Source organism: Engystomops pustulosus, chromosome 6 (assembly GCF_040894005.1).
Source record: "Engystomops pustulosus chromosome 6, aEngPut4.maternal, whole genome shotgun sequence".
NCBI lineage: Eukaryota > Metazoa > Chordata > Amphibia > Anura > Leptodactylidae > Engystomops > Engystomops pustulosus.
The window spans coordinates 69624016-69696104 of NC_092416.1; the positions used below are offsets into that span (position 1 = coordinate 69624016).

General features: G+C 43.5%; 1 protein-coding gene across 1 annotated transcript; it reads right to left on the minus strand.

The window, feature by feature from the left end:
* Nucleotides 1-22713: 22713 nt before the first annotated feature.
* On the minus strand, nucleotides 22714-26830 carry LOC140065774 (F-box only protein 2-like). Its single transcript, XM_072113346.1, has 6 exons — nucleotides 26681-26830; nucleotides 26099-26162; nucleotides 25381-25495; nucleotides 25155-25247; nucleotides 24821-24953; nucleotides 22714-22932 (listed from the first exon to the last, which is right to left on the minus strand). Exons 2-6 carry the CDS (start codon nucleotides 26133-26135, stop codon nucleotides 22801-22803), a joined length of 510 nt encoding a protein of 169 aa, XP_071969447.1. The 5' UTR covers nucleotides 26136-26162; nucleotides 26681-26830; the 3' UTR covers nucleotides 22714-22800.
* Nucleotides 26831-72089: the final 45259 nt, after the last annotated feature.

Consider the following 72089-nt stretch of genomic DNA (forward strand, 5'->3'; position numbering starts at 1 on the left):
TGGCAGTAAAATCACCACCTCAGTGGTGTGGCAGTTTTTTGTTAAGACACCAGAGGAGCTGAGCTTGTGTATATGTAGAATCTGTGGGCATAAAGTGAAGCGTGGCCAGGGAGCTAATGTTGGCACCACAGCCCTGGGTCCGCACATGCAGCGTCACCAGACAATGGCCTGGGAGAAAGGGGGAACAGATGTGGAGGAGCAGAACCTAGTGGCACATATGCCATTTCAGCCAGTCAAGGCTCCAGTACCTCTGCCGAAGGGAGCGGTTTGTCTTTGACATCATATCCTGGTCCAGGTGCTCCTGCTCATCACTATGCATGGCTGCAGCAGTCGTTGAAAGCGCTGATTACAAAGAGACAACTGTATGTGTCCATCTTAATGTTCAGAAGCTGACCGTGCTCTTGTCCAAGTTGTTGGTACTTCGGTGCCTCCCTTTCCAAGTCGTGGACTCTGCATCCAATTTTTTTTTCCAAAAAGGCAGTGCCAGCCCTTCACAAATATGTAGAATAGAAGGTTCTTGAGCTAATCAGTTTCTTCCAAGGTGCACGGCAGCGCGGACGTGTGGAGCTGTAACTACGGTCAGGGCCAGTACATGTCCTTTACGGCCCACTGGGAGAATATGCTTCCCGCCCAGCTACACCAACAACTTGAACAGGAGACGCCGCTTTCTCCTCCACATTGTCAAACTGCTGCTCCTGCACCAGTGTCCACCTCCTCCTTCTACACCACCACCTCAGTCTACGTGCTGCTCCATCATACAACATATGCAGGGCACAGCGGTGTCACGCAGTTCTAGACCTGGTTTGCATGGGTGAACAAAATCACACAGGGGAAGAACTGATCCGCATCATGCAACAAGAAATCAATCTGTGGCTTTCTTCGCGATGACTGAAAATCGGAACCATGGTGACAGACAATGGGAGGAACTGCACCGAAGAGGGATCGCCCATGTGCCCTGCATGGCGCACATGTTAAAATTGGCTGTCCACAGGTTCCTCATGTCTTCACCCATCTGCAAGACATTCTAAAAATAGCCAGGAAGCTGTGCATGCACTTCAGCCATTCTTACAAAGCCTAGCACCCTCTCCTCGAATTGCAGCAGCAGAACGGCCTCCCTCAACATAGTCTGATATGCTATGTTTCCACCCATTGTAATTACAGCCTCCATATGTTAGACCGCCTGTATGAAAAGAGAAAAGCCATTAATGATTTTCTGATGATACAAGCGGACCGGAGTACTCCCCTGTGTAAATTTGATGTCAGCCACTGGCTGCTCATGCGTGACACCTGCCGATTGCTCAGGCCCTTTGAAGAGGCCATGTTATTTGTCAGTCGCCAGGACTGCGAGATGAATAACGTCATTCCACTGCATATTTGTCTGGTCAGGGAGAAGTGGAGACTACATCTCATGGTCACATGAGTCTGGTGGGGGCTGAACTGGAGAAGGAGGAGGACATTGGAGCACAAGCAGATTCTGGTGAAATCAGTAGTTTTTCCACTGAGGTGACAAGAGAGGAGGAGCAGGAGCATCCGGAGGAGGTAGAAGATGATTCAGATGAGTTGCAGCAGCACCATGGCAGAATACAGAGATGGAGGCCTGGAGTCCCTCAGAGGCACGTGTTCAGATGGTCAACATCCAGCATAGGGATGAGTTTTGGCTCTCCACCCTCTCGGACCCTCGCTACTGGTCAAAAATTGGTGACTTTTTTCCAGCTGCCGAGAGGGAGGAACAACTGGCGTACTATAGATAAATTGTGAAAAGACAGTTGGTCGCTGCTTATGTGCGCCATTGTCCATCCTCTGTCAGGTCTGACCGAGGGATTCCTGGCAGTGATCGCTCACATGTTACTGCCACGGCTGCTGTGGGGAGATGGGGGGGGGGCAGGAGCAGTAGCAGCTCCATTAGCAGCAGCTTAAGTCTGTATTCCTTAATGAGCAACTTCCTTCACCGACCTAGTAAGGAGGATAGCCGCCACCAGCAGCAGCAGGACATAGAGCAGACCCTGCACCAGTAGGTGGTCACCTACTTGGATAACCCTAGGTAGAAGATCCCCTGGACTAACTACTGGGCAGCCAAACTTGATGCGTGGCCGCAACTTGCGGAGTTTGCAGTAGAAAAGCTGTCCTGCCCGGCCAGTAATGTGGCATCAGAGCGGGTGTTCAGTGTGGCGATGGCCATCGTTACCCCAAGGAGAACCCGCTTGTCCACCAGTAATGGGGAGAGACTAACCTTTGTCAATATGAATCAGGCTTGGATCAGCCCGGATTTCAACTCACCAATGCCTTATGCATCAGATTAGATCAGCCATGACGCCTCCCCCAAACATTGAGAAATGAGTCTGGATTCTTACTACCTGCCTCAGCCACGATTCTGATGCTGCCACCCGCCTGATGCAACACATCTGCTGCCAGTTGCTCCATCTGCCTCCTACCGTCTTTACCAGGGGCTGGAATTGTCCGCCACCTATACACTCTGCCACCTCCACACTTTGTCACTGTGCCACTCTGTGGGCTCCCACTGCTGCAGACACCACCTCCACACTATATCATTGTGCCACTCTGTGGCCTACCATGTTGCCACCACCTCCACACCTCTGACCTCATGCTGCTGCTGCTGGTGCCACCTTTGCAGTTCTTTTTTGGCAAAGACATGATATTTTCAGGAAAACTGTAATGTATGATGCATGTGGCGTCTCTAATCTTCAAATTCAAATTGAAAATTTTAACTTCGAATTAATTTCAAATTTTGTCACTGTGCCACAACATGGCCTCCCCTCTTGCTGCCAGCTCCAGAATTTGTCAACGTGCCACTCTCTGACCTCATGCTGCTGCTGCCACCTCCACATTGTGCCACTCTGTGGCCTTCCAGGTTGCTGCCACCTCCACACTATCTTAATGTGCCACTCTGTGGCCTACCATGTTGCAGCCATCACCACTCTGTCCTTTTGCCACTTTCTGACCTCCTGCTGCTGCTACTTCCACACTCTGTCATTCTGCCACTCTGTGGCCTACCATGTTGCCGCCACCTCCACACTGCCATTGTGTCACTCTGTAGTCTCCTGCTGCTGCTGCCTCCGCCACCTCCACACTCTGTCATTGTTCCACACTGTGACCTACCATGCTGCCGCCACCTCCACACTGTCATTCTGCCACTTTCTGACCTCCTCCTGCTGTCACCTCCACATTCTTTCATTGTGCCACTCTGGGGCCTAACAAGTTACCGCCACCTCCAAACTGTCATTGTGCCACTCTGTGGGCTCCTGCTGCTGCTGCCACTGCCACCTCCACGCTCTGTCATTGTGCCTCTCTGTGGCCTACCATGTTTCCGCCACCTCCATAATTTGTCATTGTGCCACTCTGCAGCCTACTAATGCTGCTGCCTACTGACCGCTGTCTCCCTGGAACACCCTGTTATTTCACCATCCACCGCTCTATGACATTGCCACAATGTTTGGTTTTTTCCTTCATCTGTCAGAAGGAATTAAAAGCTTCAGGATTGATTGCCAAAAGCAGGAGTGGATACAGAACACAGAGGACATGCAAATATCCCATTTACTGGTCATCTCTGTTTTGGATCCACTCCTATTTGTTTTTGGCTTTAGTAGTACTGATGATGGGTTATTAACCGATTGAAAGCGGACACTGACAGATGAAATGAAAGGCAAAATGATCAGCAAAATTACAGTCGACACTCTGTGCACTCTTTTGGAGGGTTTCTACATGTATCTGCCTTTAACAGAACAGGTTCTGTTGTAATCTATGGAATCATCTGATGTCAGCGTAAAAAGAGTGCACTCTTTGATGTTATAGTGGGATCTTGGCCCTCAGCTCAGTCCTTTCGAGCTGGCACAGACATTACCTTGTCAGGCTGTGTTCCCGCTTCGATTATTTGGTGCAGTTGGCCTCTATAAGTACCCATTGAATTGAAGAGTGAAGCAATTCTAAGAGCGGCGGCTGTCATGTGAGTGTCATACTAAAACACAGCATTGTTTGAAGACAAAACCCCGCTCCCTATGCATAATTAAGCATGTGTTTTTTTAACTTGATTCGTCATGATTTGATTAGGGTCGAATCAAATTTTTTCAAAAAATCCCTTAACAAGCAAGCCTTTTTTTGTTTTAGCATTTTTATTTTTCACTCCCCATCTTCAAAAATCTATAACTTTTTTATTTTTCCATGTAAAGAGCTGTGCAAGGGCTTGTTTTCTGAATAACAAATTGCACTTCATAGGGACAGTATTTAATATTCCATGCCTTGTGCAGGGAAGCTGGAAAAAAATTCCAAATGCAGTGAAATTTCTTTCACTATGTGCCCCAAATGACATGCCTACTTTATTCACGGGGATACCAAATTTATATAGGTTTTATAATGTTTTCCGTTTAATTTTTTTGACTACTTTTAGACCCCCTAGGGCACTTTAGCCCCAGGTTGTTCGATTGATCCTACCATATACCGTCATACTACAGTAAAGATGAATTGTTCAGAATAGTATTGTCCGCAAAAAGAGCAATTTTAACCTCCGACCATTATCCCAGAGATGCCTGAATGAGACCTAATTGCTTCTGCAAGTGGTTCAATAGATATGGAACCTCCACTGGAGCCGGCCTGCACCACTGTCAGGCCTGAAGTGCCTCGCCACCAAAACCTGCAGGCTCCAGGCCTGCAACCCCCTCCTGATCCGAGGCCCGCAGAGCCGCCCGAACCGGCACCAACTCCTGACCAAAGGCCGCACCAATGCCCGACCCGAGGCCCGCACTGCTGCCCAATCCCAGGCCCGACATGAGAACCCCACCACCGCCTGACCCGAGGCCCACACCGCCGCCTGACCCCAGGCCCACACTGCTGATTGGCACCAAGAGGCCCACACCCCTGCCCGACCTGAGGCCTGCACCGCTGGCCAACATGAGGCCCGCAATGGTGCTTGGCACCACGACCTGCACCCCATTGCCCGATGCCGTGGCCGCCAACCCCCAGCCCCTGCAGTTGCCTCCTCTACTCACGGCCCATAAAGTACCCAGCGACTGTCATCTGATGGTGTCTGGATCACAACAACATTGGGGAGAGATGCGCCGATCAAATCTTACTGCCCTGGCACCTGGAATCCAAAGGTGCACACTGCCACAGGCCGCAGCACGGGCCCAGCAGCAAACAGAGGAGAAGCACAGGGCCCTCTTCACGGTGGTGCCGGCCATCATGCACCTAAGCACACCAGCAGCATCTGGACACCAGATGCAGAAGTACATCGACCCCATCGGCCACTTGGAGACACAAGGAGAGTACTCCCAAGGCCTAGACTACACCTGGTCCACCACCATCCTATCAGCTCAGGCCCACCTGGCCCTTGCAGCACCTATGCCCATACTATTTGCAGGAAATATACATATAACTATAACCTGCAACCTCTCTGCCGACCCCCACCTTCCCTGTGGCATCCCCCTCATCAGTAGCAAGCAAATTATTGGCAGCAGGGCTCCATGGCGCAGGGCTAAGTGCAACAGAATGCCGAAACTAGATTCTGGCAGCCAAGAGCACCAGTTACAGCGTCATTGGGCACCTGAAATGTAAGTGATCACATTCAGTAACTTACTGCTAGTCAGGATAAATACTGCACCAAGGCTTCAGCTAGCACCAGACAGCTTAAGCGCCGGTACCTGGTGGAAGCAGAGCTATGGGCAGTGTCCATTTTGCAAAAAGCTAACTACATTATATGACTAATCTAAGTAAATCCAAGCACTCTTTGGGTGTAATGCCAGAAAAGTGAAATTTATTTATATACACTGTATATAAATAAATTTCACTTTTCTGGCATTACACCCAAAGAGTGCTTGGATTTATTTAGATTTGACATATCTGGGGTGGGAACCCTAATCTGGATAAGCACCCACATTCGATTAGTACATTATATGACTGTTTCACCCCAAAACCGTACCCCTAATGTAGTAACCCCTTTGCATGTAGCATAATGTTATTGTCACTGTATTGTATTTTGTACGTAATCTTTCTTTGTAATGTAATGAGTTCAACTGTATTGTGCTGTATCTTATTTATCCTGTAACTGTGCAACAATATAATGATGTTTGTAAGCAACTAAGAAATAGTATCCAAGGAACGAGCTACACGTCAGAAAGATGCGCCTCTTGTAGTGTTTTATGTAACTGTAACATTAAAATTTTGTATCAATTGCCAGGAAACTATGTACAAAATAATTTCTCCTTAGGGGATCAATAAAGTACTTTCTTATCTCTCTTATCTTAAGTGTTGAATTTAGTTAATGTCCTTGTCCCTTAGATCTTAAGAGTGCTACCTTGTTTAATAAACTTCCCTTGAGTAAAGCCTTACATCATTATCCACATAGAGAACATATAGACTTCTCCATTATCGTTAAACTGGAGAAATTCCCAGAAAGCAAGCTCTATGCGAGCAAAGTGGATGGAGATAGATAACATATTTGCCCTTCAAAGTAATCTATAATTTGCTGTTACATAACCATAGTTCACTGGACCCTGGGGCAAAATTTCTAATTCCTTCCCTCCACCCTAAATGTGACTGCCATTTCTACTGTCCAATAATCATAGCTCCCAACCGTCCCGATTTTGACGGTACTTTCCCGTTTTTCGTACCTCTGCCCCGCGTCACGGGCAGCTATGAGATTGTCACGGATTCTCCCCCCAGGTCCCGCTGTGTCCCGCCGCTGTGTCCCCATAGTAAATACTTTGAAAGCCTGAACTCACAGTACAGAATGGCTTCTACAGACATCGGGAGGGAATCCTTTTCAGAGAAGTGTCGGGCTTAGCGGAGAGAGCAGAGACCACGTCATCAGCTTCAGATCAGCATCTGTCCATATATGGTCACTGCATCTCCTAGGGTTCCCCAGAGCAGACATCGGGCAGGGAATCCTTTTCAGAGAAGTGTCGGCTCAGCCAGAGAGCAGGGACCACGTCATCAGCTTCAGATCAGCATCTGTCCATATATGGTCACTGCATCTCCTAGGGTTCCCCAGAGCAGACATCGGGCAGGGAATCCTTTTCAGAGAAGTGTCGGCTTAGCTGAGAGAGCAGGGACCACGTCATCAGGTCAGATCAGTATCTCTCCATATATGGTCTCCAGGGCTTCCCCAGGCACAAGCTCTTTATATAATTAAATTAAATAAAGTTTTGCCCAGGCTGAGATTCAAACCTGGGATCTTGTGCACCATAGACAGGAGCTTAACTGACTGAGCTATAAGCCCAGTGTTGAAGATTTAAGGATTTTTGGTAACTAAGACATGTTATCTGCTAATGTCACACTGTGACACAGACTAATGCCCTGATATATAGAGAGGGATCTTCTCAGAGGTTATTATTGTAATTATTGAGACTATTATTATTATTATAAATTTTATTATTTTTATTATTGAGACAATTATTAATAATAGAAAAAATAATAATAATCATCTCAATAATAATAATAATCTCCATAATAATAATAATAGTCGCAATAATTACAATAATCTCTGAGAAGATCCCTCTCTATATACCAAGGCATTAACCCCTTATGGACGCAGGGTTTTTTCTCTCATTTCTCGCTCTCCACCTTCAAAAATCCATAACTTTTTCATTTTTACGTGTACAGAGCTGTGTGAGGGCTTATTTTGTGCGTAACAAATTTTACTTTCCCGTAATATTATTTATTTTAACATGCCGTGTACTGCGAAGCTGAAAAAAAATTCCAAATGTAGAAAAATTTTAAAAAAAACCGCACGTGCACGTTCTTGTGGGCTCAGTTTTTACGAATTTGACTGTGCACTCAAAATAACACCTCAGCTTTATTCTTTGGTTCGGTGCGATCGCGGTGATACCAAATTTATATAGGTTTTATTGTGTTTTAATACATTTAAAAAAATTTAACAAATGTGTACAAAAAAGAAAAAAAAAATTGCCATCTTCTGACGCTAATAACTTTTTCATACTATAGCGCACGGTGCTGGGGGAGGTGTCATTTTTGGCGAAATGAGGAGACGTGTTCATTGCTACCATTTTGAGGTCTGTGCGACATATTGATCATTTTTTATTCCATTTTTTATGTGATGTAAAAAGGTGTAAAAGTCGAATTTCGGACATTTGGGCGCCATTTCCCGCCTCGGAGGTCACCGCCGGCCTTAACCGTTTTTATATTTTGATACCTAATATGTCTGTGATTTTTACTGTTTATTATGTTTTATATCAGTTCTAGCGAAAGGGGGGTGATTTGAATTTTTAATATTTTATTAATTTTTTTTCTTTTTTAAACTTTTTTTTCTTTTTTTTTTCACTATTTTTTTAGACCATCTAGGGTACATTAACCCTAGATGGTCAGATCGTTCCTATTATATACTGCAATACTTCTGTATTGCAATATATGGCATTTTTGCAGCTCATTCATTACAATGAGCCACTGGCTCATTGTAACGAATCTGCAGAAGTCAGATAGCTTCGGGTCAAACGAAGACCCAAGGCTACCATGGCAACCGATCGCCGCCCCCCGGGGGCGCGGCGATCAGAATAAAGATGGCGGCGGCAACGGACCGGTTAATAGCCGCGATCGGTGCAAGCAACGACCGCGGTTATTAGCGGTGGGGGTTTGCTGCAATATGCAACAACCCCCACCCTTGTATGAAGAGGACTCAGCCCGGAAGTTAGTTACCAAAATTCTAATCCTTGATAGTCACAGAGCTAATAGCTCAGTGGGTTGGGGCGCTGTGTTATTATTGTTCATGGATACTGCAGGTTCTAGGTTCAAATCCCAATGAGGAAATTTTTTTTTATTTTTTAATTGAGATGATTTTTATTATTATAATATGGCTAAAATTTGGGGCGTGGCCAGGGAGTGATTGGGGGTGTGGCTTAGGGGGATCGCACATACTAGCACATTACACATCTGTTACTGGAATATGGAGAGGGCTCACAGGCTAGATCCTCTCCATAAAGGCCATGTGTTTGCTGCATATTCAGCAAACACTCACCAGTAACACCCTGCGATTGGTGCTAGCACTGACTGTGGCAGTCATAAACTAGCGATGCATGGGCACTGCCATATTGCCTTTGTTTGTCCCTCCCTGTGCGGTCAATGGGGAGTGATATTCAGTTGCCATGACAGCAAGGACCTGTCATTGCTGCAGATTTGTAACAGTGTGTCAGTGGCACAATTTTACAAATCTGCAGTAATTTCTCCATATGTTGCCATTCTGTAGTATGACAGTATATGGTAGGATCAAAGTACCCTAGGGGGTTCCAAAAAATAGTGAAAATTTTTTTTAAAATAAAATAAATATAAAATTTAAAATCACCCACTTTTCAGAGAACTATTATAAAAATAAACAAATAAAATCATTTTAGGTATTGCAACTTCCCAAAAGTCACAATCTTTTAAAATATATAGTAACGGTTATTCCCGGTGTTGAACCACATAACGGAAAATATTGCCTAAATGTACAAAACACCATGTTTTCAGCATTTTCCAACATAGAAAAAGTTTAAGAAAAAGTGATCAAAAGGTCCCAGCAATTCCTTACGCAAAAGATGAAACCTCACAAAACAACATAAACGGAAGTATGAAAAAGTTATTATCGTCAGAAGATGGTCAAATGAAGAATTTTTTATTTAGTACAAAAGGCTTTAACTTTTTTAAATGTACAAAAACACAAGAAAAACTATATGAATTTGTAATCGTACAGAGTGAAAGAATGAATTAGACATGTCAAAGTGAAAGTCCTTAAAATGAGCAGTACGCTCACACAACAAACCCTCACACAGTTTTTTACATCAAAAAATAAAAAAGTTATAGATTTTTGAAGGTGGGGGGTGAAAAAAATCAAAACACATAAACAAAAAAGGAGTCAATGTATCCAGTATACACACATATAACACATACTCAAATACACATACATGCTACATCTAGACCCACATACCGTATGCTTGTAGAATTACAAATACACACATCTACTACATATAATCACTCACACATGCAGTAGATACATCCATTGCACAAAAATGATTTACATCTACATATGTATATGCAACATCCCCCACCGGGGCCTAGCCTTTTCTTGGGGCCTGGAGTCAGCCAGGGCCCGCAGCACCTGAGTGGCTGGCAGTTGCGGCCTAGGCACGCTATTGTCACGGTGCTTGGTATGGGGAACCAGAGGGCTGTCCTACAGCCTGGCAGGTCTCCAGCAGGGTGGTATTGGCAAGAAATGATGAGGGAGAGGCTGCTATAGCGGTTCTCCCTGGGGCAACCCTTTGGTGTCAGTCCCAGTGTATTGGATAGTGTGCCCGTGATGGTGACAGCCGTAATAGCAGGGACCAGACGGAGACAGACGTTGAACAGAAATAACTTACAGTTCTTTATTGGAACCGACAGGAACAGTAGCAACGTGCCTTAACAGAATGGTAGATTGCTGAGATGCAGTTGGAGGGAGCCACATGATGGAGATCATCATCCTGGATGCAAGGGCAGGCTGGAAGATAGCTGTGTCCTAGTAGGATGCTTCAGCTTGTCCTGGGTTGCTGCAGATATCACCCTTGAAGGTAGGATGATACCCCTTTCCTCTCACTGACTAACTCTCTCCACTCAGGCAGGGAGCTGGGATCACCTGCTTTGGTCTGGTGTGCTGGCTGCACTGACTCTTCAGAGTCTCTAATCTGATCTGTTCAGACTCCTGGGTCTGACTGACTTCTTCCTCTGAACTCTAGAAGTTTCCTGACCAGGGGTTTTGTTACTCCCACTGGTCAGGTGGTAGCTACTCCTCCAATTACATCTCAGCTCACAGACATACAGTATAACACATGTGATTGGTTGCTGGAATTACATCACAGAAAACAATTAACTCCTGCCTTACCAGGCAGGCTCTACCACTGCAGTGCTCATTTGTGTTATGTAGTTGTTATGTAGTGACATGCTGTGGGGCTGATCAGACCCTTCACAGGCTGCAAGCTACATGGTGGGACGTATTCGCAACAACCTCTCTGCCTTGCATCGGCGAGGGTGTTGCATATACAGCATACATTACTAAACTTATACACTATACATACACATATTGCACATTTTCACAAATCACATATGCTGTACTACAGATACATTACACATACTCAGACACACACACTCACACACAACTACAGTTACTCACCTCTACAGATGACAGTAGTTTGGATCTACTGCTTACAGGTCCTGGATGCTGGATTTCCTGCAGTGCTTCTTTGTCCTGACAGCTGCCTGGCTGGTGTCACATTACAGGAACCCTTCTTCCTTTAGGTCTCCATTGCTTCCAGGAACAGCATGGACCTACCAGGCCCTTACCAATCGACTTCAGAGTTGACCCAGGGCTTGAGGGTGGGGCCTTTATCTTGTGCAGAGGAAAAAGCTTCCTGTTCAGCAGTAAGGTGCATGTATCAGACAGGATTCTTGTGTAGGTGCAGCACATGGAGGAGCCATGGGCCTTCTCCACTAGTGGGCCCAGTTGCAGTCACAGAGGGTGCGACCCTCAATGCCTGCAATCGCTAACCCCCTGATCATTCGCCTACCAACGAAGATGAAATCTTATTAGGAGTATGTCTTATGTCTGAGAGAGGGGCATGTAAAATCTCTTTTCATCGTCTGCTGGATACATCAGATGTCATGTAGATCATTTTCCAACAGCAGACAATTTAATGTGAAAGACCTAGGAGAAGAGGTAGAGGTAGTATCTAACAGAGGGTGATTAATCGAGTTAAAGTTCCAACACATGATCAAGAAACCTTGTTTGAGCCCTATCAACTTTTTCAAAAGCTTTTTAAAGGGGTTATCCGAGTTTAAGAAATGGCTTACGGCCGGGCTGGAACGGGCTATTTACAAAAAAAAGGGGGAACTTCCCTCCTGCGACGCTGCTGATGTCCCTCAAAGTGGTCCGCACACAGGGAGCTTCTGGCTGGTGAGGCGGCCGGCCGCACCTATCCGTCCCTATCTCTCAGCATTGTAGGGCGCTGGGAGATGTTGTCGGATGGGCGCTTTCGGCCGGCTGCAAGCTCCTTGTGCTCCCCTGTAAACAAACCAGGGCACAGATCAGACGGAATGCAGCATGGGAGATCAACAATGCCGGAGGAGGTAAGTACACATTTTTTAATTATTTTTAAATAGCCCGCCTCACCCCAGCGAGTTATTTCTTAAACTCAGATAACTCCTTGCTTGGGATTAGGAGCATATAAATTGACAATAGTATACTGTAAATTATTGATTGTGTAAACTAAAATTATGTAGCGACTTTGGGGGTCTATGATAGAATGTTGACTGTTGAATTAGTGGACCTTGAAACTGGATCAAGGCGCTTAAAACTGCATACAGATGTAATTTATGTCATTTATGACTCCAAAGTAGTCCAGTATTTCAAAGCCCTCCTCAACGCTTTCGATGGTTTTGATATTATTTTGCCACTTGACCAGGATTCTGGTGGGGAACCTCCGTCTGTAGGCAATTTCATTTCTCTGAGAAGAGATTTTATAGAAGCAAAAATTCTTTCTTGCATGGGGTAGCTGCAGATAAGTCAATTTGATGGATTCATAAGGAGCAGGGAGGGTCTGGAGCTATCTTGATTGAGAGAGAAGCTGCTCTTTGACATGTTAAAAGGTAAGTCTGGCCAGAACATCCCGGGAATCTGATGTTCATTGAGATTGTCTGGCTTGGGCACTCTGTGACAGTGGCATATACAATTTTAATTATTGCCGTTCTCCCGGGCCCTTCTCTTCCTGCTAACAGTCCAGCAGTAACGGGGCCCATCTGCTGTGCTGAAGGCAGAGCTGCCCACCTGTGACGGCCACGCAGTTTCCCACCTGACCTCACATCTGCCCCAAACTTTTCCCTCCTGTCCTCTTCATCCTCCCTCCCTGTGGCCAGCACGTCTTCCCTCCTGCTGGCCGGCACGTCCTTCTTCCCGCTGTCCTGCCCTCTCCTCCCCCTATATGTATGTCTATTTATGCGGTATGTATAAGCAGTATTGGCGGCGTATGAGCCCTGCGTAAAAGCCCTAAAATAACTGCAAAGGCTAGCTTATAGCTAGCACTTGTGATTATTTTCCCCAATCCACCATCTTCACGCCAGTGGGCACAGCTAACGAGGAGTGGGCCAGCATGGGGCATTTCTCGTCAGCTGCACTTGCGCAATACCTGCAGCCGGTGAATTTTCACATGTGAAAATTTGCCAGCTAAGTTTATTTCTATGCAAGGCCATGCCCTGAACCCGCCTCTATATGTATCTGGCTGAGCCGAAGCAGCGGCGGGTCTGTCATAGGCTGGTGCGTGCTCATGCACCAGAATATGAATAATGATCCTCTATGTGTGTATATGCTGTGTTTTATACTGCATGTATGTGTATAAACGGTCAGTGTATACTATATGTATTAGTATATAATGTATATATACACTATGCGTATATAATGTGTATGCACTATACAGTAGGTGTGCAAATTTGATGTCTAAGTACTGTATGTGTGTATATTCTGTATGAGTTTGTATATACTGTATGTATGCGTGTATAAATGTATATATGAGTATATGTGTGTGTATATAATATAAATGTGTGTACATGAGTGTGTAAATGTGTGTGATTGTATAAATGTATCTGTACCAAAATAAACATGCCTGTACCAACATTTTTTTTTCATGGGGGAAAGGGGACCCCATGCAGAAATCTGCTATGGGTCCCAAGCTCTACCATTTACACCCCTGCTCTGTGGGCTCCATCAATGCTCAATTTGTAATCAGCAAGATCTAGAAGTAGCAATTTAGTTAGTTTCTGGACATATGACTTCAGTGGTAAAGCTGGTATGATCTCCAAAATGCCTCTATTGTGTCTATCTCTGTCCATATCGTCATTATTAACTAGCTTTGCTTGGATGACTGAAACTGATTTCTCTAAGGTATTATGGTCATCAACTAGCTCGTTGTGAGATTCAGCGAAGGAAGCTAACCTTTACTCTGTATGCGACACCCTTTCTCCCAAATCAGCAATAGAAGCCTGCATGGGTTTGATAATGATTGTGCAGAGAGGAATGTAGTGCCACTAGCGTAGATAGGAGCGTGTGCTCGGATATAGTTTTGTCAGTAGCTTGGGCTATTAGTCAGCTTATGGAATGTTCGGCTTCTCTGCCTTGAGTTGTGCCCTGCTAGGAGCCGTGCTGCGGCGCTATCTTGGTGCCTTATAGCGCTCTGGGCGAGCTCAGGGGAAAATAGTGCCTGATTTGCTTAGCTCCGGGTTCTTTCATTCCCCGTTTTCTCCCAAAGGTGGCAAGGAGTGAGCTGAATGCTTTGCTGGGCATTTTCCCATAATCGCCTGGTAAGCCACTGTTGGAGAGATAGTGGAGCTGGGACACACTCCTCACATGGCCAAATTTTTTTCGGCGGCCAAACCACCATCTAATTCTTTTTCATCAAGCAACTACAAGGCTGGAATTGCCCCTGATGCATTTTTTTTCTATGGCACCTAAAAGGCTTGTCTCGACCCAGTGTTTGCTGTTTGATATCACATGATTGCTAGTTCTTGGCTACATACATTGGCACTGAGACAAAGTTTACTGTGCAACAACAGTACTAACAATGCATAGGGGGGGCTGATGACTCGGAATGGAGTGTTTGGCTAGATGTAAGCTTTGCTGCAGTTATCAAGGTAACTCACAGCAGGGCGACTATAAGGTTCTCCTTGGGGCACTCCTCATGTAAGTGTCAGGTCCATGGTAGATAGTAAGAGGTCGGTTAGTGGTGTACACAAAAAGCTCACCATTCCTCTATTAGGAGAGTTTCTCATGGAACAGTCCAACAGCAGAAGATAGCAGGCTGGCCTTTTTTCTAGGCATATGCAGTTAGTATATCTGTATAGACTCTCCTACATCTGAAGCACAAGATCAGCAATATGTCTTTTCAGTAAGAAACCTATAGCAAAAGACATACAAAACTCAGAGCTGAGCTTGAATTTATAGGCATCCGCTCAGTCTAGAGAACCAGCCAGTCAGTTGGTCTCTGGACACAGGAATCAGGTTGGGGAAGATTGAAGCGGATGGCGCGCAAAAAGACCGAATGTGGAATTTCTCCGATAAGGGTTTATTAGAAGATATAAAAAGGGTCACAAAACATCACAACGCGTTTCGGGGAAAAAAGATCCCCTTTTTCAAGTGAAAGAAACTTCAGTCTCCGGATGCTAATGAAGCGTGTGTCCGGAGTGTCACACGGTCTTTTTGCGCGCCATCCGCTTCGATCTTCCCCAACCTGACTCTTAGACTCCAAACAGCCTAGTCCCCTGTGATTGGAGACCATATCGAAGCACCGGCAGCCATCAACCTTGATATCGCACACTATCACTGGAGTTGTGCCCTACTAAGCACAACCCGACCAGGTGAGCAAACTACTCAACTATACAAGAGATACACCACCTTACAATATTACCCTATGAGCGCTTCTTGTTTCCACTATCATCCTCTGGACACAGGAAGACAGATGAGACAGTGAGCCCTAAACTGAGACCACCAAACTGTCCCTTGCCTCCTTGCCTCAGTATATCCGGAACAAGTGGAAAGAGGACCCTGCCGGTGAGGGCTTACAATGTATATGAAAGGGTAGAAGGAAACACAAGTGAGGGAGCAGAGCAGTGCAGTTATTGTGTGTTGTAGGTAGGTTTTCAGGTTTATGTTTAAAGGTTTGGAAGGTTGGGGACAGTCTTACACATTTTGAGAGTTCCAGAGTATGGTGGATGCATGTCAGAAGTCCTGGAGATGGTTGTGAGAAGAGCATAAGAGAGCAGCTTTGGGAGCTATGAACAAATATTTGTCTGGCTCCAAGAATGGAAATTAGGCAACTTTGTAGCTGCAGCAGAAACCTCGTCTTAATGCTTGCCTCACTAAGGCATGTCTTAGTGCCTACCAATTCATCAATACCCCATCTGGAAATGGATGCTATAAGGAGGGAATTACCCTATTTCTCAACCTTTACAGCTTGAAGGAATTCTAACACACAGTATAATCGTGTTATATCTAGGGTTACTGTCCTTTTAGATGGGATGCGATTTTCGCAATATGCCCTAAAATAATGAAATTGATCAGATTAGAGACACTAAAGTTAAATGTACAGCACATTTGGAAATAGTACAGAGCCCTGACCATGAATAACTGGACTGTGCGGTTATCTGGAGAACACGCCAGGAAGTCAGTCCTGCCAGATACGATTATAAACTCCAATATCAACCTTGTAATGATCTCACACAGGTCATACATCAAATTTATGCTGCATAAAAGCCTTCAACCTCTCTGTAATGTGCAGCCTTTGTTCCCATAGTATGCAGATTTCACAAGTGAACTGAAAATGTTCCCTGAGGTCAGTACAGGCAGGGATAATTTTGAGCTTCAGATACTATACAGCTGCCTCAATAACCTCATACATGTTCTGTCCAATTATTTAAGTTCAATGAAGCCTGTATTTTTTTATTTGATCTGTGTATAAAACCTATCCTGTTAAAGGGGTATTCCCACGAAGACAATATTCTCAAATATACTTAGGATAACAAAATAACACATTCTCCAATTCACTGTTATTAACAAAAACTCAGCGTTTCACAAATATGACTCCAACCTGTCTCTATCAGTGCTGGTCAGGGGCGCACCTGCCATGAGGCGAGTTGAGATTCTCGCCTCAGGCGGCGCGCTTCCTGCTACACTAGGGGGCGGCGTCGGGCTCCCGCCCGCCGGAATGTGTTACGGCCGGTACATCTCCCCGAACCCCCCGCCGCCCATCACATCCACCCGCCCGCCCGCGGCCGGCACATGTACCTGCGCGCGGCCGTCACTTCCCCCCACAGCCCGCCCATCCATTCAACACGCGCGCGGCTGGCACCTGTACCTGCGCGCCCACAGATATTTCCCCCTGCGCACCGCCCTACACTTCCCCTTGCGCGCCCGCTGACACTTCCACCCCCCGCAGCCCGCCTAGCTCATCCACCGGCCCGGCACGAGTACCACTCCCCGCCCCAGCCCAATGTCCCCGCCCCTTCACGCTCCGTTTTGGAACCCCCCTCGGTCCGTCACTGCCACCGCCCCCCCGCCCCCCGCTCCGACATCCCCGGCAACTCCCCCCCCCCCCGCTCCGACATCCCCGGCAACCCCCCCCCCCCTTCCACCAGAGGACAAGGCCAAAGAGAAAAGAAGAAAAAAGAGTAAAGGTAACTTCTATGTATGTATATGTGTGTGTATGTATAGATTTGTCTGTGTGTATTTGTATGTATAAGTGTATGTATATATGTAAATATATATATATATATATATATATATATATATATATATATATATATGTATGTCTGTATATTTGCTGTATATACTGTGTGTATATATATATATATATATATATATACATATATATCTGTATGTATGTGTGTACATTTATCGTGCCACCATTTAAAATATACTATATGGAGGCATGCTGTATGTATTATATGGTATATGGTGGCACGCTGTATGTATTATATGGTATATGGTGGCACGCTGTATGTATTATATGGTATATGGCGGCACGCTGTATGTATTATATGGTATATGGCGGCACGCTGTATGTATTATATGGTATATGGCGGCACAGTGTATGTATTATATGGTATATGGCGGCACGCTGTATGTATTATATGTTATATGGCAGCACCCTGTATGCATTATATGGTATATGGCTGCACAGTGTATGTATTATATGGTATATGGCGGCACGCTGTATGTATTATATGTTATATGGCAGCACCCTGTATGCATTATATGGTATATGGCTGCACAGTGTATGTATTATATGGTATATGACGACACAGTGTATGCATTATATGGTATATGGCGGCACAGTGTATGTATTATATGGTATATGGCGGCACAGTGTATGTATTATATGGTATATGGTGGCACAGTGTATGTATTATAGGGTATATGGTGGCACAGTGTATGTATTATATGGTATATGGCGGCACAGTGTATGTATTATATGGTATATGGCGGCACAGTGTATGTATTATATGGTATATGGCGGCACAGTGTATGTATTATATGGTATATGGTGGCACAGTGTATGTATTATATGGTATATGGCGGCACAGTGTATGTATTATATGGTATATGGCGGCACAGTGTATGTATTATATGGTATATAGTGGCACAGTGTATGTATTATATAGTATATGGAGGCACAGTGTATGTATTATATGGTATATGGCGGCACAGTGTATGTATTATATGGTATATGGTGGCACAGTGTATGTATTATATGGTATATGGCGGCACAGTGTATGTATTATATGGTATATGGTGGCACAGTGTATGTATTATATGGTATATGGTGGCACAGTGTATGTATTATATGGTATATGGTGGCATAGTGTATGTATTATATGGTATATGGGGGCACACTGTATGTATTATATGGTATATGGCGGCACGCTGTATGTATTATATGGTATATGGTGGCACAGTGTATGTATTATATGGTATATGGTGGCACGCTGTATGTATTATATAGTATATGGTGGCACAGTGTATGTATTATATGGTATATGGCGGCACACTGTATGTATTATATGGTGTATGGCGGCACACTGTATGTATTATACGGTATATGGCGGCACGCTGTTTGTATTATATGGTATATGGCGGCACGCTGTATGTATTATATGGTATATGGGGGCACGCTGTATGTATTATATGGTATATGGCGGCACGCTGTTTGTATTATATGGTATATGGGGGCACGATGTATGTATTATATGGTATATGGTGGCACGCTGTATGTATTATATGTTATATGGCAGCATCCTGTATGCATTATATGGTATATGGCGGCACAGTGTATGTATTATATGGTATATGGCGGCACAGTGTATGTATTATATGGTATATAGTGGCACAGTGTATGTATTATATGGTATATGGTGGCACAGTGTATGAATTATATGGTATATGGCGGCACACTGTATGTATTATATGGTATATGGGGGCACGCTGTATGTATTATATGGTATATGGCGGCACGCTGTTTGTATTATATGGTATATGGGGGCACGCTGTATGTATTATATGGTATATGGCGGCGCGCTGTATGTATTATGTGGTATATGGCGGCACGCTGTATGTATTATATGGTGTATGGCGGCACGCTGTATGTATTATATGGTGTATGGCGGCACGCTGAATGTATTATATGGTATATGGCGGCACGCTGTATGTATTATATGGTATATGGGGGCACGCTGTATGTATTATATGGTATATGGGGGCACATTGTATGTATTATATGGTATATGGGGGCACACTGTATGTATTATATGGTATATGGCGGCACACTGTATGTATTATATGGTATATGGGGGCACACTGTATGTATTATATGGTATATGGGGGCACACTGTATGTATTATATGGTATATGGCGGCATGCTGTATGTATTATATGGTATATGGGGACATTCTGTATGTATGATATGGTATATGGCGGCACGCTGTATTGATTTTATATTATATGGCGGCACGCTGTATGTATTATATGGTATATGGCGGCACACTGTATGTATTATATGGTATATGGTGGCACGCTGTATGTATTATATGGTATATGGCGACATTCTGTATGTATGATATGGTATATGGCGGCACGCTGTATTGATTTTATATTATATGGCGGCACGCTGTATGTATTATATGGTATATGGGGACACGCTGTATGTATTATATGGTATATGGCGGCACGCTGTATGTATTATAGGGTATATGGCGGCACGCTGTATGTATTATATGGTATATGGCGGCACGCTGTATGTATTATATGGTATATGGCGGCACGCTGTATGTATTATATGGTATATGGCGGCACGCTGTATTGATTTTATATTATATGGCGGCACGCTGTATTGATTTTATATTATATGGCGGATTGTTTTATGTTTATTGTTCTTTGTAGTAGCTCGCTGTGTGTATTATATAGTTATGTATTTTGCATTGCTTTATTTTGACATTTTTCACATTGGGCCTGGTCCTGACACTCCTTGATATTTTACAAGTTTTTTTTTGGGGGGGGGGGGGCGTTTTTCTATAGTTCGCCTCAGGCAGCAGAAAGGCTAGGTGCACCCCTGGTGCTGGTGTTTACAATTTTAGTTGCCCCTGGATACAGCCTTAAGTCTTCTGACTATAGTCAGATTCTTCTTATGAATAGCCTTTTTGTCTGCACACTGCAGTGCTTCCTGCCTCTTGCCTCGCCCACCTGCATTACAAGACCAGCTAAGACACAGGCACTCAGACACTTCCTGCCAGCAAGCAGCCATGTGCAGAGAATTACTCTACAAGCTATGTGTCAAATACTAGTACAATTTTCAGAAGCTAAATAAAAAGTGTAGATTAACTTTGTACCCTGATAATCTAACTACATTGGCAGCACACAGTATCACAGAGGAATCATGAACTGTCTGCTTAGAGACAGCTCACACTCTGGAGTTGTATTAGCAAAAATACCATTAAAACTAGGGCATTCAAATTTGAGAACTTTCTTTCATGGGCAAACCCCTTTAAGGTAAATGTAAATCTGGCAGCCGAACTGACTAGTGGAGAGGGAGCTACTAGTGGACTAGTGGAGTAGGAGCTACTTCAGTGTGCACCTGACAGCGCCATATTTTAAAAAAGCCAGAGCTAATGCTCATAAGCAGAACTTGTGCGAGCTGCGTACTGAAGACAGGAGGGTAGGAGGGATTCAAAGAGGCTTCTGGGGCATGGAGTAGCCGTAGTTCCCGCTCCACTGCGTGGCTACTCCACACCCTAGTAGCCTCTTAATAAAATTAGCATATACATCAAATAAAATATGTATTAAGTACTGGGCCATTACATTTAGCAAAAAAAAGCATTGGGCTATACTAGATTAAGGGAAGCTGTCACTCAATCTAGAATAGAATAGAATAAAACTTTATTAATACCACTGGGAAATTGTTCTGTGTATCATTACTCCAGGCAAGGCATGAACAGTATTTCACATAATAAACAACACAAATAACATTGCAGTTGCAACCTTAATTTTTCAGGGGTGGGAAGAGAGTTTGGGGGGAGCGGGAATGAGGGTGTGACTTATTACTTTGCTTTAGCCACCATATGGTTAAATAGTTCTATTGCCTTTGGGATGAAAGTGGAACCTCATGGTACAGCAACAAACCCGGCGGTAGCAATGACCTCCGTTGCTGCAGTAGTGTGTCGTAGGTGGGTGCCGTTTTTCGCAATGGCGTGAAATTTCCTAAGGCATCTGCTTTCCTCTACTGGACGCAGTAACTCCCCAATAGTGTTTGGGGCTCCCCGGATGACCTTGTTGAGTCACATCTATTCTCTATTTCTTTCTCTACATCTTTTCTCTGTTTAAGCCTCCTTCGAACAGACAACTGCATAGAACAATATGCTCCCTATCATTGTTTTGTAAAATATTTTTAATATTAGGGAGGAGATTTGGAATGTCCTCAGCTTCCACAACAAGTGCAACCTGGTAATCGCCTTGCTGCATACCCTGGTAGATCCTTGATGGTAGTGCAACACCCCTGCCAATACATGGTCAGAGGTGAGTGCCCTCTTCAGGTTAGGAGCTGACAGAGGGAGTCGTGAACCCACTAGGAAAGTTCTAGACCTGTTCATAAGGGGTTGACAGCGGTAGATACTACCTGGGCAGGCAAGGGTGAACTATGCTCAAGTTATCATCCAATTGTATTCCTTCATGTGAAATGGAGTGTGATTGGAGAGTGAGCCACCACCTGACCAGGGAATGACAAAACCCCTGGACAGGAAGGGGCAAGTGCTTACCAGCCACCTCTTACCAGAGAGGTCATTTCTTGGAATCAAGCACCTGACATAGGGGCATCTCTTTATTACCAGCTCTCCCTAGAGAGCACACCTTGCAGATTGTCAGTGTCCAGAGAGATAGTGTGATGCACACCTTCAGTGCTACACACAGAACACCCAGGACAAAGCTGCAGCTTCCATATCTGGACAAAGCTACATCCCAGCCTGCACCTACTACCAGGCTGTTGAATCTATTCCTGAGGATCACTCTCCATGACCACTCCAGTAATCCAGAATCTCCAACAATCCGGCATCTGTAACAAGAACATTTGGCCCTTTGCCTGCAGTTGTTCTAATAAATAACCATGAATTATTTTGCACAACATTGCCTCCGTCTGTTCCCTGGATATGGCTGTAAAATTAAGGGCTCCCCATCCATTACCCCGGGACTCTTACTACAGACACAAGAAGGGGTTGTCCCAGGGAGATCCAGTACATCAGCCTCTCCCTCCATCTTTCTTGCAAACACCACCTGCTGGAGACCTGCCAGGCTGTAGGACAGCCCTCCGGTCCCCATACCAAGCACCATGACACCAGCGTGCCCTAGGCCCCAACCACTCCGGTATTCTGGGCCCCCGGCTGCCTCCAGGCCCAAAGAAAAGGCTAGGTCCCAGTGAAGGATGTTGCAGTAGGTTTCCTTTAAACATTTATTGTAATTTTCCTTAAAGGGAACCTGTCACCAAGGAGTTGGGACCTTATTTTCACTAAAAACAGGTTGCAGGAGCCCATTACAGCTGCATTGCAAATGTGTATTTCGGCTAGCTGTATACGACTTACAATAAGTGGTGACAGCTGCACTGGTGCCTACATGTCTCTATATCTAATACAAATCACTAGTACAAATAACATTACAATATATATTTCATACTAAAACATATTTGCTTTATTACATAAGACTGATAAGAATCCAGTCATGCAACACAGATACAACATTTCCATTTATCTTTAGTTGATGATCACACTGCTGTTGCTCACTTGGATACCATAAGAGCCCTTCCAGTTCCGTGAGTCTTTTCCACCATGTGTGAACTTTACGAAGCGCACTCCGGGACCATATTTTTTGAAAGTATGGCTGACCTGCAGGATAATAAGAAAGTTAAGGATCCAAGTATCGGGGACAACAAAGCAACCCTAAAGTTGTGCTAAGAGCATTACAAAGTAAATAAAACCGGTGAAATTGAAGGAACAGCCATCTGCATGGTAGATTGACTGTAGAGCTTAACAAAGGGCCGGGGCCAATTTAGAGTGAGAAAAAAACACCTGACAGGTTTACGTTTACCAGCTAATATAATCCTAAAATGACCCAATCCTTTTTCATTTTTCCCATTTTATTTTCTATATACTTTCAAAATGCCATAATTTCTTTCATTTTACAGCAACGTATTATGGTTTGTTATTTTGTTTCTAATTATCCCTTCCAATGTATCCGGAAGCTGTACAGAAATTCAGTTTAATTGCTGTAAAAATGAAATTTTCTCATGCATTTGTTTTTACTTCTTTTACTGTGTGGTCCAAATGACACATCCCTTTTATTCTTTGGGTCACAGAGATGCCAAATGTGTAGAGGTTTATTATGTCTACATATACTTTGTCTATAAAGCTGTATACAGTTACATTTTTTGAAACATGAGGTAACATTTTAATTGATACCACTTTAGGAATTTTAGCCAAATATATATGCGTGGCAAAACAGTGGACATTTAGACATATCTTTCCATTTCGGCATTTACCACATGTTTTTAAAGATCAGGCATTTTGGGACATGGGAATACCTAGCATGTTTAGGATTTAGAAGTTAGAAAGTATTTTAGGTAATATGACAACAAGAAGAGTAGGAAGTGAAGGGGTACATTATGGTGGGGCGGCGAGGGGCACTCAATATATGGTAGACCAGGGGTGGGGTGGGGGTACAATGCAAGGAGGTTGCAATATGTGAGGATGCTGGGGGAGCTCAATGTGATGACAATATGAGAAAGATCTGGGGCTACAAAATTTGAGAGGGAAGTAATGTGGGTAGCTGGGAGAGGCACAATATGAAGAGGCCACAAAGAGCTTGGTGTGGCCACAATTTGAGGAGGAGATGAGGCTTGGGGGAGAAGGAACAAATAAAATGGGCCATTGTATGTAAAGGGCTAACAGAAAAGAGAGGGGTCTAAAGAAAAGGGGGAATTAGTGGGGGGACTAAATATAGTTGGATATTATAATAGGGCCATTTTATGTGCAGGTGTGACAGGAAGGAGGGCATTATATGCAAGTGGTTCACAGCAGGTGCTATTTTATATGTGGTGGAATAATGCATTTAGATGGCCAAGAGGGGTGAGATATAATAGGATTGTAGTGAGAGGTGGGTTAATACTATATGGGAATACAAGGGGGCGGAGTGAGGGGCATGTTCAGGTTTCCAGATGCAGTTTTAGATGCATAAACCAAGGGGGAGGAGTAGCACCAAAATTATTTGTTCGCACCCTTTATGATTCGCTTCTGCTTTTGGCTTCACAAACTACAAGAAAAAGTCCTAAACATCTGGACACACTCTTACTATATCTTGGCCAGAAAGTAACATCTATTTCAGCCTTTAATGGTGCAGATTTCCCGTTTTGTTCACAGGCATTTTGAGAGTTATGCATGTAGAGACATTGACTGGCAAACAACACTGTTTGGAACCTCAGTGGAATCAGCATGTGTTTTAACATTGAGGTAATATTGGGTTTACGTTAACGGGATGTTAACACAATAGGAACGTAATATAAAGACAATGTGAAACCATTGTGTGAACACAGCCTCAGACAGTACTCTCATGGGGCCATGGGAACCACATCCATGTGTACAGTATTAGCCTCTAGAAATATATAGGAATGTGTGCTAGTTCTTCAAACAAAATACGTTTGTGTGCATGAGGTCTTAATAAATTCCCCCTCACATATCAGCCTCTCCTGCTGCTTTGTTTGATTAGAGCTGATCTTACCTGGTTCCAGTTAGCACCGTCCTTAGAGAGAATCTTGTACTTGATGCTGAATTCACCGATGACCTCACGGGTTTCAGATAACAGCTGTACCTGCAGCTCATATGAACTTTCACAATCAGCCCGTGTAGCATACCTGCAACCAAAAGTTTCTCAATATGTGGCCTTCATTACAGCTCAAAAGACAACCAACTGTCCCCAATTTGACAAAATATAAAATGCAATAATAGATCCCCAGATATGAGCTCAGCAGAGCTGCACCTATAGGAGCTGTACTTAAATAGTTGCCAATGGTGGCCATATACCACCCAGCTATCCTAGAAACAAATTCTCTTACCAGTCGCTGACCGCAATATTGGGTTGGGCATCCAGCACTTCCTTGGTATATCCTGCCTTGAGGAGATCAATCACTTGGGTTTTACTGCATTGCCTAAAATACAAAGATCATGTAAGGCTCCAAAACCTGGACACCATTACGATTTTACATGTCATGTCTGTTGTTATTAGGTTAGGTGAGAGTTAATTTTTTTAACCAGTATTAATAATATCAGTCAGACACTTACTGAAAAGATGCAATAAAAAACTTCATGGGATATGGATACTTTGGATGTTCGAAATCACTCTTTACTACCCATCCGTCTCCTCCATTCACAACATCTTGCCAATTATTCAGCCCCTCTATAGCAGATAATACACAATATAAGATACATAGCATTGAAGCATGTAGAGCAAAGCTTAACCCAAAATTGGGGCTCTTAGAAGCTGAGATATCTGGTGCAGCTTGCTGGGCACTTCACTAATAGCTGTGGGCAGGTGGCTGTATAGTAAGATGGACTCCACTATACACCTCTATGGATCTGAGGGTCTTTTTTAGTCTCCATGACAGCTCAAATATATAGCGACTATTTAGATTTTAACCCTTTTATGCATATTAATGTACATATGTATTTAGTTTATCCAAACATACATGATGATGATAGCTGAAAAAACTAATTCCGAGTTAGAATCTGCAATAGTCTTGGAATTCTGTATGCCAGTTACTCAGATATTTAACATGAGTAAATACAAATTTATAAAAAAACAAAGAATTGACTAAAATCTCAATAAAGTCTCAATTTGGATGTAGTTTAACAACCTATTTATGATAATTGAAGATGATCTTTCACCCTCTTTATCAACTTCAAAATGACAGGACCCGACAAACAACTTCTCACATTTCAGCTTGTACAAAGGGGTAGTGGGTGCTAGATGAAAAATATTGTTTTTGTTTTTAATATTTACCTTCTCCAGATGGGTTTTTGATGAGATTTTTCAGCATTTTTCGTTATTTATGGATGTAGTGTTTCTGAAAGAATTGGGTTTTCACATTATAAAGTGACAATAAACTTATTGTATTAGTGTAGATCCCAGTGAGGATTGGAAAAAGAGAGAAAAAACAAAAAAAATAAATATCCTGCACTGAATTGTTTTAGTAACATCTCTTTCTTTCTCTTATAGGCCAATTGTCCCCCAAACTTTTGGTAAAAAATGGTAAGGCAGATGTTACCCGGTTTTATATATTGATATGTTAAAACACATGGATAGCTACAACTATATTTGGATATTAAGGGTTTAAAACCGCATTTATGAGCTTGAATAAACATTTTTATTAACCCCCTTATCCAAGGTCTTATATTACACTATAAATAACTATTTGCCTCCTTATAAGGTCTTTAATCTGGCATGCATTAAATCAATACAAATGACATAGATCCCAACATTAAGAAGACTAAAGAAAATAAATATACATAAAAAGTTAAATATACACATGAAAACTGTTATAGATTTAATGGTAAGACTGCATCTACCATCCAGAAGTCTTACCTGTACACTGCTCTGATGATTGTGCCCTTGCTCTTGATGCCTTCCTTTGCTCTGGACCCTCTTTTATACATGTTTTAGCCATAGACTATAATATGGCCTGTCCTGATTGGTCACACCAATGGTGTACTTTCCGATGGAATGTGTCTATATAACCAAATAAGGAAAGTTGCTTTTGACATCCTATATTTTACATTTTATGGTTTTTCCCCCAGGCATTGTATGTTGGCGTTGTATACTTAGAATCTGATTTTCTGGATGATAATGATCAGCTTCCTGTGTATTCATTGCTTGACATCTCAACTTCCTCCAGTACCATACATGAAATACCCCAACATAACCATAGACATGAACATTGTGGTTCTAGTACAAGTAAATTCCTTTACAGATAGAATAAACCAATATCCATATATAAACTAATAAATCTACTCATAATCTCATGTCACCTTGAATGTATACAGCTAAATACATACTGATACATAACCATACAGTCAGGTTCTTTGTTATGTGACTTCTGTTTCCACTAGTATCTCCTGAGTCTCATGCCTCCAGGGTGAACACAGGAATGTCACAAAAATGTTAGAATGGTGGTAAACATGCAACTTTTGTTTCCCACCAGATTTGCTGGAAAAGTGACCCTTGATAAGATTCACCTTGTTATAAAATTTTATTTATATCAACCGATTGTGGCTATGGAAAATTCAAGAAATTGCCATACTTTACTTTAATAACTGATTATAATCTCTTCAATTAACATTTACAATCTTACTTTATGATGCTTATTATTTGTTTCAGGTACACTTAGGAACAAAAGAGTAGCAGTGTTTAGAACTAATGACTTTCAGGCTCCATATCTCACCATTTACTGCAGCTTTGAACATGACTCTCCTTTAATTTCATAGACAATCATCTTGGTTATAATGTAGTTTACCTATGCAGATACTTGTTTTGTAACTGAATTGTAAATAATTTGCTCCTGGTGGTGGGAAAATCATTTTTCTAATATATTATAAGAAAAATCTTTATTACCTTATATACTCGAGTATAAGCCTAGTTTTTCAGCACAAAAAATGTGCTGAAAACCCCAAACTCGGCTTATACTCGAGTCAAAAAAATAAATCAAAACTCGCCTTTCCGGCAGCCCCCGTAGATCTTCTGTGCGATCCATCCGCTACAATGGTATTGTTGTGCTGCACAACGGGGGGGGGGGTTATATACACTGGGGCAGGGCGTATCGGGCTAAATACACTGGGGAGGCTGTGACCAATGCATTTCCCACCCCCGGCTTATACTCGAGTCAATCGATTTTCCCATTTTTTTGGGTAAAATTAGGGGCCTCGGCTTATACTCGGGTCGGCTTATACTCGAGTATATACGGTAATTATTAATTAGGTATAAAAATAAAACTACTGCGAGTGCAAAGCCATGCCACACAATGGGGCAGATTTATCAAGCTGTCTAAATGTCATAATATTCTTATTTGCCCATGGCAACTAATCACAGCTCCCTTTTAAATTATTCAGGAGCACTGGTAAAATGAAAGCTGAGCTGTAATTGGTTGCCATGGGGAACTAAGAATATTCTGACTTTAAGACAGCTTGATAAATCTGGCCCCAATGTATAAAAAATCTAAAAAAAAATGAATGCAGAACATCACATTGTATGATTTTTTAATAATTCATTGACTTTTATTTGCATTATAAAGGTTTGATCCTATAAAAAAACAGATTGTTATATTTGGGGCATAAAAAAATTACAGAGGTCAGACGTTTCCTGTATGTCTTGACCAAGATTACACAAACTGCAGCAGGGATTTTGGCCCAGTCCTTCATACAGATCTTCTCCAGATCTTTCAGGTTTCAAGGCTGTTGCTTGGGCAACATTGTGTTTTAGCTACCTCCAAATATTTCTGATTGGGTTCAGGTCTTGAGACTGGCCAGACCACTTGAAAACCTTCAACTGCTTCATATGGAGCTGCAGCTTGCCCTGGCTGTGTGTTTAGGGTCATTGTCATACTGGAAGATCCAACCACAACCCATCTTCAATGTTCTTACTGAAAGAAGGAGGTTTTTGTCCAAAAACTTGCGATACACGGCCCTCCCATCCTCCCATCAATACAGTTATCCTGTCCCCTTTGCAGAAAAGCATCTCCAAAATATAATGTTTCAGTTGAAATGCACCTACAATAAAAATTACAGACTTCTCCATTCTTTGTAGGTGGGAAACTTGCAAAATCGGCCTGGGATCAAATGCTTATTTCTCCCACTGTATAACGGCATAGAATATTGGGGCTCATTTATTAAGGGCCCGAATCGCGCACTTTCATCGGGTTTCCCGACGATTTCCGATTTGCCCTGAATTGCCCCAGGATTTTGGCGCCCGCAATCTGATTTTGGCGCATCGGCGCCGGCTTTCACGTGACAGAAATCGAGGGACGTGGCCATCGGACAATCCAACGGATTCGGAAGAAAAGCGGAATTTAAAAAAGAATTTGTGTCACAAGATCAGCGCTTACATGCATCGGGGAGAAGAAGGTGAACTCCGAAAGACCTTGGCGCAACAGCGACACCTGGTGGATATCTGGCGCATGGACCTTAGTGAATCCCGGCAGACCCGAATCCTCATCTGAGAACGCACCGCTGGATCGCGACTGGACCGGGTAAGTAAATGTGCCCCATTGTATCAAAAAAGTGGCATGGAGGTGGTGAGAGGAATAAAAAAAAATTTAGTTCCTGTCTGTGCCCCTTTTATTCCTTGTACATCAAAAACCTAGAGTACTAAGCATGATAAATGCCCCCCCCCCATTGTGTATAAAACGATTCCATACCATTTACCAGTTCTATAGGACCCCATATTCTGTTGGTATTTACTAAGTATTTTCCTCATTATGTTAAATTTATTTCATATGCTAACCTAAAATGTATAGTTGATGGATGGAAAATCTTGTGCAAAGCTTTACTTTTACAAGTACCCTTTTCTTTTTCCCTCTATGTCATGAAGAAGGACATACCATACAGTGGGTACAGGAAGTATTAGGATTTATTTGCACATTCCACTTTGCACCCCATCTTGGTAGGAAAAACTGAATTGTAAATATTTTTGCAAATTTATTAAACAAAAAAAATATCACATGGTCAGAAGTATTCAGACCCTTTGTGGTGACACTCATATTTAACCCACATGCTGTCCATTTCCTTCTGATCCTCCTTGAGATGGTTTTGCTCTTCACTGGAGTCTAGCTGTGTTAATCAAACTGTTTGGACCTGAATAGGAAAGGCACACTTCTGTTAAGAAGACCACACAGCTCACAGTGCATGTCAGAGCACACAAGAATCATGAGGTCTAAGGAAATGCTCAAAGAAAATTGTGGGAAGGCACAGATCTGGTCAAGATTGCTAAATAATTTTTGTAGCACTCAAGGTTTCTAAGAGCACAGTGGCCTCCATATTCCTTAAATGGAAGAAGTTTGGGATGATCACAACGTTATCATGACCAGGTCGTCCAGCCAAATTAAGCATTCTCTTGGAGAAGAGCCTTGGTGAGAGAAGTAAAGAAGAACCCTAAGATCACTGTGATTGAGCTCCAGAGATGCAGTAGGGAGATCAGAGAAAGTTCCACAAAGTAAACTATCACTGCAGCCCTCTACTAGTCGTGGCTTTATGGCAGAGTGTGCCGAGAGAAGCCTCTTTTTAGTGCAAGACATATGAAAGCAGCATACAGTTTGCAAAAGAACACATGAAGGACTCCCAGACTATGATAAATAAGATTCTCTGGTCTGATGAGGGGAAGATTCAACTTTTTGGTGTTAATTCCAAGCGTCAATGTCATGGGTGCTCCTGTGATACCTGTTTCTGATCGTGGGAGCACCCGTGTTCCTCCATGTGCACCCGGTGTCCAGTGGAACTCACCTCTCCTGGCTCCAAAGGCAGTCTCTGCTGCTCCCGTGGTTCGGCGCAGGCGTCCCTGCATCCTAGGGCACGGGCGCGCCAGCTCGCAAATTTTTAAAGGGCCAGCGTGCCAATAATTGCTGCTGGCCTGACATAAATTCCTGCCCCTTCCTGTAACCCATGCCGGAGATTCAAGCCATCCCCTGAAGAGAAAGCTCCCCTGTTTATCCTGCGTTCCTGTGTATCCTGCTGTCCTGTGTGCCAGTCCGTTCCTGTGTTCCTGATCCATGTGCCAGTCCGTTCCTGTGTCTCTGATCCATGTGCCAGTCCGTTGGTGTGTTCCTGATCTGTGTGCAAGACCATCAGCAAGACCATCCCGCTTTGCGGCGGGCTCTGGTGAAGACCAGGTGCCACTTAGACTCCGGTCCCAGGTATCGGCTAGTACCATCTCCCACAGTGGTCCAGAGGGTCCACAGAATCACAATTCAGACAGGTAATTCCAAACACTGCTCCTAACCTGCCAAATACAATCCCAACAGTGAGGCTTCACATGTGGTATTAACACGTGCCCCCCATAGACCAAAGAGTATGCTGTGTTCAGAGATCACAGAGAGGATTTTGAAAAAAAAAAAAATTATTTGAAGATTTGGAGTATCCAGATCAAATCCTTGAAGTATAATATCAACATTTGAGGCAGAAAAATTACTGACCCATCATTAGTTTCTGTGGGGTATCCCTGACTGTTTAGGGTGGTTGTTTAAAGATTGGGGGGCCCTTGGTGGGGAGTATAGTTATTATAGATACAGTACAAGTAGGCACTTAATTGGAGAGGTGTGTTGCACTTAGGTAGTCCACTGCACTTTTGCTTACCACACAGTGCTGCTCCTTGCTCCATTACGATATATGGCTGTGCTTGTCCCCATCCACTTCCTCTCTACCCGCATCCTGTATGAGATGTCCTACCTCCATATCATCTTAGCATTGTTTATTGTTTCTGTTTAGTAATTTATTTCTCTTTTATTAGTCTCAATTTTACAAGTCACAGCTGGCAGGAGCTGGTGCTTGGTTGGCCGTGTTGTCAGTCAGGAGTCTGTCTGGGAACACAGCTTCCAGGCAGAAACTTTTTCAGCATTAACAACATGTTATCAGGTGTCTGATTAGGTTTGTTTGAGGAATTTAATGCCCTTCAGGACTAAGCCATTTGAGGCCAGCTTTTTTTTATATCTGCCCTGTATCACCATAAGTGGTTATAACTTTGAAACCCTTTAACATATCCAGGGGGTTTTGAGGTTGTTTTCTCATCACACATTGTACTTCAAATTAGTTTAAAAATGTGATTGATATATTTTGTGTTTAAATGGAAATTTGGCAAAAGTTTAAAAAAATTCTCCATATTTAAAGTTCTAAATCTTCTGCTTTTCAGGCAGATAGCGATACCACCCAAACAACTTCATAACTAACATTTCCCAAATGTCCACTTTATATTTGCATCGCTTTTTACACATCATCTCATTAATGTGGCTTGTTAGGAGGCTTAGAATATTGGGCGCAATTTTTCAAAATTTTATAAAAATTGTAAAAACCTACATTTATAGGGACTTTGAGAGGCCAGTAAATTATCCATTTATAGAATCTACACCCCTTAAGTTATGAAAAAACAACTTTAAGAAGTTTAACCCTTTAGGTGTTTCACAGGGGTTAAAATAAAACAGAGGTGGAATTTACAAATTTACAAACGGTCAAATCTTTAGACAATACATTCATTTTGGCCAAAACTGAAACATTCAGAAAGGATTAAATAATGATAAGCTCCACAAATTTTTCTTAACAAATTTCACAGGTTGTGAAATGTTTTTTTTTTTGTAATGCGGACATATGGGAGCTTATTTTTTGCGACGTGAGATCCACTTTTCAGATACATCATTTAGGGGTGTTTAATATCTCCATACCCAGCTCCATACACCAAATTCTGAAAAAGTTACGGGTGTCAGAATATGGCGATGCAAAGCATTTTTTTTTTTATTTCAAGGTTTTTGAATTTTTTTTTAAAGGTCTTAAGACATAACCAAATGATATAAATTTGGCATTTTTGCAATCGCAATAACCCAAAGAATAAAGGGAATATGTAATTTGGTCCGCACGTTGAAAGCCTTGAAAACAAAGCCCATCAGGAAATGGCACAATCGTGGTTTTTGGTATCGTTTTAAGTTTTTTTCAGTTTTCCAGAATATGGTACAGAATAATAAATGGTGCCACTAGAAAGAACAATTTGTCACACAGATAAAAGCCCTTAGATAGCTTTGTAAATGGATAATTAAAAAAGATATGACTGTGGAAAATGATTGTGCAAAATGCTAAAAAAAAACTTGGTTTTGATGGTTTATATAGAAGTGACTTTGTTACTTGTTCATCTCTGGTTTAGACCTGTTATCTCCATCATGGCTATTGCCACTCAGAATCATTAGCATTTCCTGGCTCCAGGGCAAATGCTTACCTATTGGAATTTGATTTCAACTCTGCTGTCTCACTACACAGACAGAAAAGGGTTCGGCAGAGCCCTCATTTTTACTTTATACCGATAGCATGGCTAAAAGATTCTTTGCACATTTGTGGTTAAATAGATAAAAGTTGTCCTTTGTAATTAAAAAGGATGATGACAATTGCAAGTTTTCAAGCCTACTTAGGTCTTTTGATCAGGCATGATGATGAGCCAAGTTATACAATATAAGCCAATAAAAGATATCAACAACTGAGGACTCTCAACTTTTATCTACTAGTAGCATGGTCACTTGACTTGACCTGTTTTGCCACTTCTAGTTGCTCCTGTAAAACTTGTAATGTACGTACAATATCATCTCTCATTACATTCCAACTAGTGCACTTTTCAATTGACAGTTTTCTGTTTGTACTTCTTTGAGTTCTGAACTGTTTGCCAAGGAATATTTTTTTTTTACTTGAGAGATCACCTGCTAAGATATCTTCAACATATTATCTGGATGATTTATTTTACCATTAATTGATGAGCATGCTGCAAAGATATTGGCCATTATTGGAGATGAGTTAATTTCTCAAATGACTAATTTGCATATTTTTCTCAAAATTACATTTTAACCAAATTACTTTGTTATGAATTATGCTATTTGAAAGCACTAGGAGAATGTATGTGCATTTATATAACTGTTTGTTATTGCAACATGCAGAGCTAGTAATTTCTGGTAGTGAAACAGTCATAGTGCTTCCAGTATACAATATTAGCAGAACCCCTAGTAGCGAATAGTGAAAGTGCCCCAGTAGACATTAGTGCCTGAGTGCCGAGGAGAAAAAAGTCAGGATTCCCCACATATCCAGTATTCATGGAGCTACCAGTAGCCAACAGTCACAGAGCACCCAGTAGCCAATAGTTACAGTTCCTCAGTAGTACACTAAGACTGAAAATAACTAGGCACCTGCAGGATATTAAGTTTGTATTAGGCACTGGCGTATTTTAAATGAAATAAGGGGGATGGTAGATGGTGACCCCTGAAACACACTAGGTGAGTCCAAAATTATGAATAGATTAAATAAAGGCCCAGTATCATATTTTATATGAAATAAAAGGGATGGTGACCCCAAAACAAACCAGGCAAGTATGAGATATTAAGTATAGATTAGACACAGACCCAGAAGCATATTGAAAAAGAATAAATGGCATAGTGACTAGTGATACCAAAAATAAACTAGGTAAATGCAAGATATTATTTATGGATTAAACTTGGGATCAGTGTTGTAATGGTGTAAACAAAATAATAGTAATAGGTAATAGTAACCCCATAAACAAATCAAGCAAGTGCAAGTGACAAGTAGCATATTTTAAATAAGACAAAAGGGATAGTAGCCCCCCTGAAAAAAAATAACCTTAGATTAAGGAGAGAGAATGTCATGGGGACTAGATTCGCAGCCAACTAGGCAAGTCTTTGTAGGAAAATTCCACTATCCTTTTCAAATCTGCTCCTATGAAACAGATATATCGACAGTGTAATTTTTATTTGGAAAGATGGAGAAGGTTGATTTATTGAGAATTGAGACCTTTTTCACTTGTGTGTTTCCATTTTTTACTCCACACCTTCAAACATCTATAACTTTTTTATTTTTCCATGTAAAGAGCTGTGTGATGAAATTGCACTTCATAGTAACGGTACTTAATATTCCATGCCATGTACCGAAAGCGGGAAAGAAAGTCCAAATGCAGTAAAATTGGTGAAAAAAGGCATTTCCCCTGTTTTCTTGTGGGCTTGGATTTTATGGCTTTCACTGAGCGCCCCCAAATGACATGTCTACTTTATTCTTTTCTATCATGGGGATAACAAATTTGTATAGGTTGTATAGGTTTCATACATCTACAAAAATTTATTTTTTTTATTTTGCCATCTTCTGGCGTTAATAACTTTTTCATACTTTGGTATACGGAGGGTGTCATTTTTTGCGACTTTTGATGACGTTTTCAATATTTTAGGACTGTACAGCCTTTTGATCACTTTTTATTTAATTTTTTTATATTTTTTAAAATCGAAAATAGTGCCATTTTCGACTTCGGGTGCTATTTTCCATTACGGGGTTAAACACCATGAAAAAAAAATTGTTATATTTTAATAGATCTGACATTTTGGGACGCAGCGATACCTAATGTTTTAATGATTTTTACTGTTTATTTACATTTATATTAATTACAGCGAGAGGGTGTGTGATAAGGATTTATATATATATATATATATATATATATATATATATTTTTTTTTTTTTAACTTTTTTTTTTTTAACTTTTTTTAATTTTTATTTTTACTATGTTTCAGATCCCCTGGGGAACTTTAACCCTAGGTTATCTGATTGATCCTACCATGTATAGCCATAGCTATATATACCATACATATAGCTCTCTCCACTCAGCCGCAGTCGACATGTGCCATACTATTACGTCACACGTCTGGAAGGGGATAATACATTAAGAACACACAAGTGAAATGGTGAAGTATATTGGCTTAAGATGAGTCAGCTTTAGAGGCTGCAGATGGACACCTTATCTTCAATTCTTTAGCACCTGGAAACATGCTTTTTGGTGTCATATTAAAGATAAGCAAATGGAGAGTTATATAGTGTTATCTGACCCATGAAGTCCCAAATAAATAAAAAAAAAAAATAATACACATATCTAACATGTTGCTACAAAACCTTAAAATATGCTTGGAGTGAAGTTTCTGTGGGATTGGTCATTAATATGAGGTAAGTGGGTGTACAAGACTTGGCACCACCACAGAACACAGAACACATGTGAAAACTCTTGATGTATCCCGCTGTGAATATGCACGAGCACCAGCTTATGATAGATATCCTCCAGTGGCTTAAACATAAAACCACTGTGTAAATCCAGATTTTTAGACTTGAAATTTTTTTAAATACGGTAAACAAAATATAATGGCATGGACATTCCAGCCCCCTCCTGGTGTATGTGCACTATTTTTGCGATTATTTTAAAAAACATTCATAAAAGATGTATTAACCCATTTAGGCCATTTTAGTGCTTTAGGACCAGGCCTGATTTTTAAAATTTGCCCTGTGTCAATATAGGAGGTTATACGTTTGTAACGCTTTAACATATCCAGGAGATTTTGAGATTTTTTGTTTTCTTGTCACACATTGTACTCCAAATTAATTAAAAAAATTGCTGATATATTTTGTTATGAAAAAAACTTAAATTATTTATTTTCAAAGTTCTACATTTTCTGCTTTTCAGGCAGATAGTCATAGCGCCCGAGTAACTTTATAACTAACATTTCTCAAATGTCTGCTTTATATCTGCATCCTATCTCTTTTCCAGGTTGTTAGGAGGTTCAGAATTTTTGAGCGCAATTTTACTCATTTTTATGAAAATCGTCAAAACCCTTAGGCCCCTTCTACACTTGCGTTTTTCACGTGCGTGTTCTGCACGTGCTTTTGATGCATAGAACTTGCATTGCACTCTGACCCATTGTAATCAATGGGCTTTTTCAGACTTGCATTTTTTTTCATACACACAGACAAACCGCGGGATTTCACTTAAAAATTGTGTCGCAAGCCATGCACTTACATGCACCGGGAAGAAGAAGGTGAACTCCGTCAGACCTGATCAGGAAGCAGCACATGCAGGATATCGGGCGCACAATCTTAATGAATCGCGGCAGAGTTCATCCTCGTCGGACAGTCCGGATCGGGGATTGCGCAGGGACCGGGAAAGTAAATGTGCCCCAATATGTTGTGTTGTGTTTTTTGAAGATTTTCACTTTTTTACATTGTATTCGATTATTTTATGGGATGGGACTTCAGGGGACTTTTATTCTTTTTTTAATAATTTTTTTGATTGCATTTTATTTTCTGTTTTATTTTGTCCCAGGGTGTATTGCAGCATATAACATAGTCATCCTATGCATTCTGCTTAGGCTGACATTAGCACTGTTAGATTGTGCAGAATATACAATCTAGAAGGCTTCTATTGAAGGCAGCACTGGGGTCCTTCATCGGACCTCATGGCTATCATGGCAACGATTGGCACGGAGGGTACCAATTGTCGCGGTCATGCCCTATGACCGCGGCATCTATGAGGTTGAACAGGCGGAATCGCGATAGCTGCAATCCTGGCTTTTACTGCCGGGATCCCGCAGTGATCAAAAAGGCTCAGCTTCTGAGCTCGGGCATTCACCATGACGTAACTCTACTTTCAAGGTGCAAGAACTCCTAAGACATAGGGGGTCATTTACTAAGGGCCCGAATCGCTTTTTTTCGTCGGGTTTCTCGATTTGTGCCGAATTGCCCCGGATTGCGGCGCATAGGCGGCGGCATGCACGCGACGGAAATCGGGGGCGTGGCCGTCGGAAAACCCGTTGGATTCGGAAAAAACGTGGAATTAAAAAAAAAAAGTGTCGCTTGACACGTGCTTACCTGCACCCAGCAACGGACGGTAAACTCTAATTAACTCTGACGACGCAGCAGTGACACCTAGTGGACATCGGGCACACTACCTTAGTGAATCGCCAGAAGACGCGAATCATGGTCGGAGAACCCGCCGCTGGATCTCGAATGGACCTGGTAAGTTAATCTGCCCCATAGAGTTACATCAAGGTGCGGGAAGAGGTTAAAGGGCCAACACCTTTTTAATAAATTTACAATTTACTATTACAAGGAGCCTGCCTTATGATAAATAATCGCCAGTCTCTTTAGTGTAGATAGTTTATGCAGATGCAATATTAACCGCTTCATGACGGCTATATACACTCACCGGCCACTCTATTAGGTACACCTGTCCAACTGCTCGTTAACACTTAATTTCTAATCGGCCAATCACATGGCGGCAACTCAGTGCATTAAGGCATGTAGACATGGTCAAGACAATCTCCTGCAGTTCAAACCAAGCATCAGTATGGGGAAGAAAGGTGATTTGAGTGCCTTTGAACGTGGCATGGTTGTTGGTGCCAGAAGGGCTGGTCTGAGTATTTCAGAAACTGCTGATCTACTGGGATTTTCACGCACAACCATCTCTAGGGTTCACAGAGAATGGTCTGAAAAAGAAAAAACATCCAGTGAGCGGCAGTTCTGTGGGTGGAAATGCCTTGTTGATGCCAGAGGTCAGAGGAGAATGGGCAGACTGGTTCGAGCTGATAGAAAGGCAACAGTGACTCAAATCGCCACCCGTTACAACCAAGGTAGGCAGAAGAGCATCTCTGAACGCACAGTACGTGGAACTTTGAGGCAGATGGGCTACAGCAGCAGAAGACCACACCGGGTGCCACTCCTTTCAGCTAAGAACAGGAAACTGAGGCTACAATTTGCACAAGCTCATCGAAATTGGACAGTAGAAGATTGGAAAAACGTTGCCTGGTCTGATGAGTCTCGATTTCTGCTGCAACATTCGGATGGTAGGGTCAGAATTTGGCGTCAACAACATGAAAGCATGGATCCATCCTGCCTTGTATCAACGGTTCAGGCTGGTGGTGGTGGTGTCATGGTGTGGGGAATATTTTCTTGGCACTCTTTGGGCCCCTTGGTACCAATTGCGCATCGTTGCAACGCCACAGCCTACCTGAGTATTGTTGCTGACCATGTCCATCCCTTTATGACTACAATGTACCCAACATCTGATGGCTACTTTCAGCAGGATAATGCGCCATGTCATAAAGCTGGAATCATCTCAGACTGGTTTCTTGAACATGACAATGAGTTCACTGTACTCAAATGGCCTCCACAGTCACCAGATCTCAATCCAATAGAGCATCTTTGGGATGTGGTGGAATGGGAGATTCGCATCATGGATGTGCAGCCGACAAATCTGCGGCAACTGTGTGATGCCATCATGTCAATATGGACCAATATCTCTGAGGAATGCTTCCAGCACCTTGTTGAATCTATGCCACAAAGAATTGAGGCAGTTCTAAAGGCAAAAGGGGGTCCAACACGTTACTAGCATGGTGTACCTAATAAAGTGGCCGGTGAGTGTACATCCTAATTGCATATAACCCCTGCAGGAAGAATGTGTATAGATGTCATTACAGTGGCACAATTCATATGGTTATACCGTACCATCTGATCTGTGACAACTGGAAATTCATATGTAGTATGGAACCACTCTTTGTTTCATTGCAGCCAATTTATAAGGTCAAAAAATTTTTTTTTCCTCATTAATGTGCACACTGCACCCTATCTTGAAAGAAAAAAAGAGAAATGTAGATATTTTTGCTCATTTATTATACAAGAAAAACTAAAATATCACATGTTTATAAGTATTCAGACTCCTTGCATTCAGCATTGAGTAGAAGCACCTTTTGAGCTTCTACAGCCATGAGTCTTCTTGGGAATGATGCAGAAAGTTTGAGAATCTTATTTCTCACCATCTGGGAGTCCTTCATGTGTTTTTTTTTTGCACACAGTATGCAGACTTTCATATATTTTGCACTGAGGAAAGGCCTCTGTCAGCACACTCTGCCATAAAGCCTTGACTGGTGGAGGGCTGCAGTGAATTTGTGGAACTTTTTCCCATCTCCCTACTGCATCTCTGGAGCTCAGCCGAGTAATCTTGGGTTTCTTATTTACCTCTCTCACCAAGATTCTTCTCCCACGATTGCTTAGATTGGCTGGACGGCCAAGTTGAGCAAGAGTTGTGATCATCCCAAACTTCTTCCATTTAAGAATTATGGAGGCCGCTGTGCTCTAAGGAACTTTGAGTGTGGTAGAAATTCTTCTTTAACCTTGGCCATATCTGTGTTTTGCAATAAATCTGTCTCTGAGCTCTATGGGCAGTTACTTAGACCGCATGATTCTTATGAGCTCTGACATGCACTGTGAGCTGTGTGATCTTATATAGACAGGTGTGTGCTGGACTCCAATGAAGGAGTAGAACCATCTCAAGGAGGATCAGAAGGAAACGGACATCATATGAGTTAAATCTCACAGCAAAGGGTCTAAATACTTCTGACCATGTGATATTTCACATTACACATTAAGATTTAGTGCAAAGTATACATTAATGAGCAAGCAATCTTGGGCAGAAATTATGGAACCCTTAACTCAATTGGGCTTATTTACTAAGGGGACTCACTTTTGGCGGACTTTCCGACATTTTTGGGGGATTGTGTTGCAAGCGACTGGATTTTGGCACAGCTGCGCTGGCTTTCATGCAACAGAAATCGAGGGCAGGCCGTCGGACGATCCGACTGATTCTGACTGAGCACGGGATTTAACTTTCAAATTGTGTCACAAGACCAAGCACTTACATGCACCAGGAAGAAGAAGGTGAACTCCTTCGGACCTGATCGGGGAAGCGACACATACAGGATATCACAGCACAGTACATTATCGTCGGACAATGCACTTTCTGTGAACTCCTTCGGACGGGTAAGTAATTGTGCCCCAATATTTTGTTGCACAACCTTTTAATCACTGCAATCAAACAATTTCTGTAACTGTCATTGAGACTTCTGCACCTCTCATCAGGGATTTTGGCCACTTCTCATGAGCAAACTGCTCCAGTTGTCTGGGGTTTGAAGGATACCTTTTCCAGAAGGCATGTTTCAGCTCTTTCCATCTTCCTAAAGATGTTTAACAGGATTTAGGTCCAAATAGTCCAATGTTTTGCTCTTAGCCATTCTTGGGTGTTCATAGCTGTGTGTTTTGGTTCATTATGCTGTTGCAAGACCCATGACCTGTGACTGAGACCAAGCTTATGACACTGGGCAGCACATTGATCTCTAGAATCCCTCAATAGTCTTGAGATTTTATTGTACCCTGCACAAATTCAAGGCACCCAGTCCCAGATGCAGCGAAGCAGCCCTAGAGCATAACAGATCCTCATCCATGTGTCACAGTAGAGTGTTGTTTTCGAGATATGCTTCATTTTTCCATCCGTGAACATAGAGTTGATTTGCCTTGCCAAAAAGTTTGATTTTAGTCTCATCTATCCAGAATACATTCTCCCAGAAGCTCTGTGGCTTGTCAACTTGTAGTTTAGCAAAGTACAGTTTAGTTTTTTATGATTTGTTTTCAGCAATGGTCTCCTCCTTGGTCTTCCATTAAGTCCACTTTGGCTCAAACAATGATAGATGATGCAATCTGACACTGATGTTCCTTGAACTTGAAGATCACCTTTAATCTCTTATAAAGTTTTTTTTTACCATTCGTATTATTTGTCTCTTTGATTTGTCATCAATTTCCTCCTGTGGCCACCTCCAGGGAGGTTGACTTCAGTCCCATAGAGCTAACATTTTTTAAATAATATGTGCAACTGTAGTCACAGGAACATCAAGCAGCTTGGAGATGGTCTTGAAACCTCTACCTTTAACATGCTTGTTTTTCTAAGTTCCTGAGACAACTCTTTACTTCTGGTCCATGGACCATATTTAGTGTTGTTGCTGCCCTAGGCATTCTCAGTGCTTACACCACCAGCACAATACTAGAAGAGAACAGCTCTGGACCTATGAGAAGTCTCTCCAATGATCCACAGCTATCATTAGATTCCAAAACTGCTTCAGGCTGCGTTAACACAATGCATTTTAATTACCTTAAGGGGCAAAATTCCAGCACAGTGGGGAGGAGTTTCTCCAAACTTCGGCTCGTGATCATACACTGCGTATTCTGCATTGTGCATATTTGATCGGGAAACACTCCTTCCCACTGTGCTTGAATTACGTTCCTAAACTTTAATACTTCTTCATAGATCCAATGCAGGCGATGTATCCAATGCCGGCACAGGCGGATGTGTCATCACACGTTGCCTGCACCATAGGCACATTCGCAAAGACCGCTGCCTGAAATTCTGTGTGATAGAGAGCAAAAGAGCACAGGAACTGAGAGCTCTTGTGATCCAATGCTTCAGGTACGGGGTGAGAGCCAGCACTTTGGCTGTAATCCACCCCCTGGTGCCTGCTCCACTGGCTAAAGTCGCCGAAAGGGTGCACTGCTGCAAATGTAGCTTTGGTTGTTATAATGTTCAAAACTTTACATGTTCTTGGGGTGCATACCCAAAAAACTAAATCAAGTATTTTGGAATAATAAAAAGTCACCTGTTGAAACTATAGGGATGAGAATCCCTCTTAAAAGAACTTTCCCTCTGTGTCCATTTTTTAAATCCATTTTTGATCAATAAGTTTCCATCTGTTGGTAGGGATGGGCTCGGGTCGGGGCAGGGGTAACGATCCCTCTGCGACCACGGCAGGCCCGTTGGTAGGGATGCGCCCGGCCTGGGCCCCTCTGCCATACATATTCTGTGGCGGCGTACTAACTAAAATGTGGGGAGTGGGGACCGCCACCCGCGACTGCAGTCTCATGCCGTTGTCCAATTCCCTAGTAAAGCTTTGAGCTGTATCGGAGTTGTGCTCCAATGCTGCTGAAAGCCGGGACAGAGCAGGAAGTGATACATACAGACACCTCCTGCTCTGTCACACTGATGTGTAGCGAACGGGACAGAAAGTAAGCGTGCCAGCGCTGACAGCGTAATGATGTCATTACACTTTCAGTACTGGGCGCATTACTCTGTGCACAGAAGAGAGAAGCCAGGAGGAACACAGAGCCTGAGGTGAGTACTTTTTATTTTATGTGGTCCAAAGAAGGCAGTCCCCACTGTTATGGGGAAATCATACATCAGGAGGAGGGATTGTGGGAATATAAAGGGGGCATAACACATCAGGAGGCCATATGGGAATATAAAGGGGGACATGATACATCAGAAGGCATGCAGGAATATAAAAGGGGGCATGATACATCAGGAGGCCATGTGAGAATATAAAGGAGGCATAATACATCAGGAGGGCATGGGGGAATATAAAGGAGGCATAATACATCAGGAGGGCATGGGGCAATATGAAGGGGCCATCATACATCATGAGGGAATGGGGGAATATAAAGGGGGCATCATACAGCAGGGGGGGGCATTGGGCAATACAAAGAGGGCATCATATAGCAGGAGGATAGGAGGGAATAATATAGTAACAGAAGGATCCTGCTTCCTGCTTCAGTGCCCGTTTAACACAGAGGTGCACAACCGGGTGGGTGCTTCCATCAGTTGACCCCGGTTGGCCGGTCTCTCCTGTACCTGGGTGGCCAGGACCATTGCAAGCAATTTCTAGTTAGTCTAGTGGTTAGGTACCACACATGGACTGCACGGTGCTTAGTATCAACGCAGTGTAAAATCCTCCTTGTGGATGTGGTGGTTGGGAACATTCTGGGTGACCTGGTGAAGGTGCGCTCACTGGAGAATGAGAGGCTGGACACCCCCTTTGGAGGGGGTTCTTCTTTAGTGCCCCTTAGTCTGTCATCTCCCCTCCTGGTGTTGGGCTGGTGCTGACACAGTAGATTTTTGTTATGTGTTCTGAGCTTGCAGGCGCCGATCGCCAATTAAACCTGCCGTTTCCTTTTCCCTGTCGGTATGTCCTAATTCAACTTCCATTCTATCTGTGTCCTGAGAACAGAAATAGAGCTGAATACAGTAGCGGAGCACAACAGAACCATCAGTTTCCATTGATACCATTAAGCCCTGCCATTGTTGAGGGGGCTGGCGCCATTATATCATCACATCAAAAAAAGGAAGGTAAAAAAAACTCTTTGATTATGTGACCGCAACAGAATAGCAACATGTGAAACCAGCCTTATGTGGGCAAAATACAGTATTGGGAATGAGTTCTGTGGACCAGAATTGATATTTGTGCCAGCCACTGGCTGGCATATATTTCAGCTATACTTTGCACCAGTTTACACTTTCAGCCATTTGTAGATTTTAACGTAAATTTTTTGAGTATTGCAGATTATAAAGTATGCCATCTTCACCCAGAATGCCTGCAGGAAATAATAAATTAAGTAGAATTTGTGTGGGTCGTAATGTACGAAGCTATGAAAAGTGGAATTTGTGTGGGAAGAACTGATGTTCCCATTGATATCATTTTTTGAACTGCGTGACCTCTTGACTGTATTTAAAAAATGTAGACGGTAAAGATGTGTCAATTTGAGCTTTATTTTCTCCTTTACAGGTTTTAGTTCTTAGCTTTCATAGCAACCGATCTTTGTCCTGCCCTCCATGGCCATAGTGTCATCTTTGGTGATGATTGTGGGGGAAGCTTATGGATGATTTGTTGCCATGAACACTGGGAGCCTGCGATCGGCGATCTCCATAAGCTCCATAGAGATTAATGGTGCTGAGCGGTCATACCTGGAGGAGTGGTGAGGGGTTGGTCGGACCCCTCGTTCTCACTATCTGCGGGCTTCTCAGCACTGAGACCCTCACTGATCAGCAAATTAGGCCCTATCTGTGGATAGGGCCTAACTTTGCTTCGTGGGTAAACCCCTGTAAATCATAACTGTAAAGTTACTGACAAAATATAGTGGAGGAGAAGTGGAGACTACATCTCATGAGGAGGAGGACATTGGAGCACAAGCAGAGTCTGGTGAAATCAGTGGATTTTCCACTCAGGTGAGTGGAAGTGAAAGAGAGGAGGAGCAGGAGCATCCGGAGGAGGTAGAAGACGAGGCAGATGACCCAGAAGCACCGTGGCAGTATACTGTGGAGATGGAGGCCAGAAGTCCCTCAGAGTTACTTGCACAGATGGCCCACAGCATGCTGCTTTGCCTAACTAGTGACAGCCGAATAGTCAACATCCGCCATAGGGATGACTTTTGGCTCTCCACCCTCGTGGACCCTCGCTACCGGTCAAAAATGGGTGACTTTTTTCCAGCTGCTGAGAGGGAGAAACAACTGGCATACTATAGAGAAATACTGTGCACATAGTTGGCCGCTGCCTATGTGCGACATTGTCCATCCTCTGTCTGTATAGGTCTGACAGGGGGATTCCTGGCAGTCATCGCTCGCGTACTACTGCCCCGGCTGCTGTGGGGAGCTGAGGGGGTAGCCGCTCCATCAGCAGCAGCTTAAGTCTGGATTCCTTATTGAGCAACTTCCTTCACACGCCTAGTGAGGAGGGTAGCCGCCACCACCAGCAGCAGGACATGGAGCAGATCCTGCACCAGCAGGTGGAGGCCTGCTTGGACAGCACTTCACCACCTCAGGCAGAGGATCCCATGGACTACTGGGCATCCAAACTTGATGCGTGGCTGCAACTTGCAGAGTTTGCAGTATAGAAGCTGTCCTGTCTGGCCAGTAGCGTGGCATCAAAGTGGGTGTTCAGTGCGGCGGGGGCCATCATTACCCCAAGGAGAACCCGCTTGTCCACCTGTAATGTGGGGAGACTGACCTTTGTCAAGATGAATCAGGCTTGGATCGGCCAGGATTTCAACTCACCAATGCCTAATGCATCAGATTAGATCAGCCATGACGCCTCCTCCAAACGTTGAGAAATGAGTCGGGGTTCTAACTACCTGCCTCAACCACTATTCTGATGCTGCCACCCGCCTGATGCGACACATCTATTGCCAGTTGCACCATCTGCCTCCTACCATCTTTACCAGGGACTTGAATTGTCCGCCACCTCCACACTATATCATGTTGCCACTCTGCAGGCTCCTGTTTTGTCAAAGACATGATATTTTCAGGAAAACTGTAATGTATTATGGACGTGGCGTCTCTAATCTACAAATTAAAATGGAAAATTTTAACTTCTTATTAATTTTAACCCCTTAACGCTGAAGCCACTTTTCACCTTCCTGACACGGCCCATTTTTTAAAATCTGACATGTGCCTATTTAAGTGGTTATAACTTTGGAACGCTTTAACATATCCAGTTGATTTTGAGATTGTTTTTTCGTGACACATTGTACTTCATGCTGGTTGAGAAATTTAATCAATATATTTAGTATTTATTTATGAAATAAATGGAAATTTGGCAAAAATTTTGAAAAAAACAATGTTTTCCAAATTCAAAATTTTCTACTTTTTGTAAAGTTGGTCATATCACTAAAATAACTTGATAACTATCATTTTCCATATGTCTGCTTTAACTTGGCATCATTTTTCAAACATATTTTCCTTTATTTAGGATGTTAGGAGGTTTATAACTTTAGGTGCAATTTTTCAGATTTTCACGAAAATCATCAAAACCTACTTTTGGAGGGTCAATTTAGTTAGAAGTGATTTTATAAGGCCTACATGACAGAAAACCCCCACAAATGACACCATTTTAGAAACTACACCCCTCAAAATATTCAAAACAACCTTTGGGAATTTTGTTAACCCTATTAGTGTTTCATGAGGGTGAAAGATAAATGAAAGTGAAATTAGAGAAATGTAATTTTATCTTACTATAAATTCATTGAACACAAAAATTTGCACCTTCACAATGGGTTAAAAAGGAAAATGCATTTTACAATGTTTAGGGCAATTCCTCCTGAGCATCCCATTACCCATTTTGTCACTGTACCCTGCTGTACGGGCACAGGGGGGCACTTGGAATGGAAAGAGCGTTGTTTCGTTTTTGCAGGGCAAATATGGCTGAAAAAGTTTTCATGTGTCAGGATGCATTTGGAAAGCCATAATGGTACCAAAACAGAGGAAAGCCCCAACATGAGACACCATTTTGGAAAGTACACCCCTTGGAGAGTTTAGCAACGTGTAATTTGTGTATTTTCCCCAACAGGTGTTTGATTCAATTAGGCCCCAAAAGGGAAAAAAGGTGAAAATTTTCTCAAAAAAGTCACTTTTACCCCAAATTTTTGTAAGACACAAGGGATAAAAGATGAAACAACCCCATAAATGTGTAAAACTATTTCTCCTAAGCACAGAACTGCACCACTTTTGCATATAAAGTGTTGTATGGGTACACAGTAGGGCTCAGAAGGGAATGAGGGGCTTTGGCCTTTTAGAAGCCAGATTTGACAATCATCCTTTACATGTGTCAGGATGCATTTGGAGAGCCCTAGTGGTACCAAAACAGAGGGGAACCCCAACAAGTGTCACCATTTTGGAAAGAGCACCCTTTGGAGAATTCAGCAAGGTGTAATACGTGTATTTTCCCCTACAGGTGTTTGCTTCAATTAGGTCCCTAAAAGGAAAAAGGTGAACATTTTCCCAAAAAAGTCACTTTTATGGCTAATTTTTGTATCCCATAAGGCATTAAAGATGAAACAACCCCAAAAAATGTGTACTAGCATTTCTCCCAAGTATAAAATTGCCCCACACATGCAAATAAAATGTTGTATGGGTACGCAGTGAAGCTCAGAAGGGAAAGAGGGGCGTTGGCCTTTTAGAAGCCAAATTTGACAGACATCCTTTACATGTGTCAGGATGCATTTAGAGAGCCGTAGTGGTACCAAAACAGAGCGGAACCCCAACAAGTATCACCATTTTGGAAAGCACACCCCTTAGAGAATTTAGCAAGGTGTAATATGTGTATTTGTCCGTAAAGGTGTTTGATTTAATTAGGACTTAAATAGGAAAAAGGTGAAAATTTTCTTATAAAGGTCATTTTACTCGTAATTTTATATAGCCACAAGGGATAAAAAAATGTAATAACCCCCCAAAATGTGTAAACCTATTTCTCTCAAGTGTAGAAGTACCCCACACGTGTATATAAAATGTTGTATGGGCGCACAGTAAAAGGAAAGGGGAATGTTTGCCTTTTAGAAGCCAAATTTGACAGAAATGTTTGACATGCATTTGGTGAACCCTAGTGGTATAAAACAGAGAAGAATCCAAAAAGTGTCCCTAATTTTTGAACGCACACCCCTTAGAGAATTTTGCAATGTGTAATATATGTATTTGCCCCTACAGGTGAATGATCCAATTAGGCCCTAAACATTAAAAAAGTGAAAATTTTCCTATAAATGTCACTTTACCGCTGATTTTTGTAAGCCACAAGGGATAATATATTAAATAACCCCAAAAAAGGTGTAAAACTATTTCTCCCGAGTGTAGAAGTACCCCACATGTGCATATAAAATGCTTTATGGGCGCACAGTAGAGTAAAAGAGGGATGTTTGTCTTTTAGAGGCCAAATTTGCAAGAAATCCTTCACATGTGTCAGGATACATTTGGAGAGCCGTAGTGGTACCAAAACAGAGGAAAACCCGAAAAGTGACCCTAATTGTTGAATGTACACCCCTTGGGGAATTTAGCAAGGTGTAATATGTGGTGTAGTGTAATACACATGGTGAAATGAGCATTTTGAACATATAGGTGGTTTCCAAATACGATGTGCAATGGAGTCCAAGATGGAAATTGCAATTATTTCTGGAAAGTTCAGTGCCCGTTATGTGGCGCCCCTTATGAAATAATGGAGGGGTATAGGGAGCAAAGGGACCTAACAGTTGTTACAATTATTCATTTTACCGAAATTAATTCACAACAGCTTGGGCGTGAATTGTGAATGTGTTGCGTATAAGGAGGTAGAATATACCAAGGGACCAACTAAACTTTTGTCACTCTGGAGGTGTCGCAGGTCTCTTAGTAGTATGTAGTGTCCATCCTAACTCCTCTTTTGGAACAGACTCTTTATTGAGTCCTACCATTAGAAGCAGCAGAATTCACCGGGAAAATGCTGTCCTAGCAAAACACAGGAACATCTAAACCAGAGATACTGGGGCCGCGTCCTTCTTGTCCCAATATTAGTTTCCTAATATCTTCCTCTTGAAAACGGAGAAATGATACGGCAGGACGTGCACATTGGAACAGCACGTAAGAGTTGTACAGCATAATCTGTACATTGTGCACGGCCAGCGCTTTTGTACCATATCTTCGTTTTAGTAGGGAAATTATAGCCAAGTGTTGCTCTTATTCACCCTAGCGATGCCCATTGTGACGAATATTGCTGCTTTTGGCTGGACCAAATCGACCAGCCAATAGCGACAAACATGGACAGAGGGGGGCAACAAAACCCCTCTGGACCGCAAGGCAAAATTGGTGGCTGTCAGGAACAGCCGCCATCCTGCCCCGATCACCGTGTCTACAGACATGGTGACCGGTATTACAGACGTCATAAGTAAATTCGCTGCTATTGGCTTGTCTGAATTGATGAGCCAATAGCAGCGATAATAAACTGGGGGTGTGTGGGGGGGACGTAACCCTTCTGGTCCATGGGGCAGGATGGATGGCTGTAAGGAACAGCCGCTGTCTTACCCCGATCAGTGAACAGCCGCCGTCTTACCCTGACCGGTGTTGGAAAGTCACTACCCGCCGCACCGTTCTATAACAACGCTCGTTGGGAATAGGCTATACAATCTTTATTTATTTTTTAAGCAATTTAGACAAATAAGGGCTTATTTTTTGCGAGACGAGATGCACTGTAAAAAAACTTAATTTTAGTGGGTTTTTAGCTTATTGAAGCAATTTTATTAACTTTTTACGTGTGGAGGAAAATAAAATCATCAATTCTTGTTTTGGATTTTTAGCATTTTTTGGGGGGGTGTTCACTGTAGCATAACAATAATATATTATCTTTATTCTACGGATCACTACGATTACGGTGATACCTCATTTATATAGTTTTATTTTTATTTGTCCAATTTTATTGAAGGAAAACTAGAATAGAAAAAATTGCATTTGTTTTAGTATTGCCATTTTTATAGCGGCATAATTATAGTATTTTTTAGTTGACGGAGCTGGTTGTAAGCTTATTTTTTGCGTGACAAGTTGCTCTTTTTATTGGTATCATTTTGGTGCTTGTAACTTTTTCGGATCACTTTTTAGAACATTTTTTGTAAAGCAATTTGATAAAAAGTTAAAATTTTTGGCAAGTTTTTGGTTTTTTTTTTTTACCACGTTCACCGAGCGGGTCCAATTATGATTAGGATTTATTGTACAGATTGTTACGGACGCAGCGATACCAAATAAGTGGGGTTTTTCGTGATTTAGTGTTTTTTATACTTTATTACTTGCGTAAAGGGAAATGTGGTGTTTGGGGGGACTTTCACTTTCTTTTATTATTTATTTTTATTGTAAAAAACGTTTATTTATTTATTTTTACTTTTTTTACAGGTAATGACATCTAAGCTTGAACAAGTGATCTTCTGATCACTTGTTCAAGCTTTTTTACAGGTTACACAGTGCAATACAGATGTATTGCACTGTGTAATGTAAGACACTGAGCATGCTGCGCATGCCCAGTGTCTTACAGCCGGGTCCTGCCAGGAGGCAGGGACCCGGCTTCCGGAGGAAGATCTCGCAGCCCCGGGCACCGGCAGTCCCGGGGCTGCGATCGGAGCAGCGGACCCCCCCGGTAAGCGCCGCGGGGGGGTCCGATTCAACTTCTATTAGATTTAAATGCCTCTGACACGCCGCGGTCAGTGCGACCGCGGCGTGTTAGGGGTTAACACCCGCGATCGGAGAAATCTCCGATCGCGGGTGTTAGAGGCAGGTGTCGGCTATAATATATAGCCGACACCCGCAGCTTCTGGCGCCGGCTCCGTTCAGGAGCCGGTGCCAGAAGCTTGACGTAATAATACTGCATTTTGCGGGAACGCACCTCCCGCCATGCAGTACTATTACGTCAAATGTCGGGAAGGGGTTAAACTTCATCATTGTGCCACAATGTGGCCTGCTCTGTTGTTGGCTATATGGTCTCCTGCTGTCGCCACCTCCAGGATCTATCATTGTGCCACCCTGCGGGCTCCTGCTGCAACTAATGCCGCCTCCACACTATATTATTGTGCCACTATGTGGCCTACCATGTTGCCACCACCTCCTCACCTCTGACCTCATCCTGCTGCTGCTGGTGCCACCTTTGGAGTTCTTTTTTTCAAAGACCTGATTTTTTAGGAAAACTGTAATGTATAATGGATGTGGCATCTCCAATCTACAAATTAAAATTTACATTGAATACTTCGAATTCAAATTCATTTCAAACTTCATCGTTGTGCCACAATGTAGCCTCCTTTGCTGTGGGTTTTGTGGGCTTCTTCTGCTGCTGATGCCACCTCCACACTATATAATTGAGCAACCCTGTGGCTTTCTCTGTTGCTTCCACCATGTTGCTGACACCTTTGGGCTCCTGCTGCTTCCGCCACCTCCACTTTGTGGCCTCCTGTTGCTGCTGCTGATGCTGCCGCCACCTCCACACTCTGTAGTTGGACCACTCTGTGGCTTTCCATGTTGCTGCCACCATGTTGCTGCCACCTGTGGCCTCCTGTTGCTGATGCTGCTGCCGCTTGCTGGAGATCTATGAGGAGATTGTGGTGGAGCGCAAGATGCCGCTGTCACTAAGGCAAGGACTGATCATGGTTCTGTAGAAGCGGAAGGAAGAGAGGTGCAACATGAAGGACTGTTGTCCTGTCTCTCTGCTCAACGTGGACTACAAGATCCTAGTCCTGGCAAAGCCTTCGCCCTGGTGAAGGAGCCCCAGCCTTCCTGGTGTGGAATTATGACCGGTGGAAGGCGATATGTTCAGCCTGGGAAGATGAACACCCTGGCGGCATTGGGACAAAGCTCCACTCCCATATCTTCAGATGTGTTGGAACAGAGTATCTCTCCCTCAGTTACTGGCAAAGCCTCGCCCTGGTGAAGGAGCCCCAGACTTCCAGGTGTGGAATTATGACCAAAAAACACGGTCCTGTTCAAGGTGGTGGCCAACAGGCTGAAGGGAGTCAGTGGTAAGATCGACCACCCGGACCAGTCCAGTGACGTCCCAGGCTGCAGAATCACGGACAATCTGGCTCTGGTGTGGAACACCCTGCAGTATGTCAGAAGCTGCCGCGTCTGAGTGGCCCTAGTCAGCCTTCACCAGGAGAAGGCCTAAGACCATGTCTCACACCGCTTCACGGGCCAGGTACTGCGCAGGTTCGGTCTGGGTAACATGTTCTGCTGCTTTGTCGACCTAATGTACCTTGATATCTACAGCTCGTTGTTGGTGAATTCCGAAAGACTGACCCCTTCACGGTGCTCACGTGGGTCAGGCAAGGCTGTCCTCTCTCACCTGTTCTTTTTGTTTGCGTTATAGAGCTGTTCACGGAGTCTATCCCGCAAAACAAAGAGATCAGAGGGATCACTACAGTGGGCCCGCAACACAACAAAGTCAACTACTCTCTGTAAATGGACAACGTGACCGTCTTCTGCACCAATCGGAGTTTGGCGAGGGTGCTCGTCCAGACCTGCAAGGAGTTCTGACAGGCTCCAGAGGCACAACTGCAAGAAGTCGGAGGCCATGCTTTTCGGAGACTGGCAGCTTGCTTCTTCCGCCCCCTTCCCCTACACCATTCAATGATGGTACTGGGGGTTTGGTTCGGGAAGGTAGACGCAGCCCTAAAGACCTGGCAAGAACGCTTGTCCAAAGTCAACAGCAGAGTCACCCTGTGGAGCCTCAGACAGATCTCCCTGGAGGGAAAAACTCTCTTCTTGCATAACGAGGTGCTGCTCTTACTCCAGTAGGCGGCACAGGGGTGACCACCCCCATCCCCCGTTTCCAGGACTGTTTTCCATTTTGTTTGCGACTGTGTGCTCAGGACCCGAGAAACTCTGCAAGATCTGCGGAAAATCTATGTCTCGCTTTTAATTCCTGCCCCTTTGGAGGGGCCTCGACTGGGACAAGTGGGACAGCTCCTTCCCTTACAGCTGGGACTCAAACCTGATCTGTGGAAGCCAAAGACCGTACACAAGCTCATCCGAGCCAAAGATTTGTTGTAATCTGTTCCCGGAGTAACCCAGGACACAGCCAGGACTGTTTGGGCCAATGTGTCTTGGGGCAGACTGCTCAACAGGCACAAGGACATATCCTGGATGGTCCTTCATGTATGCCTAAAGACTGAGCAACACTCCCTACTGCCCCAGGAAGGAGAAGACCCCTCTGCACCTTTTTTGGGAGTTCCAGTATTGCTCAGAGCCTGCTGGATGTCCTGGAACACCAATTCCAGGACTCTGTGCCCAGGAGCTCCATGACTTACCATGTGGTACTTTATGGACTGATTCAGGGCACTCATGCCATTAAGGATATCCAGGATGCCTGGCTTCTTATCATTTGCTTTAAGGATGCAATCTGGTATGCCAGGAGAGTCCACACTTATGGTCCACAAGATCACATTGACGACACTGGACTGCTACAGACTGGTCCTCAGCAGCCTGCTGGATTGTGCAATAACAGGAAAACAGTTAGACAAAGAGGAGAAGCTCTATGGTGGGAGCCCTCCCCTTTCTACTTGTCTAAAGAGCACCAACAACAATGCTGCCCTGACCAAGCACGAATCTATGTCTTTACTGCAAGGATCCAGTAAGAGATGATCAGGCTATCCCCAACTTGCATGTTTAGTTAGGTTCATTGACCAAGCAGTGTGCCAGGGTAGCATTTCCAGACCATAGTTGAGGATTATACTTCTGTGTGAATCTTAATTTATTGCATATTGTGTTGTGGTCTGTGCTGTGATAAAATGGGGCACATTTACTTACCCGTCCCGTTGACGATGCTGATCCGGAATGTCCGACGAGCATTCGGAGATGCTCCGATTCACTAAGATCCTGCGTCCAATTTCCTGCATGTGTCGCTTCCCTGCTGAGGTCCACCGGAGTTCACCTTCTTCCCGATGCATATGAGTGCTGATCTTACGACATCATTTTGAAAGTTAAATTCCGCGGTTTGTCCAAATCAGTCGGGTTGTCTGAAAGCAATGCCCCCGATTTGTGTCGCACGAAAGCCGGCGCCGATGAGCCACAATCTGATCAGGTGTGCCAAAAACTTCTGTGCAATTCAAGGCAAATTGGAAAAAATTCAGGAAACCCGACGGAAATGCATCAGACGGACCCTTAGTAAAGATGCCCCTGTATATTCTGTATGTGTGTGCCTTATAAATACTGTATGCCGTTAAACTATAAACTGGCAGCATCCTTAAGGGGTTAAGGCTCAGCCCCATTTTTTGGATTCTGACTTGCGTCGCTTTATTTGTTTTTTGAACACTGTTACTTATCAAAGCGATTCTGAGATTGTTTTTTTCCTCACATGTTGTTCTTCATTTTGGTGGCTGTGCTAGCTGTAGCTCCCAGCGTTGCCCGGGATATTAAATAATTGCTCTTAGCTATAACAAGATAGAATTGGTTAACAAAAATATTTTATTTGTATCTATAGGCTGTCTCAGGCTGTCTCTGACTCTCAGTGACTGTCCCTTTTTTACAAGCTTTTTTGACCGTCTCTGGCAGTCTCTTTCAGTGACTGTCTGTCTCTGGCAGTCTCTTTCAATGACTGTCTGTCTCTGGCAGTCTCTTTCAGTGACTGTCTGTCTGTCTCTGGCAGTCTCTTTCAGTGACTGATTGTCTGTCTCTGGCAGTTTCTTTCAGTGACTGTCTCCGACTGTCACTTTGTTTGTGGGGAGATTTATCAGAAGTGTCTGAGAGCGGACAGAACTGCTCTAATTACCCATGGCAACCAATCAAAGCTCAAGTTTCATTTCCCCACAGCTGTTTATAAAATTACAGCTGATCTCTGATTGGTTTCCATGGGCAACTGGAACAATTTTAACTCAGACATTTCTGGTAAATTTCCCCCTAACTCTGTCTCTCTATCCAACTTACCTCACACATAAGCTGTCTTATACTCATTGCCTAGCCATTTTTGGTGACACGCGGCCGCCCAGCGCGCGCAGTCTGCCCCCCTCCCTGTGTAATGTTCTGCCCCTGTGTTTCTGCCCCCTGCTTACCTGTCCGGCGCCGCGTTGGTCCGCCCACCATCTGCAACTCCTCCGGCTCCTCCAGGCTGCAATGCGTGCTGCTCGTCACGTGACTGAGGCGACCTGACGTCAGGTCGCGTCAGTCACGTGACCCGAGGCGCGCGGTGCAACCTGGAGGAGCCGAGCCGCCATTATCGTCAGACCTGTAGTAAAGCTACAGGGAAGAAGACATCACTGGGTAAGTATATAAGTTTATTATTATATTATATTTAAAGGGAGGCGGCTAGGGGTATTTTAGTAGTAGAGGGAGACGGCTAGGGGTATTTTAGTAGTAAAGGGAGGCGGCTAGGGGTATTTTAGTAGTAAAGGGAGGCGGCTAGGGGTATTTTAGTAGCAAAGGGAAACTGCTGGGGCATTTTATTAGGGAAGGAAAGCCGCTAGGGGCATTTTAATAGCAAAGGGAGGCCGCTGGGGCATTTTATTAGGAAAGGAAGGCCGCTGCTGGACATGTTATTAATAAGGGGAGGCCGCTGCTGGACATGTTATTAATAAGGGGAGGCCGCTGCTGGACATGTTATTAATAGGGGGAGGCCGCTGCTGGACATGTTATTACAAAATTAGGTTTTTTTCTAAAGGTGAGTCAGCACCCGAGTTATGCTTGGTTTTTTGGTGAATTTTGACACACCAAGCTCAAAAGGTTGCCCATCACTGGCCTATAGTAACCAATCAGCTCAGAGCTCATATTTATGACCTGTGGCAGAGCAGCAACCAATCACGGCTTAGCTTCCTACTGCCACAGCAGCAGCAGACAATGGCTCCTGTATATTGTGGTTAATAGGTGGATTTTGGAAAGCGCATGGTGAAAATTTTATCTCAAAATCAAGTCTATGATGTTCCCTGAGTCGAAGAGAGCGAATGTGAAAAATGTGGTGCTCATAAAAGCGACAATGCAGATTCCTTTAGTTGACATACCTACATGCATACATACATACACACTTACACTGAGCTTTATATATTAGATGTACACTCACCGGCCACTTTATTAGGTACACCATGCTAGTAACGGGTTGGACCCCCTTTTGCCTTCAGAACTGCCTCAATTCTTTGTGGCATAGATTCAACAAGGTGCTGGAAGCATTCCTCAGAGATTTTGGTCCATATTGACATGATGGCATCACACAGTTGCCGCAGATTTGTCGGCTGCATATCCATGATGCGAATCTCCCGTTCCACCACATCCCAAAGATGCTCTATTGGATTGAGATCTGATGACTGTGGAGTCCATTTGAGTACAGTGAACTCATTGTCATGTTCAAGAAACCAGTCTGAGATGATTCCAGCTTTATGACATGGCGCATTATCCTGCTGAAAGTAGCCATCAGATGTTGGGTACATTGTGGTCATAAAGGGATGGACATGGTCAGCAACAATACTCAGGTAGGCTGTGGCGTTGCAACGATGCTCAATTGGTACCAAGGGGCCCAAAGAGTGCCAAGAAAATATTCCCCACACTATGACACCACCACCACCAGCCTGAACCGTTGATACAAGGCAGAATGGATCCATGCTTTCATGTTGTTGACGCCAAATTCTGACCCTACAATCCGAATGTCGCAGCAGAAATCGAGACTCATCAGACCAGGCAACGTTTTTACAATCTTCTACTGTCCAATTTCGATGAGCTTGTGCAAATTGTAGCCTCAGTTTCCTGTTCTTAGCTGAAAGGAGTGGCACCCGGTGTGGTCTTCTGCTGCTGTAGCCCATCTGCCTCAAAGTTCCACGTACTGTGCTTCAGAGATGCTCTTCTGCCTACCTTGGTTGTAACGGGTGGCAATTTGAATCACTGTTGCCTTTCTATCAGCTCGAACCAGTCTGCCCATTCTCCTCTGACCTCTGGCATCAACAAGGCATTTCCGCCCACAGAACTACCGCTCACTGGATGTTTTTTCTTTTTCGGACCATTCTCTGTAAACCCTAGAGATGGTTGTGCGTGAAAATCCCAGTAGATCAGCAGTTTCTGAAATACTCAGACCAGCCCTTCTGACACCAACAACCATGCCACGTTCAAAGGCACTCAAATCACCTTTCTTCCCCATACTGATGCTCGGTTTGAACTGCAGGAGATTGTCTTGACCATGTCTACATGCCTAAATGCACTGAGTTGCCGCCATGTGATTGGCTGATTAGAAATTAAGTGTTAACGAGCAGTTGGACAGGTGTACCTAATAAAGTGGCCGGTGAGTGTATATCTCCTAGAATGCATATATTTATTTTTGTGCCTCGTAACCTTAGTTGCACCAGAAAAACCTAATACAAACACCAGACTAATAAATAGATAGAACCAATAGAACTTTATAACACAGACCATTGAAACAGAAACTATATTTGCTTAAACAAAGTACTAGGAGGTTCTTGTATAATTTACTTTCTCCAGATGGGTTTCTGATGACATTTTCAGCATTTTCGTTTCTTAAATGCAGTGTCTGTTGAGACTCTATTTAAATGGAAAGAAAATGGTTAACCTGCACGTGTATGGTTATGCTTGTAATATTATTCTTATAGGGACTTAATCCCTCCTTTTCACGAGGAGTTGTTCGGACAGACTATAAGGCCAAAGAAAGACAATCTACCCATGATTTCCCAGTTTCTCTCATTGCTCTTTGAATTTTTAACTTGATGGTCCCATTGAGTCTTTCCACCTTCCCACTACTCTTTGGCTTGTAGAGAGTGTGGAAAGCCTGATCTATCCCCAGGGCTTTTAGAACCTCTTGTAGCACCTCTCCTGTAAAGTGGGTACCGTTATCACTCTCAATAGTTTCTGGCACACCGTATCTGCAGACAACTTCTGAGAGGATTTTCTTTATTTGTTCTGGCAACTAGCCAAGCCTCTGGCCATCCTGAAAAGAAATCTGCACCGACCAAACTCATACATTCCTACCTTTGGCAGTTGAATGTAATCAATTTGCAGTCACTAAAATGGATAAGCTGCTCTAACCATATGCCTTCTTGCAACTCGCACAGTTTTGCCAGGATTATGGCAGGCACATATCATACAGCCTTGCACAAATCTAACAGCAGTATTGATGAATCCTGGGGCCACCCACCATTTTGCCACTGTCTAACACATTCCCTCCCTGGACACATGTGTCCCTCCATGTACCAACTGAGCCATCATAGGAAACTAGGTTCTAGGCAGACCCCACTTTCTTTTTGATTGCCAAATTCCATCCTCTGGAGCTGCTCCTAAGGCTTACTACTGTTTCTTTTCAGATAGCGGGGCCTGTTTCTGCAACTTTTCCAGTCTACAGAGCCCTTATCTTCAACAATTATGTTAAGGACCTCTTTTTGTGGGAGAGGGAGCAGGGCTGCAGCCTTAGCTGCCTCGTCAGCCATTCTATTTCCCTTAGCCTCAGGAGTGTTTTCTCTAGTGAGTGCCTGTACCTTGATAATACCTATCGAAGGAAGTAACAGAGCCTCAAACAGTTCTTTCACACTTTCGCAATTCTTAATAGGTTTCCCTGTGGACCCAACAAAGTCTCTGCTCTTCCACATAGGGCCATAATCATGTGCAATACCAAAGGCATATCGTGGATCTGTGTAAATGTTAAATGTACCTTTTACCAGCTTACATGCCTCAGTGAGTGCCTTCAGCTTCACCTCTTGCACTGACATAGAGGGCAGAAGTGGTTCTTTCTTTAACACCTCTGTCAGGGTGGTAATTGTATATCTGATCTTGTAGACCCCATCATGGTGGTATCTGGAATCCTGATACATGAAGGGGTCTCTCTAATGACAGTATCAAGCCTCCCAGAGTAGTATGCCACTGGTCGATGTTTTCCACCATGAAACTGGGTAAGTACACCCTGAGCTTGCCCAGTGGACTCATGACAAAATAAGAAAAATGGTTTCTTATAATTTGGCAGGCCTAAAGCTGGTGCTGACACAATAGCTTCCTTAACTTGTGTTATGGAATCCTCATCCTCAGGGGTAAGGATAAAAGGCTGGCGACTAAGAGCATCATATAGAGGCTGCTTCAATGTGGATGCAGAAGGGATCCAATCTCTAGAGTACCCCACAAGACCCAGGAAGGTTCTCAGTTGTTTCACAAGCCTGGGTGATACAATGACCGAGAAATACAACTTTACTTGAATGTAACTGAAGCTTGTCCTTTGAAGTTTTGCAACCATTTTGGGCTAAATTGCACATAAGGGAGATGGAAACTCTCCTGCACACATCAACTGTTTCACAGCAAAGTAGTAAATCAACAACACACTGAAGCAGGACAGTGGTGTCATGTTTAGGAGCCCATCCTTGGAGGACTTGATGCAAAGCCTGATTATACTAATTCGGGGAATTCTCCCCTCCTTGTGGAAGACATGTCCAACAAAGTTGCACATAATTAAGTATGAAAAAACAGCTGACTATCCTCAACTAGTGGTACTGAGAATAAAGCACTAGGTAAATCAATCACAGTAAACCAGACTATGAAGTATGAGGATTTGAGACAACTGGAGTGTCGGCTTCTGTTATTTCATTTTTGGCCCTAAGGTCATGAACCATACTATGTTACAAGTTGACCTTTGACCATCTTTTTCTTCACTGGGAACAGAGGTATGTTATATGGGGAAACACAAGACGCAAGACCCCTGCCTTCAAATCCTGCTGAACCTGGATATCTAAACTTTGCATTTGAGGCAAACTGAGTGGGTATTGTTACAACTTTGGCTTAGCACTCCCAGGCAGCACTTTTACCCTAACAGGAGTTACTTACATTCTGCCGAAATCTGTCTTGTCAACTGCCCAGAAGGATAAAGGCACTGCAGTCAATAATTCACTATCCACAGTTTCCCAATATGGTGCAAACCATCATAAAGAACTGCACACATTGAATTTAGAATATCATCATAGTATCATAGTTTATGCGGTTGGAAAAAGACACATGTCCATCAAGTTCAACCAAGGCAGGGAAGGGATTGGATGAGGAAGGGATTTAGGTGAAACAATTCTATATAACATAACCATCAATGTTATTTAGGTGTAAAAAGGCATCTAGACCCTTCTTGAAGCTCTCTGCTGTCCCTGCTGTGACCAGCGCCTGAGGCAGGCTATTCCACAGATTGATAGTTCTGATAGTAAAAAAGCCCTGTCGCCTCTGGTGATTAAAGGAAACCTACCACGTGAAATAGTAGGTGTAAGCTGCAAATACTGAGCACCAGCTTAGGATGAGCTGGTCCCGGAGCTTATTTTCGTTATTGTCACAAACCGCTGAATTGCGGTTTAAACACTTTTGAATGTTTATATGTGCAGAAGCTTTGGCGCACCAAGCGAGCGACCGTGCGTGCGTGATGTCACCGGCTCTCCGGCACTACCTATGTAGGCGCTTGCATGATCATGCGCTTGGTGCGCTGAAGCTGCTTCACATATAAACATTAAAAAGTGTTTAAACTGCAATACAGCAGTTTATGACAATAACAAAAATAAGCTCTGGCACCAGCTCACCCTGAGCTGATGCTCAGTAATTGCAGCTTACACCTACTATTTCACATGGTAGGTTTCCTTTAAACCTTGTTTTCTCTAGATGGAGACAGTGCCCCCTCATCTTTTAAAATTGATTTAATCTGAAACAACTTACCACTAGAGATGAGCGAGTATACTTGTCCGAGCTAGAAGCTCGTTCGAGTATTAGCGTACTCGAAACGGCTCGTTGCTCGGACAAGTATCTCGCCGGCTCGAGATCGAGCATTTTACTTAACGAAACACAGTGCAGAACAGTGATTATACAATGAAAACAGTAAACACAGTGAACACAGGATCATTTAAGTGAAGAACACATTGCAGATCTTCCGTACATCTGCTAACTTATCTGAAGACACGATTGCCGAACGGTGTTCTTCACAATAGTATGTGAAGAACAATATGTGTGAACAACACATTGCAGATGTATGGAAACATCTGCAAAGTGTTCTTCACACATATTGTTCTTCACATACTATTGTGAAGAACACCGTTCGGCACTCGTGTCTTTCGGATAAGTTAGCAGATGTACAGAAACATCTGCAATGTGTTCTGCACTGTGTTCTTTCAATGTGTTCTTTCAGTGAAAACATCTGCAAACATTTGCAATGTGTTCTTCTTTAGTGTTCTTTCAATCTGTTCTTTCAGTGAAAAATGCTCAAGTTTCCCATTGACTTCAATGGGGTTCGTTATTCGATACGAGCACTCGAGCATCGGGAAAAGTTTGACCCGAGTAACGAGCACTCGAGCATTTTAGTGCTTGCTCATCTCTATTTACCACCATATTTTTTGTATGGACCATTCATATATTTATATAAATTAATCATTTCCCCTCAAAGTCGTCTCTTTTCCAGACTAAATAAATCTAGTTGTTTTAATATTTCCTCATAACTGAGACTCTCCATACCCCTTTTTGTGGCTCTACGTTGAACCCTCTCCAGCTCCAGGGCATCCTTTCTATGAACCGCTGCTCAGAACTGGACAGAATACTCCAGGTGAGGCTGAACCAATGCCTTGTACAGTGGTAATATTACATCCCTATCCCTCGAGTCCATACTACTTTTGATACATATCAAAATGATATATTATTTTATATATTATATCATCACTAAGTGGGCTGCTGACTGTAATCCGTCAATCTGAGCCATACTGAATGACTGCCTGTATGACTGAGAGGACATCTGCTCCTAGTAAGTTGACAAGACAGGTGTCTGAGACCAAAAATTGTGTCACCAACTGCTGTGTGTCATGCAGTGTCACTATGATTGGTTTAGTCTACTCCAATGTTATCAAAGTGCCTGAAAGACCTGTTCTAAGCATCTTAGTAGAAGTCATGAATTCAGGTGGAACTATCCTTAATGATAATATGCAAGGGCTTGCCCCAGTATCCTCTAAACAGTTTATGTGCCTCCCCCAGGACATGGTAACATCAATTATGGCAGATGGACCTGTCTCATTGGGAACCTGCAGGTCGGCTATAGGGATAAAGGGATATAAGGGGCTGCCTATTTCCTATTGCAGGGAAGTGGTATTTTCCACCCCCTGCCCATTAAATCTCCAGGAATAGGGTAGTGGAGGTTCAGGAGAATTCACTTTAAAATGTCCTTTCTTCCCACAGTTAAAACAAATTTCTCATCTATACTGATACTTATTCCATTGTATACTCCTTCTCTGTAATTGACCCTCATCCTGGTCCCTTACTACCATGCCCATATTCATTGGTTGCTTTTTCTTTCTCTGTTGCTGTTCCTCAATCGCTTTAAACCATCTCCTGGTTTCTTACCCTTACAGGCTAATTATAGTCTTTCACACACACATTCCCTTATTTGTCTACCAAAATGTGTTAAGGGCAAGGTACGAGTGTCCAAGTCAGTGGGTGCATCTCACAGTGACCACATACACTCACCAGCCACTTTATTAGGTACACCATGCTAGTAACGGGTTGGACCCCCTTTTGCCTTCAGAACTGCCTCAATTCTTCATGGCATAGATTCAACAAGGTGCTGGAAGCATTCCTCAGAGATTTTGGTCCATATTGACATGATGGCATCACACAGTTGCCGCAGATTTGTCGGCTGCACACCCATGATGCGAATCTCCTGTTCCACCACATCCCAAAGATGCTCTATTGGATTGAGATCTGGTGACTGTGGAGGCCATTTGAGTACAGTGAACTCATTGTCATGTTCAAGAAACCAGTCTGAGATGATTCCAGCTTTATGACATGGCGCATTATCCTGCTGAAAGTAGCCATCAGATATTGGGTACATTGTGGTCATAAAGGGATGGACATGGTCAGCAACAATACTCAGGTAGGCTGTGGCGTTGCAACGATGCTCAATTAGTACCAAGGGGCCCAAAGAGTGCCAAGAAAATATTCCCCACACCATGACACCACCACCACCAGCCTGAACTGTTGATACAAGGCAGGATGGATCCATGCTTTCATGTTGTTGACGCCAAATTCTGACCCTACCATCCAAATGTCGCAGCAGAAATCGAGACTCATCAGACCAGGCAACAATTTTCCAATCTTCCACTGTCCAATTTCGATGAGCTTGTGCAAATTGTAGCCTCAGTTTCCTGTTCTTAGCTGAAAGGAGTGGCACCCGGTGTGGTCTTCTGCTGCTGTAGCCCATCTGCCTCAAAGTTCGATGTACTGTGCGTTCAGAGATGCTCTTCTGCCCACCTTGGTTGTAACGGGTGGCAATTTGAGTCACTGTTGCCTTTCTATCAGCTCGAACCAGTCTGCCCATTCTCCTCTGACCTCTGGCATCAACAAGGCATTTCCGCCCACAGAACTGCCGCTCACTGGATGTTTTTTCTTTTTCAGACCATTCTCTGTAAACCCTAGAGATGGTTGTGCGTGAAAATCCCAGTAGATCAGCAGTTTCTGAAATACTCAGACCAGCCCTTCTGGCACCAACAACCATGCCACATTCAAAAGCACTCAAATCACCTTTCTTCCCCATACTGATGCTCGGTTTGAACTTCAGGAGATTCTCTTGACCATGTCTACATGCCTAAATGCACTGAGTTGCCACCATGTGATTGGCTGATTAGAAATTAAGTGTTAACGAGCAGTTGGACAGGTGTACCTAATAAAGTGGCCGGTGAGTGTATGTCTACTTACATCTGAAGGTCACTGGACAACTGTTGAATGTGATATAATTGGCAATATTGTATTCACAATTAATAATTTGCTTTCACAAGAGTCATAAGTTGCCTGAGATGAGTCACTTTTAAAAGTTGGAGTGGGAACCGTGAATTTAGTGTGTTGAAGTAATAAAGAGTTCAATATCAATCAGGCAGAGAGTAATTAATTAAAATAATAAAGTGGCCGAAATAACATAGACACAGACAAGATATATCTGTATCACGGAGATCTGAAAAATTATCCCCACGCAGTTTATTTTATACCTTTTCAAAATAGGAGTGTTTATATCATTTACGTAAGTAACTTATGACAGCATGATTAATGAGATATAAAATAAATGGGAAAAAGAATAAAACATAGACATGTGTTTCCCATTTAACATTTATACAGATTTCACAACATTGTTTATCAAAAACTGATTATACCCCTACATATCCTTGTGGTCCTCCGCATCCGTCCAACATCCAAGTCAGAGGCCAACTATTGTGCAACCATTGTGCATAAACAAATTATATTTCTGTATTCCAGATTCTTAGTGTGTACAAAGTTCATGATAACATAAGTGAAGAAGCAGATAACTAAATTAGTTATCCAAGCAAGTTAAACTACTCTAACAAGTGTCACATTAAATATAAACTTCTGAAATCGGAGATAAAAGCAAAAATAGGTGAGAACTGGATCTTTATCTACAACTCACATTATTTTTTTGCTTCAGAAGAAAGATTAGATTCTTATCTTGAATATGATACCAAAAGAGTGGAAGGAATTCTAGATGGGACATTTCATACACTACATGAGGGCACTAGTAGTTTAATGTTTTAAATCAGGTGGCAGGATCCTTTAAATTGGGGATTAGGTCTATTATAAATAAAAATAATTTATAAATAATAAATCTAAATATATTATGGTATGTTAAACAGTTTTTATGATTCTGCCAAGTACCTACACATAGATATGGTACTTTAAATGGTATACCAAATTAAATATTTCTGATGTCCCACAAAAAAACAAGCCCATTTAAATAAATGCTAAAATAAAACTTGGCTTAAGGAACACAGGATGGTAATATGGACTAGAATTAAAACACCGGTTGTAGAATCAATTAATTAACTGAGCTATGCAACAAAAGTGTTAATCTGTCACAGACTGATTAATCAAGAAATGCCAATGAAAATCCCATCCAAACTGTTTGCTCTACTCACTCAGATAAGAAGCTGAACGGTATAGAAGGATCAAGATGACCACCTTTGGAATTTCTCCTTGACTTTCTTTCACAGGGCTGGCTACTTTTATATTTTACATTATTGCAGCAATAATAAATGTAACAAAGCAAGTAGCCAATGATATTTTCATAGCAAGGCATGTCCTTCCCTACACCCCTTTGCCAGATGAAAAAAACTGTTTTAAAAATATATTCTTGTTAGGCATGTTTGCCACTTTTTTGCCACAGAATACTAGGTATTTTGATTATTTACCCCTTCCCAACAATGCCCTTTTTGGCTTTGCGCTTCAATTCTGTGCTCATTTGAGCATAACTGCTTTGAAAATCCATAACTTTTTTATTTTTTCATGTACGGAGCTTTATGAGGGCTTGTTTTCTGTGTAAAAAATGTATGTTTTTTACAAGTTCATCCTAAACACCTTAACCTATAGAAACACCTGAACATACCTTAAAAATGATAGCGCACAAACGAAAATTTTTGCTGCACAAACATAGCACTAACATTTGACACCAGTTTTGTTTGATTCTGTTAATATGGGGGGGCTGAACTTGTAACCTCTAATTTGTGGTTCATATATTCAAAACAAAAGCAGCACAAACAAAAATTTGAGCAGCACAATCGTAGCAGAATTGTTCGGCACCAGTTTTGTTTGATCTCTGGAAACTTTCATTAATATCTTAAAACGATACAGGCACAAACAAAAATTTCTGTTTCACAAACAAGCACAAATGTAGCACAAACGTTTGACACCAATTTTGTTTGATTTGAACAAGGAGGGGGGGCAACTTCACTCAGGTCTCCATATGTACTCTTTTAACAAGGAGTTAAATAAACTAAACTAAATGAGTTGGAATGATATGGTTTATTATCTGGATGAATAAGAAAAGTAAAAATTGGTAGCACTTTACTGTACTGCCAAAAACAACCTACCAAAGTGAGTATGTGGTGCCAGGCCACCATCTAGCAGCATAAAAAGTACCCATTAAGATAACTTGCTGAACACTTGGGTTTCCAGTGATGAGCCCCCATGGATCACAAAATTGGAAGTCCATTGTACCCCAAATGAACAGAGAAACTGATTTCACATGCACCCTGCACGCTATGCTGTATTGTCCCTTATTATCGACACAAAAAAATAGCATTTTTTATTTTAATTTTAAATAATTCTAATCTGCTAAGATGATTTTCTATGATCGATTTTGGCCACAGCATCCAAGGGCTTACACGCTCAGCATTTACTGTCTGTTCCTGGGAGCTCTGGTAGAGAGGATAGGGAATGATAGACTTAGAGAACAAAGAGCTACCAATAAAACTTATGTCACAAAATTTGTTGTGATCACTGTGGTTGGAACAAATTATTGTTTCTTTAGATCAGTGCAAAGAAGAGAAGGAAGTTATATGTCATGCATATGCCATCTTCACCATTCTCCCACGGAAAGCACCAAGTGAGAAGCGCAGCCCACATTGCACAGTTAAAAAAATGCCAGAATTGTGTGTTTTGTTCATCCCATGCAAAAAGCTTTATAAAAGGAAATCACATAGTCATTTATGTGCCAAATTGTCAACAATAAAAACTACATGTTATCCAACACAAAAAGCACTTGTACAGCTCTGTAATAAAGTAATCGGCCTTAGAAACTGGAAGAATCTTTAAAATCAATAAAAAGGGTTTTTATTAGAGATGAGTGAGCACTAAAATGCTCGGGTACTCGTTATTCGAGACGAACTTTTCCTGATGCTCGAGTGCTCGTCTCGAATAACGAGCCCCATTGAAGTCAATGGGAGACTCGAGCATTTTTCAAGGGGACCAAGGCTCTGCACAGGGAAGCTTAGCCAAACACCTGGGAACCTCAGAAAAGGATGGAAACACCACGGAAATGGACAGGAAACAGCAGGGGCAGCATGCATGGATGCCTCTGAGGCTGCTTAATCGTACCATTATGCCAAAATTATGGGCAACAGCATGGCCATGACAGAGTGACTGAATGAGGCTAGATAGCATCTAAAACATGCAATAATTGACCCTGACACTATAGGGGACAGCATGCAGAGGCAGCGGCGGCAGGCTAGAGAGTGTCATGGCGACATACCCTAAATGGACTCAGGCTTCAAACCAATGGGTGGAAGAGAGGTACCAAAGGAGGTGAGGAAGAAGCGCTGAAATGATTTTTGATAAGGGGATGACATGTGGAGGCAGCCATGGAGACGACTTCCATGATTAAGAGCGACAGTATGGGGCATTCATATTGCGCTGCTATGATTGCAACTTCAGATCTCCAGCATGGCAGCGACAGATGGGCCGAGTTCCACTATGTATCTGGTGAAACACCTGAAAAATCTGCCTGACACAGCTCGTTTGATAAGGGGATGATGTGCTGCATATCCTCTTGTGCTCCAGTGTCTGGGGTATGGAGAGTTGAAAGTTGCGCATGGAGACATTGGTGGACGCTGTGGAGGATCGTGGAGGCAAAATGGACAGGAAACAGCAGGGGCAGCATGCATGGATGCCTCTGAGGCTGCCTAATCTTGGGATGGAGCTGGCGGTCCACCGCCAGGCGAGCATTCGCCTGTCCAAGCCCCTGTCTCTCGGCTCCTCCCCACCCAAAATGGGCCTGGGGGCCAGAAGCGTTTACTTTGAAAGATTTATAATTTTCAAAGCAGGCCGGGTCGTTTGAATATTTCACCTAGGAATAATGGAATAGCATAGTGGTTCTATTTTTAATTGTTTTTTCAGAAATGGTTCCATGATTAAGAGCGACAGTATGGGGCATCCATATTGCGCTGCTATGATTGCAACTTCAGGTCTCCAGCATGGCGGCGACAGATGGGCCGAGTTACACTATGTATCTGGTGAAACACCTGAAAATTCTGCCTGACACAGCTCGTTTGACAAGGGGACGATGTATGGAGGCAGTGAACTAGTAGTAGATTAAAAGTGCTGCAGTTAAAACTATGTTAGTTGGATCTTGGGATGGAGCTGGCGCTCCACTGCCAGGCGAGCTTTCGCCTATCCAAGCCCCTGTCTCTTGGCTACTCCCCAAACAGCACTTCTAAGAACCTTTTGTATAAGATCAAGTGTAGTAGTGTTCTTATAAGTTTGGGTTATGGCGGGTGAGGGGAATGTAAACAGATGCGCAAGAAGCGCTGAAATAATATCGGTAAATGATAAAAGTTTGCCAGTATATTTTGTGGTTTACACAGCAGGGTGGCGACCAAGTTAACAAGTTTGCTGTGGAAGCCATGAAAACAACCCAAAATTCTGCCTGACACAGCTCGTTTGATAAGGGGACCATGTATGGAGGCAGCTATATGGACGACTTTTGGAGGCAGCTATGGCGATGACGTGTGGAGGTAGCAATGGAGACAACGTGTGGAGGCAGCTAAAAAGACGACGTGTGGAGGCTGCTATAGAGACAATTTAATTTGGATAGTGTCTGTATGTGGCAGTCCAAAAAAGTTTTCAAACCAGAGGAGCAGGTAGGTGGTCCTCCAGAAAAATTAAATAGATTGAGTGCCTGTATGTGGCACTCCCAAAAATTGTTTAAAACAGAGGACCGGGTAGGTAGCTAGAGCCAGTTGGCCCTGGCAAAAAATAGCCAGTTTCCTCTGCTTTAGTGTACAAAGAGGAGGAGAAGGAGGACAATGAGGAGGAGGAGTGCATACATTATTCAGGTTGAGCTTCTTTCACCTGGTGGAGAATGAAAATCTGGAGAAATTCAGGCTTTATTCATTTTGATAAGCGTCAGCCTGTCAGCGCTGTCAGTCGACAGGCGTGTACGCTTATCGGTGATGATGCCACCAGCTGCACTGAAAACCCACTCGGACAACACGCTAGTGGCAGGGTAGGCAAGAACCTCCAAGGCGTAGAGCGCCAGTTCGTGCCACATGTCCAGCTTTGAAACCCAGTAGTTGTAGGGAGCTGTGTGATCATTTAGGACGATGGTATGGTCAGCTACGTACTCCCTCACCATCTTTCTGTAAAGATCAGCCCTACTCTGCCAAGACTGGGGACAGGTGACAGTGTCTTGCTGGGGTGACATAAAACTGGCAAAGGCCTTGTAAAGCGTACCCCTGCCAGTGCTGGACAAGCTTCCTGCTCGCCTACTCTCCCTCTCTACTTGTCCCGCAGAGGTACACCCTCTGCCGCTAGCGCTGTCAGAAGGGAAATACTGTTTCAGCTTGTGCACCAGGGCCTGCTGGTATTCATGCATTCTCACACTCCTTTCCTCTCCAGGGATGAGAGTGGAAAGATTTTGCTTGTACCGCGGGTCCAGGAGAGTGAATACCCAGTAATCGGTGCTGGAATAAATTCTTTGAACGCGAGGGTCACGGGATAGGCAGCCTAGCATGAAATCTGCCATATGCGCCAGAGTCCCAACGCGCAAGAATTCACTCCCCTCATTGGCCTGACTGTCCATTTCCTCCTCCTCCAACTCCTCCAACTCTTCTTCTTCTGCCCATACACCCTGAACAGTGAAGGACTGAACAATGGTCCCCTCTTCTGTCTCGCCAACATTCTCCTCCTCTTCCTCCTCATCCTCCTCCAACTCCTCCAATATGCGCTGAGAAACAGACCTAAGGGTGCTTTGGCTATCAACAAGGGAATCTTCTTCCCCCGTCTCTTGTGACGAGCGCAAAGCTTCTGACTTCATGCTGACCGGAGAGTTTTTCAACAGGCCAAGCAGCGGGATGGTGAGGCTGATGATGGCGGCATCGCCACCGACCATCTGAGTTGACTCCTCAAAGTTACTCAGCACCTGACAGATATCAGACATCCACGTCCACTCCTCATTGTAGACTTGAGGAAGCTGACTGACCTGACTACCAGTTCTGGTGGAAGTTGACATCTGGCAGTCTACAATCGCTCTGCGCTGCTGGTAAACTCTGGATAACATGGTTAATGTTGAATTCCACCTCGTGGGCACGTTGCACAACAGTCGGTGAGCGGGCAGTTGGAGGCGGCGCTGCGCTGCCCTGAGAGTGGCAGCATCTGTGCTGGACTTCCTGAAATGCGCACAGATGGGGCACACCTTCGTGAGCAAATCAGACAGATTGGGGTATGTCTTGAGGAAACACTGAACTATAAGTTGCAGAGCCGCCACCAGGTTACGGCCATTGTCACACACAACCATGCCTGGCTTCAGGTTCAGCGGTGCCAGCCACAGATCAGTCTGCGCCGTGATGCCCTGTAATAGCTCTTGGGTGGTGTGCCTTTTTTCGCCTAGGCTCAGCAGTTTGAGCACCGCCTGCTGTCGCTTAGCGATGGCACTGCTGCTGTGCCTAGAGCTACCGACTGATGGCGCCATGCCCACGGATGGTAATTCAGAGGAGGAGGTGGAGGAGGGGTGAGAGGAGGAGGAGGCATAGTAGGCCTTTGAGACCTGGACCGAGGTAGGCCCCGCAATCCTCGGCGTCGGCAGTATATGACCAGCCCAAGGGTCAGACTCGGTCCCAGCCTCCACCAAGTTAACCCAATGTGCCGTCAGCGACATATAGTGGCCCTGCCCGGCAGCACTCGTCCACGTGTCCGTGGTCAGGTGGACCTTGTCAGAAACGGCGTTGGTCAGGGCACGGATGATGTTCTCTGACACGTGCTTGTGCAGGGCTGGGACGGCACATCGGGAAAAGTAGTGGCGGCTGGGGACCGAATAACAAGGGGCGGCCGCCGCCATGAGGTTTCGAAAGGCCTCGGTCTCTAAAAGCCTATAGGGCAGCATCTCCAGGCTAAGCAGTTTGGAGATGTGGACGTTAAGGGCTTGGGCGTGTGGGTGGGTTGCACTATACTTCCTTTTGCGCTCCAGCATCTGGGGTATGGAGAGCTGAACGCTGGTGGATGCTGTGGAGGATCGTGGAGGCGAAGATGGGGTTTTCGCACGGGAGGTGTTTGGGACGGGGTCCTGGGCAGGGGGCTGACTAGCAGATGACACAGGGGAAGGAGCAGTGGTGTGCCCGGCCGGAGGTGAATGGGCTTGGTGCCATTGAGTGGGGTGTTTAGCATTCATATGCTTGCGCATACTGGTGGTAGTTAAGCTGGTAGTGGTGGAACCCCTGCTGATCCTGGTTTGGCACAAGTTGCACACCACAGTCCGTCGGTCATCCGGTGTTTCTTTAAAGAACCTCCAGACTTCTGAAAATCTAGCCCTCGCCACGGGAGCTTGACTACGGGAAACATTTGGCGCTGATGCACCAGCTCTCCGTCTGGCCCCACCACTGCCTCTTCCAACCTGTTCTGCTATAGGACTCGCCTCCGTCTCAGAAGCACTGTGTTCACCCGGCCTATCAACCCAGCTTGGGTCTGTCACCTCATCATCCTCCGATCCCTCAGTCTGTTCCCCCCTCAGACTTCCTGCCCTGACAACAACTTCACCACTGTCTGACAACCGTGTCTCCTCATCGTCCGACACCTCTTTACACACTTCTTCCACTATGTCAATAATGTCATCATCACCCACAGACTGCGACCGGTGGAAAACCTGGGCATCGGAAAATAGCTCAGCAGCAACCGGACAAGTGGTTTGTGACTGTGGGAAGGGTCCAGAAAACAGTTCCTCAGAGTATGCCGGTTCAAATGCCAAATTTTTCTGGGAGGGGGCAGACTGGGGGGAAGGAGGCTGAGGTGGAGGAGCTGGAGGAGTGCTGATTTCGGTGACATGGGTGGACTGCGTGGAAGACTGACTGGTGGACAAATGGCTAGAAGCATTGTCCGCAATCCACGACATCACCTCTTCGCACTGTTCTGGCCTCAACAGTGCTCTACCACGAGTCCCAGTAACTTGAGACATGATGAACCTAGGGAGTGTAGCTCTGCGGCGTTCCCCTGCTCCCTCATCAGCAGTTGGTGTCTCACCCCGCCCAGGACCACGGCCTCTGACCCCTGCAGTAGTTGGACTCCTACGTCCACGCCCTCGTCCTCTACCCCTAGCCCTCGGGTTAACCATTTTCCAAATTAAAGTGTAAACTTTAAAAATTATTATTTTTTTTTAATCAAAAAGATGCTATCCTATTGCTATGGCTAGTTTCTAACCTACACTGACAGCACACAACTGGATTTTGTGCTGTGCCTGATGACTTTGAGTTATAAAAAGAAATAAACGTAAAAAAAAAATAAATCAGCAGACTCTGCCTAATTCAAATCAAACCCCTAATAAATTGTCCCACTTCGGTGTTTGAGGTGGATATGTGTGTCACTAAGAGCTAAACACAACGGTCGAAAGTCTCCCTGCAAATTACTCACAATATGGTACTAGCTGCACTACTAATGGCAGCAAGCCCAGCCACAAGCAAACCAAAAAAAAGGAAAATATAACGCTATTGTAGGCCTAAATAAGCCGTTGGGGTTCTCCTATGGCTATTTTCTAGCCTACACTGAAAGCACACTGCTTTGCCAGATTACTTTGAGTTATAAAAAGAAATAAACGTAAAAAAAAATAAATCAGCAGACTCTGCCTAATTCAAATCAAACCCCTAATAAATTGTCCCACTTCGGTGTTTGAGGTGGATATGTGTGTCACTAAGAGCTAAACACAACGGTAGCAAGTCTCCCTGCAAATTACTCACAATATGGTACTAGCTGCACTACTAATGGCAGCAAGCCCAGCCACAGGCAAACCAAAAAA

What these genes read in the sequence shown, in the direction of transcription:
- LOC140065774 (XM_072113346.1), bottom strand. Translation starts at nt 26,135, where the DNA reads ATGCTGAAAAATCTCATCAAAAACCCATCTGGAGAAG. An exon ending in CAAAAACCCATCTGGAGAAG is followed by an intron (nt 25,496 to 26,098) that starts GTAAATATTAAA and finishes TATCTGCTATAG; the next exon opens with AGGGGCTGAATAATTGGCAA. An exon ending in TTTTTTATTGCATCTTTTCA is followed by an intron (nt 25,248 to 25,380) that starts GTAAGTGTCTGA and finishes TTTGTATTTTAG; the next exon opens with GCAATGCAGTAAAACCCAAG.